Genomic DNA, 72,089 nt, shown 5'->3' with positions numbered 1-72,089 from the left:
GACGGCAAAAAATTCAACCCATCCGAAGAAATTCCCGGAATGGATCGGAAACGCGCTCCGCAGGACAGTATACTCGTTTGGCAGACATCGCATGAAGGCTTCCTCCAACTGCTTGGACATGGTTCAGCAGCAGAGGGAATCGTTGTTGATGAACCGAAACATCCATTAACAAAATTTATGTTCTAGTCCACTTTATGGCCTACATCTTTTCTGCAAAGTGCATACCGGAAATAAATCTCTGCCCTACCTAGTGCAAGCTCACCCTTTCTTCAGTCGCTAGTGTTAGTTGGTTAGAAATGGTAGCCAAATTCAGCTGTACTAAGAGGAAATAAGTTTATTACCAAACAGATCCGCTTGTAAGAAACACAATTATAAGAAACCAGTTTCTATTGGGAATAAACAGTGAACTCAATTACAACGCACTTGACATTTCACTTTAGCTGAAATTTAGTTGAATGTTCAATTCCTATTGATCTATGCAAATTTGTTTTTTTTTTTATTAAAAAACTTTATTTCTTCCTTGAAGCGATACATACTTAATCACCAGACATCCAGAAGATTGTAGTGTGGAGATTTTGTTCGTCATTCTTTATTAATCTATTTAATTACATAAACGTAAATCACAAATAGTGGTCCCATTCACAAAAAAAACACAATGAAATAAGACTTACATGACTCGTACTTTATTTCCATAACATATCCAGATAAGCATCTTACCCTTCAGTCAAAGTCACGTGCGATCGATAATCCAATTCACTTTGATTGCACCTACCTACTACAACAAATGTAAAGCTCAGTCGTTGAGAGGCAATATTTCATGAGTATGTTACCTACTACAATTCACGTTCAATTGGTGGTGGAGGCATTTTCGCTTCCGCCGCTCGGTCATCCATCTGAACGAGGCCATTTGATGATGTGCGGCTGGCCACCCATCAGCCCTCTTGGCTATAGGCAGCTGCTACCCTGGCAGGCAAACAATTAAATACTCACAGCAAGCATTATCCAATCCAGTCGCCGTCGGTTGCTGCCACGTACTTATGCGGTCGTTACGTTATGTCAGTAAACCAGTCCGCATCCACGGGACTACGTCTACTGCACGCGACTAGACGATTAACTGTTGCATGCTCCGTTCCCGGTCAACAAAATAGCATTACGAGACTTTGGAAAATTTGCTTCATCACAGTGGTTCTGAGGGAATCGTGGAAAATGGTATTTGTTTGGAATAAATAACATCAAATTCAAGATAAAACCTAATCAACTGATGTCAATCCGATCACGCAAAACTCTCACCTGATCCGCCCACCATGCACGCTGCCCTCCAGGTCTCGTACCGTCCTGATCACTTGCGAACACAAGTTTTTAGAGTGCAGCAAGGTTCATCCTTGGGCTGCAAAACGGTGAGTCGATAAGGAGAGTGTCCAATATAGCTCTGGTCCTCACAAGTTCCTACCTCATGCTTCCACGGGTCAAACGATGACAAAGACTGCCAGCTAAGAGTTGTGTGCTTAGCTGGTAGTGCAGCCTGGGCACTGTTGTCCTTCTGACTTCAGCTAGATTGAGGAGATACGATTCGAGTGTCTGTTCACCTAGGAGGTGCGGCTCAAACAGCGTCTGTTCTGGCATCCAGCGGCTGAGTAAGAAACGCTGCACCACGCCCAGCTAGATCCAAGGTGGTAGCCCCATCAGCGTGGTCGTCCCAGTGTTGGTTGGGACGTTAAACAGAACTGGCACGATGGCCCTCCGGCGAGACAGGAGTGTTGGCGTAGGCCCAATAAGCCACCCGTAAAAATCCCCATTGTGAATAATATAGGAGAAAACACGATTCGATACAATCTACGATTGGAAACTTGGAACATGGAATTGCAAGTCACTAGGCTTCGCAAGATGTGACAGGATAATCTACGACGAACTACATCTCCGCAACTTCGACATCGTGGCGTTGCAGGAACTTTGTTGGACTGGACAGAAAGTGTGGAAAAGCGGGCATCGAGCGGCTACCTTCTACCACAGCTGTGGCACCACCAATGAACTGGGAACAGGATTTATAGTGTTGGGCAAGATGCGACAACGTGTGATCGGGTGGCAGCCGATCAACGCAAGGATGTGCATGTTGAGAGTTAAGGGCCGTTTCTTCAACTACAGCATCATTAACGTCCACTGCCCACACGAAGGGAGACCCGATGACGAGAAAGAAGCGTTCTACGCGCAGTTAGAGCAAACATACGATGGTTGCTCGCCACGTGACGTGAAAATCGTTGTCGGCGACATGAACGCACAGGTAGGAAGGGAGGAAATATACAGACCGGTAATCGGGCGAAACAGCCTGCACGCCGTATCGAATGATAACGGCCAGCGATGCGTAAACTTTGCAGCCTCCCGTGGTATGGTAGTCCGAAGCACCTTCTTCCCCCGCAAAGATATCCACAAAGCCACCTGGAGATCACCTGACCATCAAACAGAAAACCAAATCGACCACCACGTTCTAATCGACGGTAAATTCTTCTCAGATATAACCAACGTCCGCACATACCGCAGTGCGAATATAGACTCGGATCACTACTTAGTCGCTGTACGCTTGCGCTCAAAACTTTCGACAGTTATCACCACGCGTCGAAGTCGAACGCCGCGGCTCAACATCGAGAAACTTCGTAACGTAGAAGTGGCTCAAGACTACGCGCAGCAGTTAGCAGTGGCCCTACCAACGGAAGAGCAGCTTGGCGCAGCTACACTTGAAGATGGCTGGAGGGACATCCGATCCGCCATAGGTAGTACCTCGGCTACAGCACTAGGCTTCGCGACTCCGAATCACAGAAACGACTGGTACGACGGCGAATGTGAACAGTTGAAAACCGAGAAGAATGCAGCATGGGCGAGAATGCTGCAATACCGTACGAGAGCGAATGAGGCACGTTACAAACAGGCGTGGAACAGGCAGAACTCAGTCTTCCGGATGAAGAAGCGCCAGCAGGAAGAACGAGATCGCGAAGCGATGGAAGAACTGTACCGCGCTAAGGACACACGAAAATTCTACGAGAAGCTGAACCGCTCGCGCAGAGGCTTTGTGCCACAAGCCGACATGTGCCGAGATAATCACGGGAATATTCTCACGAGCGAGCGTGAGGTGGTCGAGAGGTGGCGGCAGCATTACGATGAGCACCTCAATGGCGACGTTGCAAGGTGGCGTGGTAACAGATCTAGGAGTATGTGCACAGGACGAAAGACTTCCGGCCCCTGACCTTCAAGAGATTGAGGAGGAGGTTGGCCGGTTGAAAAACAACAAAGCCGCTGGAGCAGATCAACTACCAAGCGAGCTTCTAAAATACGGTGGAGAAGCACTGGTGAGAGCACTACACTGGATCATTACCAAGATTTGGGAGGAGGAAGTATTACCGGAGGAATGGATAGAAGGTATCGTGTGTCCCATCTACAAAAAGGGCGACAAGTTGGATTGCGGGAACTACCACGCGATCATACTACTGAGCGCTGCCTATAAGATACTCTCTCAAATTTTATGCCGCCGACTATCACCGATTGCAAAAGAGTTCGTGGGGCAATATCAGGCTGGATTTATGGGTGAACGCGCTACAACGGACCAGATGTTCGCCATCCGCCAGGTGTTGCAGAAATGCCGCGAATACAACGTGCCCACACATCACTTGTTCATCGATTTCAAATCGGCGTATGATACAATCGATCGAGAACAGCTATGGCAGATTATGCACGAATACGGATTCCCGGATAAACTGATACGGTTGATCAAGGCGACGACGGATCGAGTGATGTGCGTAGTTCGAGTAGCAGGGACACTCTCGAGTTCCTTCGAATCTCGCAGAGGGTTACGGCAAGGTGATGGTCTTTCGTGCTTGCTGTTCAACATTGCTTTAGAGGGTGTAATAAGAAGAGCGGGGATAAACACGAGTGGGACGATTTTCACGAGGTCCGTTCAGCTGCTTGGTTTCGCCGAAGATATTGATATTACTGCTCGTAAATTTGAGTAGAATAACTAGCCACAGATTGACTCTTTGGCGAGCGTTCGTGTGAGACAGTCGCAACTTTTCGTTCGTCCGGTTTGTCTCCAGATATTCCCAGTTCGGTAGCTAATTTCCAAAGCGCTAGTTTTCCGAGTGATCAAGTGTTTAAGTGGTTATCCCTAGTGGGACGAGTGCGGTTGGCTAGGCCACTATTTTTGCCGCAAAAGTTCAGTTAGTTTGAGAAAATTTCACGTTTTTATTGTATCACGTGGCGGATTGACCGATTATCGAGCACAGCAGTGCAGCACCCCCCGCATACCACGCCGCTCGCGCGGCCGTGATCGGGTTCTTCCAGTGAGTACCCAAGCTCATCGTCGTCGACAGCAGCAGCCCACCGAGAGAAGAGCAGAGAGCGTGACGGGCGCTCAGCAGCAGCTCGCCTCTTCCCAGTGCGGGCGATCCGATCGCTGTCGTCGTCGAGCCGGTGGCTATACAGAGTGCACAAAGATAAGTACATAAAGTTACCCTTCGTTGTTCCCCCTCTCCACTGACTCTTTGATTAGATTTAATTTGGTATATAAGCATTTTTTTCTCACTTTTCCTGTAGCGTTATTTTTGTCCCTTGTTTTTCGATTATTCCTCGTCCCCGTGATAGTGTTAATTTTTGAGTGCCCCGTGGTGGTAGTTAGCTACCACAATGGGCGATGATGAAGATGGCGGGGGTACGTCGTACCGCATTAACGAAGCTACATTATTGGCATCGGATTGCTCGAGCCAACATGGCGATGTAAATGCTAATCCCTTTGTCTCCCTTCACCCTGACGCTTCTGCAATGGACACCAACAGTAAATCTGTTTCGACGTCCCCCCGCCTCAAGGCCTACCCTCCCGACTTTGGCGGGCCATATGTTGTTTTCTTCCGACCCAAAGGCAAACGTTTGAACACCGTTCAGATTAGCAAGGACTTGACAAAGCGGTTTTCTTCTGTTATCGCCATTGACATGGTTGGTACAGGAAAGCTTCGGGTTTCGGTTGGTGACCGAAAGCAGGCTAATGAGATTGTGGCCTATGAGCTCTTCATACTTGAATATTTCGTTTACATTCCAAGCCATCAGGTCGAGATCTCGGGGAAGGTCGCCGAGGGATCTTTGACCTGCGAAACGATCATGCAAGGCTGTGGTCGCTTCAAGAACCCTTCTCTTCCTCCTGTCCAGATACTGGACTGCCGGCAACTGCATTCGGTCTGCCAGGAGGGCGAGAAAAAGGTTTACACACCATCGGATGAGTTTTGTGTGACCTTCTCCGGATCAGCATTACCAGACCTGCTGGTGATTGGCAAACTTCGGCTACCTGTGCGGCTGTATGTACCAAAGGTTATGAACTGCACCAATTGCAAGCAGCTGGGCCACACTGCCCAGTACTGCGGCAACAAACCTCGCTGTGCAACATGCGGGGAAAGACATGTGGACGGTGCGTGTAAAACGCCGCCCAAGTGTGTTTATTGTGGCAGTGACCGTCCACATGATCTCAATGTCTGCCCGAAGTACATACAGCAAAAACAACATCAAAAACGGTCGTTGCAGCAGCGTTCAAGGCGAAGCTACGCCGAGATGCTGAAGAAAGCTGCTCCGGTCGTTGAATCACGCAACATCTACTCGTCTTTGTCTCTCGATGATCAGGGCTCTGACTCTGAGGTTGGAGACGGGGTTCCCTTTGTTTTCAAAGGTGAAACGAGGAAACGGATGAGGCTCCAGCGACCAACCAAAAAACCTCGGAATCTGCCTAGCAGTGACCCCCAACCCACCGTGACAAATTCTAGGAGTGTTAAGAAAGGCACCAAACGTTCACCTCCTGGATTCAAAATCCAAGATGAACGGGACTTTCCTTCGCTCCCAGGAACATCAAAAATCCCAGATGTTCCAATTTTTTCGACTTCTCAGCCAGAGGGACAGCATTCAGAGAACCAGGAACAACCCCTTGGTGCTCCGATGTTTACGCTGTCTGGCATCGTAGACATCATTCTGAACTTCTTCAATGCTCCCGACTCAGTGAAGAACATTATTAAAGGACTTCTTCCTTGTGTGTCCCCTCTTTTGAAGCAGCTGGCTTCTAAAATGCCTCTTCTTGCGACAATCGTATCTTTCGATGGCTAATTTAATTACCGAGGTCGAAGATATGATTTCTGTGCTACACTGGAACTGTCGTAGTATAGTACCGAAATTAGACGTTTTTAAATTTTTACTTAGCAATTTACAATGCGATGTTTTTGCGCTCTCCGAAACATGGCTGACACCTGATGTGACCCTACCTTTTACCGATTTCAATATCATCCGCCTTGATCGATCCGACTCGTATGGAGGGGTGCTTTTAGGGAGCAAAAGCAGCACTCATTTTATAGAGTCGATTTACACCGGATGACAGGCATTGAAGCCGTCGCATGTGCAGTGACTATCCGGGGGAGAAGCCTAAGTTTCGCCTCCATTTATCTTCCACCGAGAACTGCGATATCTCGCAGAGATCTCGCTCACATTTGCTCGGTTATGCCTGAGCCACGGCTGCTGATGGGAGATTTTAACTCCCATGGTACAGGCTGGGGGGAACTGTACGATGATAGCCGTTCATCTTTGATATATAACCTCTGCGACGACTTCAACATGACAATTTTGAACACTGGGGAAGTTACGCGAGTGGCACCTCCAGCTAAAGATGGCAGTCCTAGAGACAGCCGATTAGACCTCTCAATCTGTTCGAGCTCACTATCGCTGGAGTGCACATGGAGGGTTATCCAGGATCCCCATGGTAATGATCATCTGCCGATCGTTGTTTCTATTTCCAATGGCCCACAGCAGCCTCCATCTATTGACATCACCTATGACCTCACGAAACACATTGACTGGGGGAAGTACGCGGAAGCAATCATCGACGGTGTGCAATCTGTAGAAGTCCTTCCACCGCGGGAAGAGTATCAGTTTCTCTCAGAACTGATCATCGGTAGCGCGCTTCAGGCACAACGTCGGCCAGTACCAGGTCCGTCGGTTCGTAGGAAACCCCCCAATCCATGGTGGGACAGTGAGTGTACAGAAATCTATCGCGAGAAATCCGCGGCGTTTAAAGAGTTTCGTAAACGCGGTACGGTCGAAAACTTTGAGCGGTACGCTTCCCTTGAACGCAAGTTTAAGAACTTGATCAAGGCGAAGAAAAGCGGTTATTGGCGTCGCTTCGTCGAGGGCTTGTCGCGCGAGACTTCGATGAAAACTCTTTGGAACGTCGGGAGAAGAATGCGTAACGCGTCGTCGGTTAACGAGGATAGGGAAAGCTCTCCCCGGTGGATTCTCAAGTTCGCAAAAAAAGTTTGTCCAGATTCCGTACCCGTGGAGCGAATAATTCGTAACGTTTCCGAAGATAGGGATGACATGGATAGACCGTTTTCGATGGTGGAATTCTCACTTGCTCTCCTTTCATGTAACAATTCTGCTCCAGGGATGGATCGCATCAAGTTCAACTTGCTTAAAAACCTCCCCGACGTCGCTAAGAGGCGCTTGTTGAACTTGTTCAATCAGTTCCTGGATAACAACATCGTTCCGGATGATTGGAGGCAAGTGAGAGTGATAGCTATTCAAAAACCAGGGAAGCCCGCGTCGGATCATAACTCGTACCGTCCAATCGCGATGTTGTCTTGCCTACGGAAGTTGTTGGAGAAGATGATTCTCTTTCGACTGGACAAATGGGTTGAATCGAATGGCATGTTGTCAGATACACAATTTGGTTTCCGCAGAGGCAAAGGAACGAACGACTGTCTTGCGTTACTTTCTTCAGAAATTCAGCTTGCCTTTGCTCAAAAACAGCAAATGGGCTCAGTGTTTTTGGATATTAAGGGGGCTTTTGATTCAGTTTGTGTCGATGTTCTTTCCGACAAACTCCACGAAAGTGGCCTTTCACCAATTTTAAACAACTTTTTGTATAATTTGCTGTTTGAGAAGCAGATGAGATTTGCTCATGGTGACTTGACAGTTTCACGAATTAGTTAGGGTCTCCCCCAGGGTTCATGTCTAAGCCCCCTTCTTTACAATTTTTATGTCAGAGACATAGATGATTGTCTCATGGAAAATTGCACGTTAAGACAGCTTGCGGATGACTGTGTTGTTTCTGTGACGGGATCAATAGCAGTTGATCTGCAAGGACCATTACAGGATACTTTGGACAATTTGTCCACTTGGGCTCTCAAGCTGGGTATCGAGTTCTCTCCGGAGAAAACTGAGATGGTTGTCTTTTCTAAAAAACACAAACCGGCTAAGTTTCCGCTCGTTCTGATGGGTAAGACAATCACTCATAGCATGTCTTCTCAATATCTTGGTCTCTGGTTCGACTCTAAATGCACCTGGGGGAAGCACATTGTGTATCTGATACAAAAATGCCAAAAGCGAATCAATTTTATGCGAACTATTACCGGAACATGGTGGGGAGCACACCCGGAAGATCTGATCAGGCTGTACCAAACAACCATTCTGTCGGTTTTAGAATACGGTAGCTTCTGTTTTCAATCCGCGGCGAAAACACACTTACTGAAGATTCAACGGGTTCAGTACCGTTGCCTTCGGATCGCGTTAGGTTGCATGAACTCAACTCACACTATGAGCTTAGAGGTACTTGCTGGTGTACAGCCTCTGACAGACCGCTTTGCGGAGTTATCGTTCCGGTTCCTCATCCGATGCGAGGTTGTGAATCCATTGGTCATTGAAAACTTCGAAAAGCTGCTTGCACAGAACCCTCAAACTCGTTTTATGAGTGTGTACTACTGGTACGACGTTGGAGGTAAGCCCATCTCCGGTTAACACCAATCGTGATAACTTCTCAGACTTCGACAGTTCCTCTGTGGATTTTGATCTGTCCATGAAGGATGAGATCACCGGAATACCAGAATCTTTTCGTTCCGTGTGTATTCCACAAATTTTTGCAAGTAAGTTCGGGCATGTTAGCGGGGACAGACAGTTCTTCACAGATGGTTCGAAAACCGATGATTCGACTGGTATCGGTGTCTACAACGAATTTCATAGCGCCACCTTCATGCTTCAAAAGCCATGCTCGGTATACATTGCTGAGCTAGCGGCTATATACTACACCTTAGAGTACATTCGCACTCTCCCACCTGAGCACTACTTCATTTTTACCGACAGTCTAAGTTCTCTGGAGGCTGTTCGGTCAATGAAACTGATGAAGCACTCAGCGTACTTCCTGAATGGAATTCGCCAAGTCTTGAGTGCTTTGTCCAAGCGCTCATACACCATCACCATAGCTTGGGTCCCTTCACATTGCTCAATTCCGGGTAATGAGAAAGCGGACTCTCTGGCTAAGGTGGGCGCTAGCGAAGGCGATATTTACGAGCGTCAAATTGCCTTCGACGAATTTTTTGCATTAGCCCGTCAGGAGACCTTGATCAGCTGGCAACACAAATGGAGAGATGGAGAGATGGGTAGATGGTTGCACTCCATCATTCCGCAGGTATCGAAGAAGCCATGGTTCAAAGGGTTGGATTTAGGCCGCGATTTCATTCGTGTAATGTGTCGGCTGATGTCCAACCACTATTTGCTAAACGCACATACTTTCCGTATTGGGCTCTCGGAAAGCAATCTCTGTGTCTGCGGCGTGGCTTACCAGGATATCGAACATGTCGTGTGGGGATGCGATGAGCATCGTGAAGTCAGATCTGAGCTGTATGAAACTCTCCGGGTCCGAGGAAAACAACAGAAACCCGTTAGAGAAGTGTTGGCAGGCCTTGATTTGGAGTACATGGATCTTATTTACCAGTTTTTGAAACGTGTTGATGTCAGAATTTGATCTCGTACGTTCCTTGTTTTCGTTGCCCGAAATTTGGTTTTGTTGTTCGCTCCCTGTCTTTCGTTGCCCCCCTTTCCGTTTGTCCTCTTCTTGTCGTTGTCTTCCGATAAAGCCCTTTCTGTTTAGTCCCGTTACAGATCAGGACAGTCGGTCCCATCAAGGTTTTTAGTATAAGATAGCAAGTAATTTAGTATAAGTCCCTTAATTCCCTCCTTTCCAACTTTATATATTTGTTATCCCTAACCTCGAAACAGCCGCGAGTACTTCGGCTCCCAAAACTAACCTAGTATTAAGTCAGTATAAATTTAAAAAACAACATCTAAAATCAACATAAAAAAAATGTAAAGATGATTTCGGCTCTGTTATGCCCAAGTGGCGCCCGAGCCTTCCAAATAAACGAATAAGTAAAAAAAAAAAAAAACTAGCCACAGAAGTTCAATGCCGCGACTTTTCGTGTGACTAACATCTAGTTTGCCACGCCCTTACAGCGTCAGCAGCGGTACTAGAAGTGTCAAGTTAATTTTGTTTACCAAAACAAAAGGTACTCTACATGAAGGACACTTAAAAATAGTAAATTATTGCAATTAAAGTTATTCAAATAATTAATTGAGAAAAGTGACTACAGCGCCATTGGAGTTCTAGTGTATTTCTATTTAAATTTGAGACGATGGCGGAAACGTACATCCGACTAAAGAGTGAAGCCAGGCGAATCGGATTAGTCATTAATGTGTCGAAGACAAAGTACATGATGGCAAAGGGCTCCAGGGAGGAATCACCGCGCCCGCCACCCCGAATTCATATCGACGGTGATGAAATCGAGGCGGTTGAAGAATTCGTGTACTTGGGCTCACTGGTGACCGACGACAACGACACCAGCAGAGAAATTCAGAGGCGCATTGTGGCAGGAAATCGTGCCTACTTTGGACTCCGCAGAACTCTACGATCGAATAAAGTTCGCCGTAACACGAAGTTAACCATCTACAAAACGTTGATTAGACTGGTCGTCCTCTATGGGCACGAAACATGGACCCTACGTGCAGAGGACCAACGCGCCCTAGGATTTTTCGAACGGAAGGTGTTGCGTACCATCTACGGCGGAGTGCAGATGGAAGACGGGACTTGGAGAAGGCGAATGAACCATGAGCTACATCAGCTGCTGAGAGAACCAACCATCGTCCATACCGCGAAAATCGGGAGGCTACGGTGGGCGGGTCACGTCATCAGGATGTCGGATAGCAACCCGACTAAAATGGTTCTCGAGAGTCATCCGACCGGTACAAGAAGACGTGGAGCGCAGCGAGCTAGGTGGGTCGACCAAGTGGAGGATGATCTGCGGACCCTACAAAGAGTGCGGAACTGGAGACAAACAGCCATGGACCGAGTGGAATGGAGGCGGCTACTATGTACAGCAGAGGCCACCCCGGCCTTAGCCTAACCGGTAAGGTAAGTAAGGTTCATCCTTCACCACCACACACCGTTCTCCTGCACACCGCCAAAGATATTCGTAAGCACCCGACGCTTGAACACTTCGAGTGTTTGCATGTCCTCCTTGAGCAGTCTGGTAGGCTTCTCAGCTCTGTGCGGTCGATATTTTCGTATGTCGCCTTGATGTCGATAAACAGGTGATGTATTGGGACCTGGTATTCACGGCATTTACCGTCTGGAGGATTTACCGTACGGTCCGTTGTCTACCGGCCGTCGATGAAGCCGGCTTGACAACTTCGCACAAACTGATTTGTTTTAGGTGACAGACGATGGAAGTTGATCTGAGATGGCATTTTGTTGGTATTCAAAATGGAGCATTACAATCGCTGGGAAGTTCTCTAATTCCTAAGGGTTGCTAATCTTACTCCTCCGGTATCTGTTCGGTTTCCCAGATCCTGACTATCAACCGGTGCAGGCAGGCAGCTAACATTTCAGGGCTCGTCTTAAAGAGTTCAGCTGCGATACCATGCAGCTGATTTGTTGATTTTGAATTGGTGAATAGGGAGTAGGAGTTGGATCATTCATTTCCGTCATCTGTTGCACGTTCGTAGACGTTTCCTCCGTTGTCGTGGTCTCCCGTGCCTACGTTCTCCATGCCAATCAGGTGCTCATCGAAGTGCTGCTTCCACCTTTCAATCACCCCACGTCCGTTCGTGAGGCGTTACGCTAAGTACTGAAAGCTAGAATGGTAAGCTGGAAAGTACTTATAGGCTGATGTGCCTGAGGGTTGCGAGCACGTACCGTACCGTGTCACACGATGTGCTCTGCGTCATCACTGCTATGGTCCCTACAGGCATTCTTATCGGAGAGGACATAGAGTGCTTCGAAATGGTACCAGAGGCACACGCATGACTGCCAGGATGGCCTCCATGGTAAAATGGTAGCGCGTGTGGAACAGTTCCACCATAAGAACGTCCATACTCAGAGGAAGGGCGAAAAGAACGGCGGGTGGTGTTCGCCACTGCAAAAGCAATCAAAAAGGCCTGCTTTGAGGGGGGAACCCGTGGGGTGACGCCTACAGGATCGTTATGGCCAAGACGAGTGGTGTGATGGCTCCTACAGAGCAATCTCCAGAGATGTTGAAGGGGATCATCGAGGGGCTTTTTCCGCGTCATGATCCTAGTCCTTGGCCTCCCTTCGTAGGACAGCCGGGGACTGGGGCTGGCGATGAGGAGAGGGTCACCGATGTGGAACTTGCGGGGATAACGTATGTAAGGCCTCAGGTCCGGATGGAGTTCCGAACCTGGCCTTAAAAGTAGCTATTGCAGAGGCTCCCGAGATGATCAGGCCTGCTATGCAAAAATGCCTGGTAGAGGGAGTTTTCCCAGAAGCTTGGAAGAGGCAGAGCCTGGTACTGTTGCCAAAGGCGGGGAAACCACCCGGAGACCCATCGGCATATGTGTGTATGTGTGTATGTACAATCCATCGCCCACTGACCGGCAGTGCTTTTATGGAAGAAAAATATCTGCGTCTATTTTCTGACATTAACTTTTACCCATAGACGCAAACAGTTTTAGTCCTGGAGATGGAAGGCGATAGCTCTACTGCACATCCAACGACCCATTTCAAGTATGCCTGGACTTCCACGTGCATCTTGAGGTCGTTTTCTGATACAGTAAGCCCCGCATTGATGCATCCGGATCAGTGCTGGAAATTTCATTTCGTCATATCTAAATTCAATCACCTACAGCTCATTTTAGAAGCTGAACCTGAGAATATGATATATGAAAAACTTGTGCGGCTAGACCAGTTCTACAAGAAAGTCACGGAAAAACGATATTTTTCGAATATTTAAGGTAAATGTCACGGACTACCTTCGAAATATGCCTAATGATATTCACGGTGAATATCATTTGGCATTTTTCAAAGGTAGTCCGTGACATTTACCTTAAATGTTCGAAAAATAGCGGGTTTTCCGTGACTTTCTTGCAGAACTGGTCTAGCCGCACAAGTTTTTCATATACCATATTCTCAGGTGCAGCTTCTAAAATGAGCTGTGGGTGATTGAATTTAGATATGGCGAAATGAATTTTTCAGCACTGATCCGGATATCAATTGGATATCTGAAATGCATTAACCCTTCCAGAATCAAAAATTTGCATTTTTGTTTCTGGCATGTAGGGTATATGTACCATTCCTTGGCCTAATTTGCAAGCCGCATTGACAATTTTGACCATAACTCATGAATTAATAGCACTAGAAATAATATGTTGACCCTATTACACACTCTAGGTAATGCATGTTTCCCCAATTGGAAGTAAACTAACGTACATATTCAAGAATTTACTTTATTAAGTTGAAAAGATTCGATGCGATGGTATGCAACGTTGGCCTATTGCTTTCCATGCACTAGAACCATTTATTATCTCATTTTTTCAATATTTCTGCTGAAGTATTATCTCTGTTTGTTCACCAATCTTACTTGTACATTACATTTTGGAGCCAAATTTTCAAAAAAAAAACTGTAAATAAATTACTTAAACTTAAGTTCTTTCTTAATTTATTAACGAGAACAACGCAACCCTATTATTGTGTTATGTTTTTACAGTCACCGTACACATTATTATTATTATTGACTTTTTATTATGGGGAATTTCAGCCCGAGGCTGGTTCATCCCCAATCACCGTACACAAAATCTTTCTTCCTGTTCGTTCTTTCTGGTTCATATGCAAGCAATGTTGTTGACGTCACTTTACTGATGGGCCAAGATTTGGGTACATAGTGAAAAAAATGTACTCAATATTCGGCCCACATTCAACTTGTAAAATATTTATTATTCGTTGAAAACAAATATACAAGTTCAAAATAGCGTCTTTACCCGTCGCATCAAATGTTCAGTTATTGAAAAGTCAGTTCGAAATGTTCCAGAATCATGCCATTTATGATCATGTGTATAGACTACCCACTAAGCCGAAGAATCATGGCGTCTACAAAAGCTAAACAAAGTGACATTTTCATTCATTTTTAATGCTCAAAAGTGCTGAAATTGAAACGAAATGTTACAGTTGTTTGCCGCATAGCTTTTCCGATATGCAGTTATGCGTGTTTGTTTGAGTTTTTAATTAACGTTAAGATAGGCCGAACGAGGGGGCTATGCCAACGAAGCATCCCGATACCCTATTTGGTATGATAAATATCCCATGTAGGTATAACATGACGATTTTTAATTGGAATGATCTCACCAAGTTCTTCATAGTCTGCCGAAATATAGTTGTACTCTCGTTCTCATTTCTCCAACAGTGACCCGGAGACCCATCGGCATATAGACCAATATGCTTGATTGACACGGCGGGAAGGTGCTCGAAAAGATCATCCTCAATAGAATCTTGAGGTTCACTGAGGGCGAAATTGGTCTTTCGAGCAACCAGTACGGTTTCCGGAAGGGGAGGTCCACCGTAGACGCTATCTTGTCGGTTACAAAAACCGCCGAGAAAGCACTCGAGCCTTAGGGGAATTCGCTTCTGTGCGGTGGTGACTCTGGATGTAAGGAATGCGTTTAATAGCGCCAGCTGGTCTGCTATTGCCGAAGCGCTCTTGCGTCTGGGGATACCGGATTACCTGTACAAGATTCTCGAAAGGTACTTTCAGAATCGTGTACTAGTTTACGACACGGAGATGGGTCGGAAGTGCTTTCACATAACCTCAGGAGTCCCGCAAGGTTCCATCCTGGGTCCGGTGTTATGGAATGACATGTACGACGAGGTGTTGAGTTTAGAGTACCCAGTGGGAGTGGAGATTGTCGGATTTGCCGACGACATTACGTTCGAAGTCTCGACCCTTACAGCGATTAAGTGGCCGCGGAGAGGAAGTCCCGGTAGCGATGCTGTCGTGGTGTCGGTCTACTGGGTTGGATCCGAGCCGGCGGTTGGAAAGATGTCCCCGGCAAGGGTCGGGGTAGGTGGATACCCTGCTGTCTGCAACCTTCGGGTGCATCTGATAGGGCCTGAAGGGTAGTGATACCCTTCCTCTGCGGGCAGGTCTGATCGGGTTGCACGTAGGAATCAGTTCTTGATGCTTGCAAAACAGTTGGGCCCCGACGTGTTGTTGACCCTGCCCGCCTTCCGAGGACAAAGGGAGTGGTGAGGACCACTCGGGAAATTGGCTATCCCATGCTATCTTGGTGGACTCTCCAAAGCGAGTAATCGATGTTCGTTGTTGCATGCTACGCTATGTAGCCAACCTTAAGGATGCGATGTACACTAGCCCCAAGCAATGCCTTCTTGATGGTTCTGGCGCGATGTAGGGTTTGGTGACCATGGGAATGTGTTTAGTGGGTCGTGGAGAGAGTAGCCCAGGCTTTTGCTTTTGCTGTAGAAGACGGTCTTAACCCCACACTACCCGGACCTTCCTACTTGGGTCTCTGTTAAACAGATCTCCCCCATGGTTTAGAAGAGGAAAAAAGACCTCCTCCTCTCCAAAATGTTGGACGTAATTTATGAACGTTCCTCAATCGTATTGAGCATCAAAGAAATAGCGGGTTTCTAAAACATCCTTGAACCACTATGCATGCAAGGAAATGCAAAGAAATAATTATTTTCGTGTTCAGCCAGCTAAACAATGTTCTGAGGCTATGCTCGCTTAATCGTGTATCCGTTAGTCGCCATTTCTTGCACACAAGTGTTTGAGCCCTAATCCGAATTGCAAAGTCTCAAGTTGAGAGTCGCCACCCGACCCAGGACAGGGTGAGGACAATTTTTCACTTACATCCTTTTTTCCCCGGTGGCCAAATGTCATAAATGTCACGACTGCAACTTTTCGCCACTGATCATTCCTTTTTTCTTTTTTTTTTGCTACTCAAGCGTGCATTTATCCCAACGCAGCCGGAGCCATTGTATGTAGTAGGTTGCCCGGGAGCTAGCTGGCTTCATTTACAAGCTTGATGAGGAAAAAATGGGAAAATTTTATTTTCCGCTCTAGACGATAACAACGGCGACCACTCCTGGGCAGAGCTCCTGAGAACAATGAGCATAATCCAATGAATTGCACTTGTCATAAGTCATGATATTCCGTTCGCAGTGTCCAACAGTGTTCGTCGGTGGTGGAAATGCCGGACAAGAGTCAACGATCAGCACTGAAGGTGGGGCTTAGTACTAGAAGTATTTTTTGTGTGTGAAAAGAGCAACGTTTGATATTCAAATGGTTTATTGCTCTCGGTGTCTTTTCTTTAGCTCTATGACACTGTTTCGGAAAAAAGAATTCTCTCAATTCATATACAAGAGTTTACAGTTGATTTGTCACTCACCTGTGACGCTTTTTCAAGATAGATTTTGACAATTTTTGTAGGGATTTTTTAACTCTACTAGGGTTACTTATTGTACGGAATCCACTCGACATGCCAGTTCTTTATAAATAAATCATGGTTGACCACATCGGCTATACGGGCTCTTCTATATTTTATCTCCAATTAGAATAATAATTCTGGCGTTCGATTTGAATGGGTCGAATCTATGCATAGGAATCATAGCAAACATACGACCTACTCAAATCGAACGATAGAATTATTTTGCATCCCGTATCCTTCATCATTTGGTTAATGAAGGGAAACATTGAGACAAAACGTTCAGCATCTTTCTGTTATCCTGTTGGGAGTATTACCGGCGACATAGTACTTGAATTTGAGTGAATATGAAAAATACGATCAGTTATCAGCGCCAACTATCACTACGAATAAACACGCACAGGGAGCAGAGAGAAACCGAACCGACCGCGACCACTATTCCCCATCGGTCGGTTAGCTGGTAAAGCATACTGACTGGAAAACATTCTTTCTCACTTGCTGCGGTGAGACTGAAGATGCGTAAATGTATATTCAGTGGATTTATGTTTTGCTCAAAACTTGGGAATTCATCTAAAACTTGCTCGAGGTTTTTCTTCAGGTATTCCTCCAGTTATTCCTTCAGAAAATTCAATTCCTGCAGAAATTCCTTAATAGATTGAAGTTCCTCTAGCGATTCATATACAAACTTCATCAAAGACTCCTCTAGTTATCTTTCATCAACTTCTCAAGAGATTCTTACAGGAAGTTCTCCAGAGCTTCCTCCGGGTATTGATCCCGAAATTCCTCTAAAATCTGCGCACTTTAGAATCGGTACACTTTAGTATCGGGTACACTTTCAAACAGCTGCAGATCAAAAACGGTGTCACTTGGAATAAGGTGTTGTTAGAAGCAATTGAAGCTAATCTATTGTAGTTTGTAGGAAAAATATAAAATTTGCTGTTTTTATGGATGTTCATAGCTGCCAAGAATTCGATAAACCCGATTTCGTCATCAAAAGTTCGATAAATATTGAAATTTGTGCATAAAATTGTACTTTTCCAGGAGTAATCACATATTTAGCATGGAAGTTGTATACTTTCAGGCGTTTTCTTGGGATTTATTGAACTTTGAACTTCAATAATTGAAAATTTAGAAAACTTGTAAAAATTTTGCGTGTTTTTTTTTTGCACTCTGGGTGAATTTAGGTGGAAAACATATTTTCAGCACTCACAAAGACATGTCACCCTGAAGCAAAATTTTTGATTTATTATTTCAAATGATCTTCATCTTCTTCTTTATGGCTCGACGTTCTCATTGGAACATGGCCTGCCTCTCTTCAACTTAGTGTTCTTAAAGCACTTCCACAGTTAATTGAAGGGCTTTCTTTGCCTGCCATTGCATGAATTTGTACAACCATTAGATTCTTCTTGCGATGTGCCGATGGGTCAGTTTTTGATCAAATAGGGAAGGATCATTTTTATTACCGCCAGTCGGGGTGACATTGGGCCTGGGGGGTAACTTTGGGCCAAAAATCAAGAAAGATGTTTCGCTCAAAATACTAAAATTTATCAAAGTGATTATCAAAAAGTGGATGGTATACGGTAAATATAACTAGCGTTGACCATCCGATGTAGAAAAAAGTCACATTCAGTCAATTTTCTATTAAGAAAACTTGATGTGAATTTTATGGTTAGGCGTACTGTACAATATCGTTGTTTTGAAATGCCCAGCAGAAAACAGATGAAAACCGAACATGTAATGCATTACTGTTTTCTCGGTGTGTTGGGTAGTTGTTTTGAAAAGTATAATAAGTTTTCTTGGTTTTGTATGCTATTTTGCATGGAAAACTTATTTACTCAAGCTGTAGTACAAATACTTCGTTTTGGGGGTGACTTTGGGCCATATAAAAGCAATGCAATCAGTACGAGAACCTTACAAATGTGAATTAAAACGACTGAGAGTATTCACATTATTTTTTGGTGCATGCTCCGTTGTCCGTTGTCTAATGTTAAGTTCAAAACAGTCTGTACAGCCGAAAGCTGAAGACGTTGTCCGTGTCTTTTTTATAATACGGTGTAAAATTTTGAAAATAAATGTTAGATTCATGCAAAATTAAATTTCACGCATATCAGTTGCTAGGCAGATGATAAAGAAATATTACTTTCGTCTTTTGAGAATGTTAGTTGGATTTATATTTATGGGATAGTGGATATATTGTGTAGGAACGTTGATCGTTTACAATGAATGTGGTAAAAGTGCCACGTTTGTTTGTCTGTGATGTTATTTTGAAGTGACTAGACACTGATAGGTTGTGGGCAAGCAAAGTATCTAAATACCAAGGTAAGAGATTCCCGCTAATATTCACGGATTAGTGAGAAAAGGAAAAAAGCAAAAAATAGTTATGAAGTTTGCGCTGATTTGTATGGGCACATCACTATTTAGCAAACTTTCTTAAGAAACTATGCACTCCCATCTTAGAAGCTATTATTTGATTGCATCTGACTGGATTAAATGTGACCTCCATGCAATAAAACAGAAAATATCGCCATTTGAAAATCGGCAACAATTTTTTTTTAATTGATTCTAAACATGTTTTTTCAGCATTTAGAAACATTCAAACTAACAAAACTTCACAAACTTTGCTGAAATAATGACATTTTAGTGTAAAAACACCAACTTTTCATAACTAACGCAGATGTGTTGGTGAGTCTCATTTTTGACATTTACGGGAAGCTCTTACCTTAGTAAATATTTATATACTTTGGTGGGCAAGTATCTATACCGTGATCGCGCCTAATTCCAATCAGCTCCTAATTCCGTTCACTTGAAACAAAACGACGAGTATTAGCCGAAATTATCGCAAATCTCTTGCAAATTGTTTTTAAAATTTTCAATAATTATGTTCACGCTAGACTATAAACAAAATTTTAATGATTGTTTACGTATTATTGTGAAAATACATTGAATGTTATTTATCATCCAATTGGCAGCCATACTACTTTTTTTCTTTTCGGGACGTGGGGATTGCATCAATTTATATATTAATTGTATTTTCATTGAAATACTAACAAAATCAATCAAACAAGTATCGAAGCAAAACAGTAAAGGTTATATTTTTATGAATTTAACATCAAAAAAATTTTTCGTCGACGACTCATGATGCTGGAAAAGAAAAAAGCACATGACCGGAATTAGGATACTAGAGGTTGTACTTGCTCCTAATTCCAATCAACATATGGATGCGAAGGAATTATGAAAAACCCCTAATTAATCCACCTAGCGGTGATGGCGCCTTTCTCGTGCCTTCGAAACCCCATTTCAATAAAACTCAAACAATTGTTGATGTATTCGCATACAATACAATTCATACAATCAACAGAAATCCATTTCATAATAGGGTAGGTAATCAAAATTTGAACCAAAATGCGGCTTTCCGAAGTAGCGCAAATTTTGAGTGCTATTTTCTCCCACATGGAAATGATTTACTACGGCAAAATCTTATGTACATGAAAACCACGGGTATAAGCTTCCTGTTAAGTGGTAAAAAGTTTGTATTTGCACCTAATTTCATTGATAAAATCGATAATTCGTCAACAATGATTTTAATCTTAATTTGAACCATCGTAATCATAATTTGAACCAATTTTAATCTTAATTTGAACTACTGGCGGCAGCAGCTCGAGCATCTCCCACAACAGCCAATTTCGTGCTGAACAATAGAAAAACACATGGATCAGCTAATTCACATAACTATTTTTCATTAGGCAGTGGAATTTCAACAAAGAATGTTCTTAACTCTTCAGGAACTTGGAAACTAAATTTGGAATTTTTCATCCCCCAAGAGTAAACAAAACAACCACTAGCGCAGTCTGCTGGCCAACACTAGAAGCTCGCCCACGTTTACTAGTTCAAATTTAGATTACAAATGGTTCAACTTAAGATAACATTCTCCAAGTAAGAATTACTTAAATTTGATAATTTTATGACAAATAATGCGAAATATTATTCGGTTGGTCGATTCTACGATAAATAAGCTTTCATTTGATGTGTTCACATATTGCGTGTGATACAATGCATGAGCTGTACAAGTGCACCGAAAATGTGCTTTCTCTGGGGGGAAATGGGTGAAATCACAGTGATTTTTCAATTGCATGTTTTCCATGACAAAAACGCTTTTTTCAATGCTTTTAAAGTCCATGTTATCAGGTTATATTACGGAAAGCTGTTTTACATCTTTTTCGGGACAATATTTGCCTGAAAAGTACGTCGTTTTAATGAATTTCGAAATGGTTCAAATTAAGATTACAATTTGACTAGTTCAAAGTTTGATTTCTTACCCTACCAGAAATCATATCGTTTATCTGGCTTTTAATGTTTGAGCCTTAAGCTCTTAAGAAAAAGACGCTATCTTGAATTTGAAGCCGCCATTTAGGATTTAAGATTGCCATCATGGTTGTTCTGGTCGCCATTTTTGGTGTCCAGGCATCTTCCCTACGAAAAATATACTTCATTAAACAGTCGCCATCTTGAATTTGGAGCCACCATCTTGGATTTTGGACCAACATCTTGGGTATTCTAGTCGCCATTTTTGGAATCCGGACATCATCCCCATACCAAATATACCAATAATGCATTGTTTCAGGCCCTAAAACTCCATTAAACAGCCTCGATCTTGAATTCGGAGCCGCCATCTTAAATTTTAGATCGCCATCTTGTACATTCTGGTCGCCATTTTTTGACTCCGGACATCTCCCCCATACCAAATATACCCATATTGCATGGTTTTAGAGCCTTAAACTTCTTTTAACAGACGCCACCTTGAATTTGAAGCCACACGCAGAAAAATGAGGCTTGTTTAAAACAATAAAATGCATATTTGATTTTTAAACTGAGCATTTATTTATTCCAAAGTTATATTTCTTTGTTCTTACTTGGAGTTTATCGATCAAAACAACCAACTCCCATCATTCGATGCAATGTTAAAAACTTCATTTGATTCTACAAAATGGACCACAAACATGGCCCGGAAGCACTCACACAACTTTAAAGTTCTTACCCCAACATCGCCAAAACGAGGAAAGTGTATCAATTCATCATCTCAACTTCCATGTGCAGTTTTGGCCGTGATGGATAATGCACAGGTACTCAAGACAGCATCCACAAAAAGTTGGTCGGTTTCGCCTTTTTGTCTTTTTTTTAACCGTTCTCCTTTCCATCCACTTGCCGAGTGTCTAAAAATAGATTCCCGAGCTGCCGCAGGAGCTGCCGTCACCAACACAATCACATTCCGGCTTTGTTAGTCACAAAAGTGCAGTCGTTTGAAACAATCTGATATTTTATGCTGAATCTACCAAATCTCTGTTTGTTCTAACAAACTGTCAAAAATTTCGTCAAATGAAAATATTTGTATTATCAAACAATGCAACAGTTCAGTTTAAATTAGAAATCAATTTGTCGTTATAGTAAACTGAAAAATCGGTTGATTTGAACTAGAGTTTAATTGTGTTTACAATTTATTTCTCTGCGTGCACCATCTTGGATTTCAGACCGCCATATTGGATATACTAGTCGCCATTTTAGGAGTCCAGACAACTTCCCCATATGAAATATTCCCATATAGCATGCTTTAAGAGCCTAAATCTATATTAAACAGCCGCCATATTGAATTTTGCTGCCACCTTGAACATTTGGCTGCCGTCTTGAATTTTGGGCCGACATCGTGGAGCTTCTGGTCTTCAGTCGCTCGCCAACCATGCTAAAGATTACAAAAATCGCCGCAGTTTGATGTATCGCATGATGGGGTTAGTTTAGTTTTATATACGGCCAGTTCCACCGGTGCTGGTCCGGATCACTGAAATGGCCATAACTCCGGAATGCCTTGGCCGATCTGGATTATTTTTGATAGCAAACAATTCTGGTTCGATTCAAGCTATAATCCGAAAAATCGACCAATGGGAAGTGCCTTAAAGTGACTGAACTTATTTTGCGCACATACATACATGCACAATCTCAATTTGTTAAACTGAGTTGATTGCGCCTTGACCCTCCGAGCCTCTTTTCGAAAAATCGTTTTTTGGGTAAATATATAGTTTTCTAGTACACTAAGTGCACGAGAAAGGCAAAACACTACTTTCGAGCTTTTTTGCTTTAGTTATCTAACTAAACCGATAGATTCCAAGATCTTTTTTGGTAGCAAATTTAATAATCTTTCAAATGCGATAAGTTTGACCATTTTATAGCCAGTTTGAGACAAGCAAAGTCAAAAACATGTAAAGTTCAATTACTACGTAACGGTTGAGATTTGACCATATGCGTAAAACATTTTTTTCACCGGTCCGAACCTGTTTGCTTGCTAACGTTCATAAGGTTATCAAAAAATCCTAGCTTTGCAGTATCGCATACATAAGTTCAGTTAGGGTTCAGTTCAATTTTATATTTAGTCGCTTTCGAAGGGACACCCGGAACTGGTTACGGCACTACTGGCTGTCCCTAATGTGGTCCTAACCTATTTCTTTGATAACCAGTCATCAGGTTATCAGAAAAGCCGTTATTTGTTGTATCGCATGCATGGGTTTGGTACTTTTTTATATTTGGCCACATCCGTCGGAACCCCCGGAACCGGTTCCGGAACACTACTGGTTCAGATACGGTCTAATATTGTTTTCCTGCTAACCGTTCATCAGGTTATCGAAAATGCCGCTGTTTGATGTGTCGCATGCATGGGTTTGGTTTACTTTTATATTTGACCACTTCCGGCGGGACACTCAGAACCGGTTCCGGAACACTACCGGTTCAGATATGGTCTGAGACTGTATTCATGCTTACCGTTCATCAGATAATCGTAAATGCCGTGGTTTGATGGGTCACATGCATGGGTTTGGTGCATTTTCATGTCTGGTCCCTTCCAGGGGTACCGATCCGGAACACCTAAATGGCCATAACTCCGGAACGGCTGGACCGATCCGTACCATTTTCAATAGGAAACAATGGGACCAGATTCCGCGTCGAATGAGCCGTCGACCGTTAAAATCGGTTTATATTTACTATCTAAAAGTGAGGTGACCTTTTTTTGTACACATACACACACACATACATACACACACACAGACATCATCTCAACTCGTCGAGCTGAGTCGATTGGTATATGAAACTTGCCCCTCCGGGGGCTCTATCAAAATTTCATTTTTGGAGTGAACATATAGCCTTTCTGTACACCTTGGTGTACGAGAAAGGCAAAAATGCAGTACAATCGGAACAACCAACTCCAGCAGCATCAGTCAAAGCACTATGTTGATAGATGACCGGTACATATCATTCATTGCTAACCCCAGCAGCAAGGATAAATTGTTTCAATATTTATTCGCATGTGTTCAAAGATTGATTCGTCATAGATGACGTCATACTCGACATGAACCTATCATTGACCTGTTTTTATTTTGGCCTGCAATCCCAACATAGACGCAACAGTTATGCGATGTTGGCACAATAGTGGTCTAACATTTGGTAAAAATTGACCCGACTTTGACGCGACATTCGATTTTTTTCGGTCTGGCGGAATTTTGCAATATTTTTCGTGTTTCGTGCTCCACTAGTCATTTGAGTGACAATTCATTCAAATAAAAAGGAATTGATTTTCAATTAGTGGGTGCTCTGATTGAAATCATGTAGTGAGAAGCAAAAATGACGGAAAAGATTTTTTGAATGAATGAGATCATTGAAAATTGATAGAACTCTAAGAATCCAGAAAAAAAAACTAAAAAGTGCAACAACATTGAAAAAATCTAATATTATAACTTTAAATTATTATAAAACTAACACATTTTAATGCGGAAATTAATGTATTTTACACAAAATCACTATAACAAACAATAACAATATGATAATTTTGTCCACATAATAATTACTTTGAGTGACCGGAATTAGGAACACAAGTGAACGGAGTTAGGAGCATACTGATTGGAATTACGAACAACAACTTGTTTTAATTGGCGGCCATTTTCAAAATAAGTGGAGTACTTGCAACCTTGATTATATTTTTCTAGCCATGTAGAGACATAATGAAACAGCGTTGCACAATTACAGTCATTAAATGCAGAAGATGTGTTTTTACAGCTGTTAGACTTAGTGCATCGCCTTAAGTGAACGGAATTAGGTACGGTCACGGTATATTTGATAGTTTCGATTTTCAAGCGATATTATCTCACATTGAACTGTTTTGTTTGAATTTTGGTCTTTGGCCCAATGTCACCCCCTAGAAGGGGTGGAATTGGGCCAATTTCATTAAAGCTATATCATTGTCAAAATTAAAGTTAAAGCATTTTCACTTTAAACAATCCTAAACAGTATAAAAATGAACGTGTCTACCGAATACAACATTGATTTAGAGCTAAAATATTGTTGTAGCGACCTACAAAGAGATGTACTATGCAATTTTGGCCCAATGACACCCCCACTGACGGTACTTTTGTACACTAAACGCGCCTTCCCTTCACATTTCCCGGTCTGTTCAAAATTTCTTTTAGATAGTAGTCCAGACACCCTTTAGGGTGGAATTGGATTTGATGTGCAATATGTACTGTCTCTTCGGTAGCGGTTTACGTTGACTTGGATCTTGAATCAGTACCTGGCTCTGATTTCCCTGGATGGATCTCGAGACGACCTTCAGCAAACAGTTACGTAAGAGTCGCTGTGATGTTCAGTAGTTTCAAGTTGTGACAAATGATGATATCATCCTTTTGTTGGGAACACGACATCTGACTCCCCATCTATAGGCGGCATTGTAAGACTTGACAATAGGTTTGCATAATACAGTTCACTGTAAGAGTCCGTGCAATAAACATCGCTAAATCGTACGGTCGTCGTTTCTATATACGCGAATACCGAAAGTACCCCGGATAAATTCCCTGGTTCCGTGTCCTTTTTCATAACGGATTATGCTTTCACAAAGCTTTCCAGAACGAAAGCGATTAACACTTCTAATTCCCTGAAGAAGATGTACCGTGATTTCGGGTGAAATTGATCACTTTTCGCTGTTTTTTGCGTCTTATTTTTGAATGTTTGTCGATATGGTTAAATTCAATGCTTTAAAACAAGAACGATCATGGTTTTCATCAGTCAACGAGGTTGAAACTTTTACAGCAAATCATTTTATTATAATAAATATAATTTTAAAGAAAAAATCAAAAATTTTACTTTAGGGGTGAAATTGATCAGTCAGTGAAATGCCTTTGTAAGTGCTGGAAATTATTTTTCCATCTGAATTAACCACCCTAGAATGCGAAAAGCTATGCAAAACTGTTACAAGTTTACTAAATTTTTAATTATTTAAGATTAAAGTTTAATAAATCGAAAGAAAACGCCTAAAAGTATGCAATTTTCTCATTAATTATGTGTATCAATATTGTACTTCCGGAAAAGTGCAATTTTATGCATAAATTACAATATTTATAGAACTTTTGATGACGAAAACGGGTTTAGCGAATACTTGGCAGCTATGAACATTCATTCGAATATTCATTACATGCGCGATACAACTACGGTAACAAAAGTTTGGAAGTGTCTATGAAGATCGCCCAACACGCAGTTTCGGAAAATATTGAATTTAATAACGAAATATGTTACTAATTGGCTGTAAAATATGTTAACTCATCATTCAATAACCCTTGAGCAAGGTGATGATCATTTTCCACAAATTGTTTTAAGTTTAAAGCGTTATTTTTAACAAATAAAAATGGACCTTTCGTCGATCAATTTCACCCCACTGATCAATTTCACCCGAAATCACGGTAATAAACATCGAAACGTCGGATGAAGGAGAATATCTGATCGTTTGATTGCAATTGCGACTACCAAGCCGAAAATCGTCCCAGGTTTTCATAACGACTCTTATTTTTGTTCCATTCGTTCAAAGCTACGACGAGCCTGTTGGGAATTTATAATGTGTACATTCGAGCAGCCCTCGTAGTCAAGACGACTGCTGTGTCAATAGATACACCCTGAACATGTTTTATGTTGTCGAGCACTGTTATTGTTTTAAATTGTAAAGTGGAAGGTAAATAAAATCATTCGATCGTGATCATCAAAACCATACGCAAGTGTTTTGCTTTACTCCAGTCCGGAAAGCTTCGCTTCTCGTCTCGCTGCTTTGTTGTTCCGCTGTGTAATATCTCCAACAGAGCCTCCTGTATCCGTATTTACGTTTCGGTCCCAAAGTTCGAGTCGATATACTCCCTTTTGCTCTTCGATCAACATCCGTGGACATTGATTGTTGCGAAAGACAGATTTTCAGTTGCTGGTTCATCGTCAAGACCACTCCATCTTTACTATCATGTCATAATGATTCTTCCAAACTAGTCCGGTGTGAAGTGTAGCTCTTTTATCGTCTCTGCTTCCGAAACCGTAAAACTCCATATGAGTCTGGGTCTACGATAAGGATGATGTCTGCTTGGTAGATTCGCATAACTGCCCCAAGTAACACACATGTTATATATAAGTTACGACAGCGCAAGTTTTGGTTGTATAAAAGTTTATTTTACGTTATTTCAACACAATGTTAGAATTACGTTAAATAAACTTCTATACAACCAAAACTTGCGCTGTCGTAACTCTATTATAACATGTGTGTTGCTTGGGGCTGCTATCGCCTCTGGCCCACACCTAGTGCCTTCTTTCAAGATATTCCCCAAGTAGTCCTGGATCATAACATCATGTTCTTCTTTGAGCATCCGATCGAAATCCCAGTATTTCATAGCACATATTTCATGCAGAACTGAATCTGAAATCCTCTATGTTCTGTACGATGTATTCGAAGCATCTATTCCTGAGCTCTTGAACTGCCATACGATGACGTGCTATTCCGATAGTGGATCCTGATTATGCACATTAAGTTAATCAAACGTTTTAGTATGTTTTAGTAAGTATTTTCCTTGCAGCAATCGAACTGTTAGTGCTGGTAAGCCGTTTGAATCGGTGGGTGTTTAAGATATTCACACTTTATGTTTTCATCCAGATACCACTTTCATCACCACTTGATTTTCACCCATTTATTTCCACAACACCATTTGTGCGATTATCTTAATGCTCAATGCGTGTTGATAATTCTGGAGAGGTGTTTTTTTTTTTATTTTAGAGAATATGCGATTCTCAATTGAGCCTTAATGCTAAAACTTAAATATCCGAAGCGATAAACACGCGAGTAATCAGTTAGAATCATTATTAAAAAAATCGTGAAACAAGGAATTTGTGAATGGCTGTATACTGCCGTGTGTAGTATAGTTAAGTTATCCCATGTTAATATGGTTTCCCATAGAACATGGTATATGCTGTACACGGAAGTATGCTTAATTACCACTGAACATATCTGCATAACGTAGATTTTTACCTGCAGTATGATTAATACTATAGTTTGTCTGACGATTAAGGTATGATTATTTATAATCGTAAATCTTCAATTCAATTTTATTCGGGGGGAGGGTTGCCATCCAATAAACCACCCATGATGATGCGACAAATGTCAGAAAGCATAAAAGTCGAACTCGTTCGTAAATGCAGCAATGTTCACAGCCAACGCAATCTCTATCCAGTGGCAGTTGAAATCGTTGAGCCTTATATGATCTTGCAGAGCCATATCTTTCAAACTCCCGCAGGTGCAACCCTCGTCGTCGAAGCTGAGCTAGAGCAGCAGCAGCAGCAGCCGGCGGAAGGAAACCTTGATGATAATAAATAATAGAAGCGTGTAATGAAGATTGGCAGGGAACCAGACAGGAATAACGATTTTTATCTTTCTTTTCCGGAGAATTTTTCCGTTTTTCTTGCTCCAACTCTTTTGATCCGGTGACCTGGATGGTGAAGTTTTTCCCGAGTTGAAAATATGCTTCCTATGAGATGATTCTGGGTGGAGACAAAAAAAGTATTATAAGATGTCTACTGTCAAGAAGTTGTGGCAGACGTTGGGTATTATAAGAGGAATCAATGATGTTTTCGTGATCATTTTAGTAGCTTTTTACGCATTACGAATCTTACCCCTAAAAATCAACCTTCTCAAATGTCTTCCCCTTCTAGGAAAGATAGAAAGTTTCACGCTCCCCAGTTTTATTTATTTGCTGTATCATTCCTTGGGCCTGAATTCCACATCGTTGAGTCTATTCTGGTCCCTTCCTGACGATAACTATTGTAGTTGCCCGGGTGTTGTTCGGGTGTAAAAACTGGAATAAATTCAACCAGTCAGTTGACGTCATTCAGAAGAAAGGACTATCCGTCGGGAAGGATTAAAACTCTGTGGGATGATAACCGGTAACCTTCAACCAAAGAAATATAAAATCAGAGAAACCCACTAAGAAAGCAATGGGGGGAAATATAGGAAAGGCAGTCGGAGGATGAAGTTTGTCGGACAGTCTCTTCTTCTTTTGTGTCCACTACACTACCCAATCGGGACAGGTTGTTTATGGGTCTATGAATGGAAAAAGTGCTGATTAGTGCTGCTCAAAAAGATCGGTTGCACGTTTATCACTATCGCATATTAATCGGAACCCAATCAGATGGGAATGACAAAATTATAGCAGATTGTGTGTCGGTCGATAATGTACAGGGGATAGACAAAATGATCGGGACAGGCAAAACTTTCACTTTTCAAAAAATGTTCAATTAGCTGTAACTTTTCGAAAAGTCCATCAAATATTTTCAAATTTTTACTGTAAGTTCTTCAACTAGTTGTGTATCAGTGGACAAAATTTGGAAAAGATCGGGCAATTCTTCACAAAGTTATAACAATTTTTGAAAAAGATAAAATTATTTGATAGCCAACTTTGAGCTGTTATATCTCCGGATTCAATGAACCGATTGCAATGAAATTTTGACCATTCATGACTTATATAATGAACTCTGAAAAACATTTGACTTAACTTGAAATTTTTAACAAGCGAAAAAGTTATAGGGATTTTATTTTTTTCACGTTTTTCTAGTAAATTGGTCTATTTTTAATATGCAACCCATTACTTTTTCAATTTATTGGCGGCTATGTTGTTACTTTCCTTCAAAACGCATTTATATATAAGTCAATTAGAGGGAAACTAAATGAACTATAATTTGCATCTTGAATTTTGAAACGATCAACTGTTTTGGATAATTTGGTGTTTTATTAGAAAAATAATCTAATCGTTATAATTTTCTTCCGTGTTAAGAATATTAAGTTAAGTCAATGGTTTTTCATAGCTCATTATATAAGTCATAAATGGTCAAAATTTCATTGCATTCGGTTCATTGAATCCGCAGATTTAATAGCTCAAAGTTGGCTATCGGATAATTTTACCTTTTTCAAAAATATTTATAACTTCGTGAAGAATTGTTCGATCTTTTCCAAATTTTGTCCACTGATACACAACTAGTTGAGGAACTTACAGTAAAAATTTGAAAATATTTGATGCACTTTTCGAAAAGTTACAGCTAATTGAACATTTTTTGAAAAGTGAAAGTTTTGCCTGTCCCGATCATTTTGTCTATCCCCTGTAAATTGAAATAACTTTGTAACACAATCTCTATCTAATCATTACAATGAGTTGCGAAATGAAGATCTTTCAAGCAGAAGTTGTAGATTTTACTGTGTCTCCCTGTTGTCAAATTTTCAGAGTCAACTGAAAAAAGTTACCCTTAATCTGGGAGAAAGTTGATCTCCTCTCCTCTACTTTTTTTTCAATAAATAAAATCAGATACAATGCATATGATTACCAACAATTTTAATTCAAAGCTATGTTCAATAAGCGTACTAAGAATGAATTGAAGTATTTTGTGAGTCATCTGATGGAATCTATGACAAAAGGTCGAAAGATATGAGGTCGAAGGACAAAAGGTCGAAGGACAGAAGGTCGAATAGGACAAAAGGTATAATTGACAAAAGACAATTTGATCAGTATTTGATAGAAAAACGACAATTAGCAGCTATTTTCGGGACTATATTCGGAACATTTTCGGGACGAAGAAAAACGTAAAAATGATGGAATTTTTGAGAACGATCCAACTAAAGCAGCTAAAATGGGCATTCACCAAAATCCTGACAGAGCACGAAGAAGAAATATTACGGGCTATTGTGGAGATCGCAGAGCATCAGCCCATGAACGCCGCGCCGGTTTGAACAGTTACGTACGGTTAAGACTCTGGATCACCTTTTGCAACAAATAAAGTAAATACGATTTTATATCAATAATGGAATACATAATAAGATTCTACTTTTTTGTTTTAGGGATTATGGACACAATGTCTCTCGAACGTACCTATACTCAGTGTTGCGAAACTCATGCTCACGAGTAAAAAATACTCACTCACCTTACTCATTTGCGAGTAATGCTCACGCTGTGAGTTACTCGCGTATGAGTATACTCACGCGTGAGTAATAACGTCATACTCTCGCGTGAGTATTACTCACTTGTGAGTAATACTCACGCTAGAGTATGACGTCATTACTCACGCGTGAGTTACTCATTTTACTCACGGTGAGTTTAGTGAGTAAGTTATTTTTGTTGGTTTGAAATGATGTTTTCGTTTGTTCTGTACTGCAATGGTGATTATTTATATACAAGGCACAGTTTTCGAGGAAAGGTAGATCTGCTCGAGAGCTTTGGCACCATAGGCTAAAAACTCTTATTGTTTACCTACGCATGCAAAGTAATATCATCAATTAGGAAATCTCTATATTTCACCACACTTTGTCAATGGTATAACTTTTTTCGTATACGTCGGGTCACTTTACGGTATTCAATAAAGATGTTTGACATATATTTACCTTTCTTCAAATTTAAAATGGTAGGGTCAATTACAGCATCTCCTAGGTCCAAACATATAAAACTTTTCTTTTCTGCATACATTTGATCGTTTTTTTCCATATGGCTAGTTTCTATTACTGTGCAAAAAGATAGGGTATAAAATGGACAAATAGTAGTTTCGCTTCAAAATTACTTGAGTAGGCAAGTAAGGAAAAAAAGTTTTACACTGGTAACGCCTCCCTTGTAAATCTAAAAGAGCTGTAGTTTTTTCTGCGCGGAAAAATAGTCCGTTCCGTAAGGAAAAGTAACGTTTTTCCTCATACTAAACACTTGATCAGTTTGTAATTTAAAATTTACAAAAAATAGTAAATTTACTTGAGTACTCAACTTTCGAACATGAAACTTACACACTAAACGCATCCAGCAAAGCAAAAACCAGCAAAACGAACGGTTGATTTTTAAGCAATTTTTTGCTAGAATCCGGTACAACTTTGTGCCCTATCAGCACAAATTGCTGGATGTTTCATAAAAAAGTGCTTAGACTTGATAGAATTGAAACAAAACTTTATTGGAACTTATGGGTGACAAAAGGAACAAATTGCCAGGGCCCGTAGCGTAGTGGCTACACGTTCACTTCATAAGTGGATGGTCATGGGTTCGATCCCAGCCCGGAACTTGCAATTTTTCGTCAGTTGTATTTCCCTCCGAGAGCAGCTGCCACCTGACCCTCTTCAGAGCATATACTCCAACGGACCCGGACACCCGGATATCGGCTAACGGCAACTCATAATGGACCTCCAATCGGACTGGAAAAGGAACAAGAGCCATACATCAACATCCTCGTGCTCATCATTCTACCATGATAGTGTAGAAAGTGAAAGCAGCGCAACGGAATCCAGTTCGATCTAGTAGAATTATAATAGAATACATTTAGGAGCTGTACAAAGTGTAAGTACAGCTTCCAATTGGAATCGCTCACGCAGTGCCCTGGTGGACAAAAGAGCTGTAAATTAGGTAAAGTGATTGAAGAATAAAAAATAAAGGAACAAATTCTGAAGGAATCCCATGAGCTTTTTCAAGTCTTAGTTTTTTTTTCATATAAAGTTGGACCACCCTAATTATATGAGCCTCGGACCTAAAAAGAAAAAAAACTGCCGAGCAAATTACTACCAGTAACATGGCCAGTAATCACACCCAGGTAACCAATAAGCAGCTAAAATGGCATTAATTCAGCACTATATGCGCCTTTGCAGCAGGTCTGCTGCTATCGAACTGTCAAATCCAAGGTCAAATCGGCTACCAATCGAGCACACCACACGATTCCGTAAAATTACTTTTTCTTAATTGCTATCTCTGCCAACCCCCTGAAGAAAGCGTTAGTTCTTGAAGCCGGCTCGAACGGGCTCGTTAACGAAATTTCAGCCCGCCTTTCAATCTGCTACGTACGGAAGCGAACTTTGTCGTACGAATTATCGTGCATTTGAGAAACGATCGTTTACACATTTGTTCAATGCGTTTAGTGTTCTTTATTAAATTTACAAGACGCACAAGCATGCAAATACATTTCGTCCATTTAAAACAACGCTGAACTCAATTATATGTGAATGTCACGCCTGCACTAACAGAAAAAAGTCACTGTTTTCAGCTTAATGCAACCGCCCATTCAAATCAGCACCACGTCCTGCGCCAAATTTTTGGCTTCACGCCAGTTATATGTGGATGACAGCCATTTCAGGCGATTGATCTCTGTCTACAAGAGGTTTGAGTTCAAACAAAAGCCCTCACGTTGAGCTGTTGGGCTCAAAGGGGACCTCTTCAGGACCGCCCTTAACGGAGCGCTTAGAACTACCAGTAAGATACAATTCACTAGAATAAAAAAAAACAATAGAATTATTGACAAGCAACCTTGTCTACTGATTCAATACATTCGCCCCAATAAAACATATCATTTTAATGTTTGATAGGATTCCAAGCCTTTAGATAAATTTTAGATTACCGTATGAAAATGAGTAAAGCATACTCGTGAGTGAGTATCTGCACGTCAATACTCACGAGTGAGCTAGGGGCGGGACAGCTCCTAATATCGACTCTAATACTGTCTAATAAATATTAGTTTCCTAATCTTCAGAAAAAATCAAAGGGTTTTAGTTCTAGTATGTCATGACTTCCGCGATTGAATACTTCTGTCAATGAAATGGCGGACGCAAACACGGTTTGTATAAACACAGTCTTAATTTTTCCGTTTTAAATTTACAATCCGCTATATTTTTTTAGCATCGGTATGCCAGTTTCTGGCGAGAGATTGAATATGTTGTAGGGGTAGTTCCAAAGCGAGTTCAAAGAATCTTAGAGATTGAAAACTACGCAGCAAGCTCAAGTATTGGCGATATGAAGGAGCAAGACCTGGCTGATATTGAAGCGGATTTTCAACACCTGGCGGACCACTACGCCACGCGGGTTACCGTTGATGATTACAACGAGATTTACGGACCATTCCAAAACAATCCCGAAAGGTTCAAGCTTCTTAGCGGCGAAAAAAAGACCATGATGGCTATTGCGAAAGCGGTTTCGCAACACGGAATTGAAAAATTTCTCGACGGTGTTTTCGAAAAACCAAACGCCAGGCTTAACGAAAGTGTGGATGTGGTAGCCAAAATAAAGGCTTATTATGCAGAAAGGTATGTTGCCGAAACAATCTGTATTTCTTCAATAAAGATTTCGCCCTTTTTTTAGGCAAGCAGATTCTGTAGAATTCAAGCGGTTTTTTGATGGACTATCTAACTTGACCATCCTTGACGTTACGCATGATGGAATTATACTGAACTGCGTATTTTGTTTACCGAACAAACCGCAGAAAGTCCTAAGATCTGGAAGTGGCTGGTTGATCGGTAATTTCGTAAAACACTGTGAAAAATTTCATTATGCACTACCAGAAGCTGGACCAAAACGAAAACGGAAGCGCCGACATGAAGTCAATGCAACTAGCGATGCCAGATACTCCGGAGATAAATCCACTTCTGATCCAGATCTTCCGTTGTTCGATGTCGACGAATTTATCGAAGCAAATGATACAAATGCAAACATGTCCGGTGAGGTTTGAAACTATATGCTGACGAATTAAACTAGTTAATAATGTATACCATGTTTTGTTTGTCTAATAACAGTCAGGACTTTTTACATAAGAATGTGAACCGTGTGAATGAAAACTTAGAAACACGCATCGCCAAACAACTCGTTCATGCTTTGCGTAACGAACGAAATTTTAATGATAGGTAGTAATCGACCATTTACAATGGCACATGTCCCGGAGTGTTGACATATTGAAAAACCTCAGAATAATTCAAGAACAAGATCTTTTATTCACACGGTCACGTAAACCACGTAAATCCACACTGTAATCCTTTTTCAATGAAAAATAAAGTTTTTCTCAATATATTTTTGTAGACAACACCGATTCTGAAACCGAGGATCCAGATGATGCTATTGTGTTGAAAACCTTCATAAATATGCATTCCGCATGGAAAGATAAAAAGTTGCAAGCAAGGCGATATACAAGCTTCGAAAAAGACATTTGCGCATACCAATTTTTAACGGCCGGCAGAGGAAACTATGCCTTTTTAGCTAGCAACAGCAGCACGATATCTATAAAGACAATTCAACGCCACTTGAAACAAAATACCATTCAAATAACCGAGGGAAAAATCGACGCCAAAGGACTGAAGCAATATCTGTTGCGGAATGAATTCCCACTGGCTGTAGTCCTTTGCGAAGATGCAACCAAAATTTCTGCAGCATTGGAATATGATTACATTAGCGATTCTGTTCGGGGTTTGGTGTCTCCATTGGATGAACATGGGCTACCAAACACAGATTTATTTACTGCAACAAGTGCATATAAAATGGCGGAAGATATTGAAAAATATCCTGTCGGTAATCATGCATACGTCCAATTAGCACTACCGCTAGCTAACAATGCATCTCCTTATGTGTTGTTCCACACGTGCTCAGATAACAAATTCGAAGCAAAAGACGTACTAAACCGATGGAAACATACAGAATACTTATTAGAGAGGGAAGGTATAAAAGTCATGGCGCATGCAAGCGATGGCGACCCAAGGCTGTTAAAAGCCATGAAGATTCGGGCAGGATATGGAAGCAGCGATACTCCATCTCGTTGGGGAGATTGGTTCAGGATTCGTGAAAGCCTGACGACACCGATCAACGTACAGGACATGATTCACACTGTTAACAAGTTCCGAAATCGGCTAATCAATTCAGATATGCAATTTGGTATTGTTTTGTTTGTTTATGTTGTACTCAAATTGTAATAACTTTTGTTTTAATTATACAGGCCGTTACACCATCACAAAAACTCATTTAAAACAGCTGGTTCTATACCACTCGAAGGATAAGCATTGCTTAACAATGTCGGACATTGACATTAAAGATAAAATGAAATTCGGGCCGACACTAAGAATGATGAAGAAGCCAACCATTGAGTATTTGAAAGATAATATAGCCGACAGTAACGCAACCGCCCTTTTCCTTGATCTAATGCGTATGATGTATCGGTCGTACGTTGACGAGGATGTCATGCCACTGGAGAGAATCCAAGATTTATGGTATTGTTTGCATCCTGTAAAATTTTATAAGTTTGCTTATTTTTTCATTTCGTTTAAGGACTGCGACCTTCATAGTTCGAGCATGGCGGAATTGGACAAAGAAACGATTTCAAAATATGAAACAATGCATTTCTTCTAACGCATACATGTCGCTTGAGTTGAATGCTCATGCTTTGATTGTTTTCATGGAGTTTTGCCGAAGCAATGGCACTCCAGAACAATTTTTGGTATCCTGTTTGTCTAGCCAGCCGAACGAGAAAATTTTTCGACAGCTAAGATCAATGGCAACAACTAATCAAACCATTGTAAATTTCACCGCTAAAGAGCTGACCAGTAAACTAAAGAGAGTTCAGATGAAAACTGATATTATGTACCGATGTAGCGATCGTGTTAATTTTCCCAGCATAACGCGATATTCAAACAATCGCAAAGTTCAATATTCTCTGCCATCCCCAGATGAAATTATTGATGCAGTGATTAGAGCAAAACACTCCGCCCATGATGCATTGGTTGGAATAGGAATTGAGGAACAAAACATTAACATGGATGACTCAATTGCTCTTATAGCAGATAATCTACCACCGGAATTTGAATTCATTGATATGCAGGATTACGAAGACGATGACCATGACCAGGAAGAGGATAATATATTCGAAAATATTGAAGCTAATCTTAATCCAAGCTTTGAACACGAAGATTCTGAAATTGAAGAGAATATCGACGAAGAATATGGTAACACAATTTGATATAACATTTTTTTCTTAATTTGTAATATGTGTATCACTGTAAATTAGACGCTGAGCTGCAATCGATCGAAGACCACATATCTGAACCTAACGATATCACTGATGAAGAACCTATTTACGAAGCATCGAGATTATTTCCAAATTGCGGAACACATTTAAGCTTGAAAAGTACAACAGCGGGTACCAAGCACACGTTCAGAATATCAACTAGTGCCGGTTTAATACGAAATATCAAAAAAGCTACCTTATTATGGATGTTGGTACCAAGCCGATACAAATTGAGTACCGACAGAATAAGAAGATTTACCCAAAGAGATTTTGAGATTGTTTAAACTACATTTGAAGCCATTGATATTAAATTTAAAATTTTATTATCAGTTTAAATTGTTATATTAAATAAAATACTGTTTGTATGTTCATTGTTTATTTTTTTCTTGAACACTGGGAAATAAAAAAAACATTGAAACCTTGTTAAGACTTCTGACCATGAAGACCATGAAACTTCCAGGAACTCTAAAACTCTTTAAACGCCCTTGAACGGCATATGCTTGGGCATATGCAAATTTCCTGAGACCCCTAGAGGTATCCCTGATTTCCCTCTGAATCCTCTTGAGACCCCTGCAACGTCGCTGAAAATCCCCTAGAACACCCCATGAAACTCGCTAAAATCCCTGAAACGCCTCTAAAGACGTTTCAGAAACCCCCTTCTGAAATTGTTGAATGGTTTAAATTAACCAAAAAAGAATTCCATTTGATTTGCAGGAAATTTAATTTTGGGTATCCATTCGTTTATTCTATTAAAACAGAGCAAGGATGCAAATTGGAATGGTTGAATACGACTCTTCAAACCTTCAAATTGTCAACTCTCATCTAATCTATTTTGTTTACAAGTTAAATATTTTGGCACGGCATACTTGATGGGAAATCTTTTCATTCAGTTTTTTGAAGGTATTAATACCGCCTAATACCGCTAATATTATTAATAAGTATCGGAAGTGACCCGCCCCTAGCGAGTGAGTGTGAGTTGTACAGCGCTTACTCAAATGTGAGTAATACTCACGATGAGTTTAAGGTGTACTGCTCATACTCACTCGTGAATTTGACTAGTTGTGTGAGTACTCGCTCATTTCGCAACACTGCCTATACTATCGGTTGAGACCCCGGAGGGAAGGTACACTCGAAGCAAGAAGCCACATCAACACCGTTCCCGTACGATTGATTGGAGCTACAAATAATCTTCATAAATTTCACGAAGATACTCGCTTTTGCTCCTCAACCATTCAAAATTTGGATGAATTGGCCAGCTTCCTGGGGCCTTCGGACGTTGCCAGATTGAGCCAAGACGATAAGGCTCGCGTGCCCTTGGGAATAACAGCTGCTAAGCACCAAGCTCCAATGCTCATGCATCTTGAGTACCGCGTACGACTACAGGACCAAGACTGGGTGGTGGCTAATAAACATAAGCTTATACCATCCGTAATTGCAGGTATGTGTTTGCTTTTTCGGGTATATTTATTTTTTTACTATTCATATTCTTCTATGTATGATTTTACACCGTATCAGTATTGTAACAACAATTAATTGGATACGCTAGTAGATGTTCAGGCCTATACATGCGGAAGTTCTTGGATGACCTAGAACACGTTCACAGAACTATGTGCCTAGTTCTCTACAGAACCATGCACCATGGACCTATAGGATCATACACTATATCAGTAATGTAGCAATAACCCATTGATTTCGCTTATAGATCTTTAGGCCTTAACTCGCGAAAGTTCTTGGATGCCCTTGAATATCCTTAAAAATAACTTTTCTTCAGAACTATGCTCCATGGACCTGTAGCATGCTACACCGCATCAGTAATGTAACTACAATTTATCGATTACGCTTGTAGATCTTAAGGTCTTTACTCGCGGAAGTTCTTGGATGCCCAAGAAAATAACTTTTCTTCAGTTCTTGGAGGTCCTACAATATATTTGAAAAGTACGTCTCTATAGAAGAATGAAGAAGAAGAATGCTCTAAGGACCTGCACGATATTGCACCCTATCAGTAATGTAACTACAATCCATCGTTTACGCTTGTAGATCTGAAGGCGCTTACTCGCGAAGATTCTTGGATAACCTAAGTTCGTGGATAACCTAGAACATCTTTTAATTTGTTCTGAACAGAACCATACTCCAGGAATCACCATTAGGAAAACCCCCATTTAACCCCTCCTAGCCACCCATGTATTAATCCCCCCCCCCCTCCGCCAAACAGACCCCCCCCTCCCCACACCTCAACACATCCCTTTTCTACAGACCTCTTACATCATCATCCGGCCCCACCTCATACCACTTTTCAACCCCTTTGCAACCCTTTCCCATAAATCCCCTCTCATCCTTTTAGTAAGAGTTCCCTTCTGGACACTTAGCGCAAGAAAGTTGAAAAACCCGTGTTAATTCGCGAATCCGTGTAAAAAAAAACCGTGTAATAAAAGACCTAAGTGTACTTAACATCAAGAGATATGTATGACGTCGAATAAATTCGACTATTGATTGACAAGCCAGGCCTACGAGAATATTCTGAGTGTACAGAAATGATCTATGGAGTGTTGCCGATCTAATGGCCGAGTTGCTCCTAGATAGCTATTTCGGTGATGATGAATGATGATGAGCCTGGGCTAGTTAGTGAAATACCTGTAAGTGAAAAAGAAAATCATGTTAGGTGCTGTTCCTTTTAATTCCACTAAGAATTTGCATCCTTTGACAGTACGTATTTCGACCTCAACTGTAAGGTCGTCTTCAGTGGCTTGTACTTGACTCGAATCGAGTCAAGTACAAGACACTGAAGACGACCTTACAGTTGAGGTACACTCATTGCACAATTATGGGTCACTCAAGGAACAATCGCTTTATAATATGAATCGTTTTTCATACAAAAATAACACTTTCATTTTTATTTTAGATTCTCTTCATTGAAACTCTTTTTTATTTTTTACTAGCTGAATGACCCGGCTTTGCTCGGGTTTATTTATTGTGCATGATTGAAGCAAAAGCGAAGTCCTATTTAACCGAATGGGTGCCGGTTTTCCGCAAGACCATGCTGAAGATGAAGAGATTCCAGGTGACACAAAAGCCATATGAAAAACTGTCAAAAACCTAGAATTTCGAAACATACTAAGTATAGGGTAAGTGTACCAATTATGGCTATAGTACCAATTATTCGCCATAGTTAATTTTCATCCTTTAACGATGTAAATCAACAAGAAAAATTTTGTGAACAACAGATCACGTTTACAAAAAATAGTGGCACTCATTTAAACTCGATATTTTCCTCAAACCATGGTAGAAATAAATCATTTTCTTTAAAATTTCGGCTTCCTTGCCCCTTTTTTCGCCATAGTGTACCAGTTATGGCTAACCCCATAAGGAATGCATGCAAATAGTGCGAAAAGGAACCGAAGTTAAAAAATGTAACCATAACTGGAACAGGGTTCCTATCATTGGCACACGCTGTAATCAATACTAAAAGTAGTTTTGGCTCCGTTTCTATATTTTTCCTGTAAAGTATGGAAACTAAGCTGCCTTTTAGCTTATTGATGACATTCGTTTGTTTTTTCGTTGTTTTTGTATAAACAACTTTCCTTAGGTAGTGCCATAATTGGTACACGCACCCTACTAAACTTTAAATTTACTGATACGATTCTACGGCATAGTGTGCCATTGTGTTGGCCGCACAATATACAAATTTATGGAATGGAAATCAAAGAAGTCATTAAATTAAAAACAGTTAAAAATAACATTAAGCTGAAAAGAGATAGGCTAAGTTCAATACCATAACTTGAATTTTATTTTCGTTTCTGCCAACAGTGCACATTGTATTTATTAGTTTCATAGCTTTCAATATAAATTATGACTGTTCATGTTTTGCTCTGTCAACAAACAGTTCAAAATGAATTAAAGCTAAAGCATGTGTTCTCACCATTTTTTAACGGCACTTTGAGGAAGTGTTATATGTATATAATCTCAGGTTTCATAGAGAAATATAACGAAAATAATACATGGGCGTTTCAGTAAGTTTTCGTTGCGTGCTCTGTGTCCTATCAAATTGCGAAGCCGTGGTTTCAAATCTCAATCAATAGACATATGATTGCGTTACAACGTGTAAACGCTTGCTGTCCGACTCGCTCACGCTCGTCGGACTTAAAAAAGGGATAACACCTATGTTCGCATTCTACCGGGCAAATGCTTGGATATGCTGTTCGCCTAGAAGTGAATCGACGCAAACACGGCGCATCCATACAGTTGCAACGCAAAAAGTTGCCGAAGGCTGTTAATTTTTTTTATGGTAAACGAATGTTTTTCGGTCCGCTATCTTGATTTCCAAAATGGCGTTCGATATCGATTTGTAATTTCTATTCATCAAGCCCGATCGATTGATACACATATTGAAAGGTATCATGGCTTAAACTACCATTCCATGGCCGATATCTTGGATTATGATCCACCATCTGGAATTTATAGTGGGGCATCTTGGAATCCAAAAATGGCATCAAATATCGATTTTTGACTTCTACTCATCAAGCCCGATCGACTGATATCCATATTGCTTGGTATCATGGCACAAACCACCATTACATGCCCGCCGTCTAAAATTATGGTCCACCATCTTGGATTTACAGTCCGGTATCTTGGATTACATATCAATTTTTGACTTCTACTCATCAAGCCCGATCGATAGATACCCATAAGGGATGGTGTCATGCTCAAACCACCATTCCATGGCCGCCATCTTGGATTATGGTCCGCCATCTTGGATTCCAAAATGACGTCGGCTATTGATTTATGACTTCTACTCATCAAGCCCAATAAATAGATACCCATATTGCATGGTATCATAGCCCGAACCACCATAACATGTCCGCCATATTGAATTATGGTCCACTATCTTGGATTTATAGTCCGGAATCTTAGATTAAATATCAATTTTTGTCTTCTACTCATGAAGCCCGATCGGAGGATACGCATATTGCATGGTGTCATAGCTCAAATGACCATTCCATGGCCGCCATCTTGGAATATGGTCCGCCATCTTGGATTATGATCTGCCATCTTGGATTCCAAAATGGCGTCGGATATTGATTTTTGACTTCTACTCATCAAGCCCGATCGATAGATACCCATATTGAATGGAACCATAGCTCAATCTATCATTTCAAGGCTATTGGAATATGGTCTGCCATCTTGAATTATAATCCGCCATCTTGGATTCCAACATGGTGCTGGATATTGATTTTTGACTTATGCTCATCAAACCCGATCGATAGATACCCATATTGCATGGTGTCATAGCTCAAACCACCATTCCATGGCCGCCATCTTGGAATATGGTCCGCCATCTTGGATTGTGGTCCGCCATCTTGGATTCCAAAATGGCGTCGGATATTGATTTTTGACTTCTACTCATCAAGCTCGATCAATAGATACCCATATTGCATGCTATCATAGCCCAAACCACCATTCCATGGCCGCCATCTTGGAATATGGTCCGATATCTTGGATTGTGGTCCGCCATCTTTGATTCCGAAATGGCGTCGGATATTGATTTTTGACTTCTACTCATCAAGCCCGATCGATGGACACCCATATTGCATGGTGTCATAGCTCAATCTACCATTCCATGGCCGCCATCTTGGATTATGGTCCGCCATTTTGGATTCCAAAATGGCGTCGGATATTGATTTTTGACTTCTACTCATCAAGCCCGATCGATAGATACCCATATTGCATGCTATCATAGCTCAATCTACCATTCCATGGCCGCCATCTTAGATTATGGTCCGCCATCTTTGATTCCGAAATAACGTCGGATATTGATTTTTGACTTCTACTCATCAAGCCCGATCGATGGATACCCATATTACATGGTATCATAGCTCAACCTACCATGTTATGGCTGTCATTTTGGATTGCGGTCGCCATCTTGGATTCTAAAATGGCGTCGGATATTGATTTTTGACTTCTACTCATCAAGCCCGATCGATAGATACCCATATTGCATGGTATCATAGCTTAATCTACCATTCAATGTTTGCCATTTTGGATTTTGAACCGCCATCTTGGATTATGGTCCACCATCTCTGATTCCAAAATGGCGTCGGATATTGATTTTTGGCTTCTACTCATCAAGCCCGATCGATAGATACTCATATTGCATGGTGTCATAGCTCAAACCACCATTCCATGGCCGCCATTTTGGAATATGGTCCGCCATCTTGGATTATGGTCTGCCATCTTGGATTCCAAAATGGCGTCGGGTATTGATTTTTACTTCTATTCATCAAGCCCGATCGATAAAAACACATACTGCATGGTGTCATGACTCAAACCACCATTCCATTGCCGCCATCTTGGAATATGGTCCGCCATCTTGGATCCCAATATGGCGTCGGATATTGATTTTTGACTTCTACTCATCAAGCCCGACCGGTAGATACTCATTTTGCATGGTATCATAACTCAATCTATCATTCCATGACTCTTGGAATATGGTCCGCCATCATGGATTATAATCCGCCATCTTGGATTCCAATATGGCGCTGGATATTGATTTTTGACTTCTACTCATCAAGCCCGATCGATTGACACCCATATTGCATAAAGTCATAGCTCAAACCACCATTCCATAGCCGCCATCTTGGAATATAGTCCGCCATCTTGGATTGTGGTCCGCCATCTTAGATTACAAAATGACGTCGAATATTGATTTTTGACTTCTACTCATCAAGCCCGATCAATAGATACGCATATTGCATGGTGTCATAGCTCAAACCACTATTCCATGGCCGCCATCTTTGATTATTGTCCGCCTTCTTGGATTTCAAAATGGCGTCAAGTATCTATTTTTGACTTCTACTCATCAAGCCCGATCGATAGATACCCATATTGCATGATATCATAGCTCTAACCACCATTCCATGGCCGCCATATTGGACTTATAGTCCGCCATATTGGATTCCAAAATGGCGTCAAACATCTATTTTTGACTTCTACTCGTCAAGCCCGATTGATAGATACCCATATTGCATGGTACCATAGCTCAAACCACCATTCCATGGCCGCCATCTTGAATTATGTTCCGCCATCTTGGATTTCAAAATGGCGTCGGATATTGATTTTTGACTTCTACTCAATAAGCCCAATCGATAGATACCTATATTGCATGGTATCATAGCTCAAACCACCATTCCATGGCCGCCATCTTGGATTATGGTCCGCCATCTTGGATTCCAAAATGGCATAGTGTATCTATTTTTGACTTCTACTCATCAAGCCCGATCGATAGATACCCATATTGCATGGTATCATAGCTCAAACCACCATTCCATGGCCGCCATCTTGGAGTATGGTCCGCCATATTGGATTTATAGTCCGCCATATTGGATTTCAAAATGGCGTCGGATATTGATTTTTGACTTCTACTCATCAAGCCCGATCGATAGATACCCATATTGCATGGTATCATAGCTCAAACCACCATTCCATGGCCACCATCTTGGATTATGGTACGCCATATTGGATTTATAGTCCGCCATATTGGATTCCAAAATGGATTCCAAAATTTTTGATTTCTACTCATGAAGCCCGATCGATAGATACCCATATTGCATGATATCATAGCTCAAACCACCATTCCATGGCCGCCATCTTGGATCATAGTCCGCCATTTTGGATTTCAAAATGGCGTCGGATTTCGATTTTTGACTTCTACTCAATAAGCCCGATCGATAGATACCTATATTGCATGGGATCATAGCTCAAACCACCATTCCATGGCCGCCATCTTGGATTATGATCCGCCATATTGGATTTATAGTCCGCCATATTGGATTCCAAAATGGCATCATATATCTATTTTTGACTTCTACTCATCAAGCCCGATCGATAGATACTCATACTGCATGGTATCATAGCTCAAACCACCATTTCATGGCCGCCATCTTGGAGTATGGTCCGCCATATTGGATTTATAGTCCGCCATATTGGATTTCAAAATGGCGTCGGATATTGATTTTTGACTTCTACTTATCAAGCCCGATCGATAGATACCCATATGGCATGGGATCATAGCTCAAACCACCATTCCATGGCCGCCATCTTGTATTATGGTCCGCCATCTTGGATTCCAAAATGGCGTCAAATACTATTTTTGACTTCTATTCGTCAAGCTCGATTGATAGATACCCATATTACATGGTATCATAGCTCAAACCACCATTCCATGGCCGCCATCTTGGATTATTGTCCGCCATCTTGGATTAAGGGCCGCCATCTTGGATTCCAAAATGGCGTCGGATATAAATTTTTGACTTCTACTCATCAAGCCCGGTCGATAGATACCAATATTGCATGGTATTCGTAAACGAATTACCGTTAAATAGCATGCCTTCTGACGTTTTGGCCGCCATCTTGAAACCCAAGCCGCCATCTTGAATTCCAAAACCCTTATAACCACCTCCTTAATTTAACAAATGTGTATACCAAATTTGGTTGAAAATGGTTGAGGCATTCCGGAGTTATGCTGGAACATACATACATACATACAAACAAATAAACATACGAACATACAAACATACAAACATACAAACATACAAACTTACATTGACTTTTATATATATAGATAGATTGCTTGTAAAATTCAATTTAGGCGGTGAAAATTACTAAAATGTTGGTGAATAATGAAACCACAATAATGGGTCAAAATTGGCTGTGTAACAATAGTTATGGGTCAATTTGTTGCCTATTACACAAGTTAACAGCAACTCGGTAAGCTGATGCTCATTTTTGGTGTAGAATCATATCCTTCGAAAACGCGAAGGAAAAAAATTACAGTAGAGCTGATTTTTTTTCGTCTTTCCATACAAGGTTGATGATTTGAAATTGATTTTTGTTCTATTTTTAAGCAAAGTCGCTCACTTCAAACATCCCATTCTCCATAATCAATGTTCCGATTGAGCTGATTTTTTTTTACTGTAACTCACCTACATATGGTATGTCAAATAAACGGCGAGAAAAAGATTTTAAATTGTTTTATGCTAACTGATAAAAATACATTTCTTCATATTTTTTTTGGAAATTTTGCTAAAATTAAAGGAGATCGTCCCTAAAACTCGCCAATATCTTGAATTTCATCTATCTGACGCGGAACCTGCATTCAGATGTTCGAATGGTATTATATTCAGCTCTAAATTTATGGAAAAAGATTTGAAATTGGTTGAACAAAACGCAAGATATTTGAGTTCTAGTTAATTCCATATTTAAAAAAAAATGTAAAACTCGATATGGAGCTAAAACTTGAAAACTGTTCTACTTAAAAATGTTTGAAGGTCGGTTTCAAAATCAGCGCTAAATTGGGCTTCAAAAACTTTGGTCGTTGACAGAAGTTCACGACTTTCGTTTTATTTTGTAAACTAGTATTATAGGTCACTCAAGAGGAATCGGCTCAACAATAATGTTATGTCGATTTTTCCAATGAATGATCACTTATTCTCGATAGATCAACTATAGTAGAATCTAAAACTGGTCTCAAACGTCTTGACGAAGCGTGTTATCTCGATTTGAAATCAATTTTTCAAAATTGGGACAAAATCTCCAACACAACCACCAATAAACGCCTAAAAGTTTGCAATGCCCATTGCCCACGCAGAACTCTCTATATTATGCTGCACAAAAAGTGACCCATAATTGTGTGATTTTCGGTGTTCCTTGGCACAATAATGAGTACCGTAAAACGGGGTATCAGTGATCAGCGGGGTAACATTGATCGGCTTGGCCGACCTCATGAAATGTTCAAACAAGCATTTTACATTGAATCAGTTTCTGCTATCAAATGATATATCGTAATCAGCTATTATTCAGCTATCGAATGACATGTAATGCATGGTAATTGAATTTCATAAACATTGAAATAAATCGATTTTTCCATAAGTGTGTTTCGTAACGCATTGAGATACATTGTCAAAAAATCATGCATGGCATGAATACTAGATACAATATGAGGTTCGAAATCACTATCTTACTTCAATATGATATCCTAGAGTTGGATTTAACCACCGAAACTTTTATGAGAATACAATTTTTCAATAAAATATACGATTTATTAAAAGTAGGCTATCAATTCAATCAAATTACTTAAGCCATTACCTTCCTTTAGGCATTATTCGCGGTTTGGAGGATTTTAATCCTAAAATAACTCAAAAAGTGCATAACTTGTAAGAATTTGGACAACATATTCGAAATCAGCTACCCCGAATTTAGTAAGTAAGGGTATTTCCAACACAAACGAACATTAATCACTGACATGATCAATGTTACCCCAAATCAACAAAATCAAAAATTAGATTAAAAAACCTATTTAAACATATTTTAAATTTTACAATACTTTTTCGAGTAGCTTAATACATACTCAGAGGGCCAGTACTTGTTTTAAAAATATATAACATGTAATGCTTGCTTTAACAAGAGAATTATTCAAGAAAGATCGAAGATTATGATCAATGTTACCCCGGATTACGGTATCATAAATTTGGGTCTGCTATGGGTCCATTCTTATACAACGTAACGCCAATGATGGGGGGGGGGGGGGGTTGGTACAACGCTGTGTTACGCTTGACACAAAATTTCAAAATTTCTCAAAATAGTTACGCGGGGGAGGGATAGCGGATAGGGTCTAAGTTTTGCCAAATTTTGCGTTACGTAATATTTGAACGAGCCTTTTATGGTAAAAAATCGAATGGGTGTTAGGGCACAGCAAAAAAAAGTATTTGGTAAAGAAAACATTCAGTAATATTTACAGCAGAACTATTATATCTTTCATTTCTTTTTCTTCTCGTCATAACATTTCTACTGGAACAGAGTCTTCTCCTAGCTTATAGCAATTGTGGTCTGCAGAAGACAGTTGTCACTGGTTAGCGCAGTTTAAATTATAACATCTAACTTTAGCTGTCAACAAATGAAAATGAATAAACATCTGGATGACAATTATAGACACTCATACTGCCCGAATTGGCTACGTATCCGCTGCGTTACCAGCTTAATTTTCAGAGCCTGATCTCCAAATAATCAATGGAGAAATCTTTGAATAAATATTTGGGGGTATTTCTGGAGAAATTACCCGAGGAATTACGGAACGCAATCCTCAATACATTCCCGAAGGAATCCCGTAGGTAATTTCTGCAAAAAAAAACCTCTACAGGAGCATCGCTTAAGTCTGATCCTTCTAGAAGAAATCTTTACTGCAATCTTCGTAGAAATCCCTAGAAGCATTCCCTGAACATTTTCCGAACAATCAATGATAGAATCCCAATTAAATTCTTTGAAGAAATCGCCTTGAGAAACCCATGGAGGATTCCTCCAGGAATTCCTGCGGGGATTTCTCAACAAATTTCTTTGGGGACGCCTCTTATAATTCCTTCGAGGATTGTTAATGGAATACCGTCGGAAATATATCGAGGATTTTCTCCTGGGAATCCTTCAGGAATTCCTGCGGGAAATCCTCCAGGAATTCCTTCGGGGATTGTTCCAGTAATTCCTTCGGGGAGTTTTCCAGGTAAGAAATTTTACCAGAAATTCATTCGAACATTTTTTTAGGAATCCTTTCTGTGATTCCTCCCGGAAGGGGATTTCTCCTGGAATTTTTTTGAGGGGTATCTATAGAAATTCCTTCGGGAATTTCTCCAGAAACCTCTTGCGGGATGTTTTCAGGAATTCCTTTTAGGATTTCTCCAGAAATCGCTTCTGGGATTTCTCCAGAAATACCAACCGGGGTTTCACCAGCAATTTCTTCCGGAATTTCTCAATCTTTTACTGTATGATTCCAGGAATTCCTTCCGGGATTTCTCCAAGGATTTCTTCTGGAGTATCTCCAAGAACTCCTTCCGGGATTCTCTGGAAATCTCTTCCGGGTTTCTCCAGGAATTCCTTCCGAAATTTTTCCAGAAATTGCTTCTGGAGTTTTTAAAGAAATTTATTTCTGGATTTCTTTAGGTACTCCTTGCGGGATTTCTTCAGAAATTTCTTCCGGGATGTCTCAAGGATTTCCATCGGAGATCCTCTCAGGACATCAGGAGTCTTTAATAACTTGTGGAATTCCCCCTGTGATTCCTCCAAGAAGTCTCTCCGGGATCTCTCTCTCTTCTTGGCGTAACGTCCTCATTGGGACAAAGCCTGCTTCTCAGCTTAGTGTTCTATGAGCACTTCCACAGTTATTAACTGAGAGCTTCCTCTGCCAATGACCATTTTGCATGCGTATATCGTGTGGCAGGCACGAAGATACTCTATGCCAAAGGAAGTCAAGGAAATTTACTTTACGAAAAGATCCTGGACCGACCGGGAATCGAACCCGTCACCCTCAGCATGGTCATGCTGAATACCCGTGCGTTTACCGCCTCGGCTATATGAGGTCTCTCCGGGATATCTCCAGGAATTCCCTCAGGGATTTCTTCAGAAATTCCCTCCGAGATTCCTCCTAAAATTCCCTTCAAAATTTCTCCAGGAATACCTTTCGGAGAAATTCCTGGAGGATTTTTTAAAGGAATCCCAGGAAGAATTTTGCAAAGACCTTGGAATCCCAGGATGACATACTGGAGAAATCCCACGCGGAAATTATGGAGGAATATCAGGCAGAAGTCTTGGTAGAATTCAGGTCATGATTAAGGATTGTGGGGGCCTGGGGCCAGAGCGTATGTGGAGGCCCCTTGGAGGTACTACCGCGATGGGCAAAAAAAATCTGTTTTCGAACAGCACTTGCAGCAATATGAAAATATGCAACATAAAAAATATATTCAAAATAAAGTAAACGTGTAGCAAGTAAAATGATTTTTGTGGGTGCCATAAAATGTGGAAGCGTGGGGCCCAGCCTCCTCGGCATCTCCCTTAGATCCGGCCCTGGTGGAATCCCTGGAGGAATCCTAGAAGGACATCCTGGAGCAATCCAAAAAGAAACTTCCAGAGGAATTCCCTCTCCTTCGGAATCCCGGGAGGATTTCCTGGAGGAATCCCAGGAGAAGTTTCTTGAGAAATCCAGGAAGGGGTGGAAGCCGAAGAGGAGCCCCAGAGAAATTTCTGGAAGTGTTTTTGGAAGATTTACTGGATTCCCTGGATGAATTTCTGGAGGAAACTCTGGAGTCATTCCTGTCGGAATATCTGGATGAATTTTTTAACGATTCTCTGGAGGAATTCCTGGATGATTTCCTGGAGAAATCTCTGTAGGAATTTCTGGAAGAATCCCTGGTGAAATTTCTGGACGAATTTCTGTAAATCCCGGAAGGGAACACTGAAGGAATCCCAAGAGAAATACCAGGAGAAATTCCTGAGGATTTTTTTGTGGAAATTATATTCCGTAAAGGAATTTATTTCCCTAGAGGGATTCCTGGAGAAATCCCTATAGGAATTCCTGGAAAAATCCCTGGAAGAATTCCTGAAGAAATCTCTGGAGGAATTCCTGGAGGAATCTCTGGAGGAATTTATGGAGGAATCTCTGGAGGAATTCCTGGAGGAATCTCTGGAGGAATTCCTGGAGGAATCTCTGGAGGATTTCGTGGAGGAATCTCTGAAGGAATTCCTGGAGGATTCTCTGGAGGAATTTCTGGAGGAATCTCTGGAGGAATTTCTGGAGGAATCTCTGGAGGAATTCCTGGAGGAATCTCTGGAGGAATTCCTGGAGGAATCTCTGGAGGAATTCCTGGAGGAATCTCTGGAGGAATTCCTGGAGGAATCCCTGGAGGAACCCCTGGAGGAACCCCTGGAGGAATCCCTGGAGGAACCCCTGGAGGAATCCCTGGAGGAACCCCTGGAGGAATCCCTGGAGGAATCCCTGAAGGAATCCCTGGAGGGATCCCTGAAGGTATCCCTGGAGGAATTCCTGGAGGGATCGCTGGAGGAATTCCTGGAGGAATCGTTAGAGGAATTCTTGGAGGAATTCCCAGAGGAATTCCTAGAGGAATTCCTGGAGGAATCACTGGAGGAATTCCTGGAGGAATCGCTGGAGGAATTCCTGGAGGAACCGCTGGAGGAATTCCTGGAGGAATCCCTGAAAGCATCCCTGGAGGAATCCCTGGAGGAATCCCTGGAGGAATTCCTGGAGGAATCCCTAGAGGAATACTTGGATGAATTCCTGGAAGAATTCCTGGAGCAATTCTTGAAGGAATCCCTGGAGGAATCGCTGGAGGAATCACTGGAGGAATTCCTGGAGGAATCAATGGAGGAATTCCTTGAGGAATCCCTGAAGGAATTATTGGAGGAATCCCTGGAGAAATCCCTGAGGAATCCCTGAGGAATCCCTAGAAATATTCCTGGAGGAATCGCTGGAGGAATTCCTGGAGAAATCCCTGGACGTATCCCTGAAGGAATTCCGGGAGGAATCCCTGGACGTATCCCTGGAAGAATTCCGGGGGAATCCCTGATAGAATCCCTAGGGAATTCTTGGAGAAATCCCTGGAGGAAGCCCTGAAGGAATTTCTGGAGGAATCTCTATCGGAATTCCAGGAGGAATTTCTGGAGGAATTGCTGGAGGAATTCCTGTAGCAATCCCTTGAGGAGTTCCTGGAGGCATCACTTGGGAAATTCCTGGTGGAATCGCTGAAGAATTCCCGGAGGATTCCCTGGAGGAATTCCAGGATGAATCCCTGGAGGATTCCCGAGAGGAATTCCAAGCTATTTCTGGAGGAATCCCTGGAGGAATCCCTGGAGGAATCCCTGGAGAAATTTATGAAGATTTTCCTGGAGCAATTCCTGGAGAAAATCCAGGAGGAATCTCTGAAGGAACCTCCGGAAGTATTCCTGGAGGAATTCTAACATGAACTCTCTTAGGTATTCGTGGAGAAATCGAATTTCAAGAGGAATTCCCTTCGGAATTCCCTTTGGAATTTTTTGAGGAATCTCCGAAAAAAAATCCTGGAGGATAGTCTAGAGGAACCCACGGAGAAATTCCTAGAGGAATCCCAGAACGAATTCCTGAGAAAATTGCAAGAGGAAATCCTAGAATCCTGAATCGTCTCGTATGTGCGCTTGCTTGTTAAGTCTTCCGTCTGTAATCGCGTATCTTCAATCGCATAATATCGTAAGTTAAAAACTCGAAATACAGCAAATAACTGTAAAAACTTCAAATTAACTGTGGAACAAATCGACGTTGAAAGAGTTCAAAGGATTCTTTGCGCCTACGGTTGTTATTTCAAGAAATAATATTTCGTCTTTCCATAATGGATTGTGTCTGCGAGAAGTGCTCCCTTGCCATCGACGTTCGTGCAGAACTTTTCACAGTGTGTGAAGGAAGATGTGCAAAATCGTTTCACGCAGAATGTGTTGGTTTAACCGAATCAGACGTGTGTGCACTGTCATGCAATATTATTTGGATGTGCAACCCATGCATGAAGGAATATTGCCAAAAGCGAGGAAAAAGTTTTGTCAATACCGCAACCAACACCAATGCAGCAGCCGATGAGCCAAAATCCATGACAGATGAAATTAACGAGCTGAAAACCACCGTTGCAAACATTGCATGCACGCTTTCAAAACTCGTTGAAAAGCCTGAATTTACTGCTACGTATCGTTGTTCAACACCTATATCACCACTCAAGCTCTTCGATGGGACTAATGGAACACACTGCAGCAGCACAACGCAAAACGAGAGTTTCGAAGTATCCACTGATTCTCCGGATAGCGATGTATTCTCGTTATATTTGACCAATATAGACAAATGCGCTACAATAAACGACATCGGCTTGATGGTATCTCGACAGCTCGGTGTGCCTTTATCGAAATGTTTGGACGTTGTGAGCCTCATGCCCAAATGGAAGAATGTCAGTACGATCGACTACGCCTCATTTAAGGTTGTGTTGGAACGAAGCCTGAAACCAATTGCGATGACTGCATCTACCTGGCCAAAGGGAGTGAAGTTTAGGGAGTTCATAAGCCGACGGAATACTTGGAGCCCTATGGAGCAAATCATTCATGTGAATTAATGCTTACTTTTTCGTGTGATTGATCTTTTTTTCTTGTTCATTGTATAACTGTTTTTTTTTGTATGTGCGATTGAAATCAATTTTGTAAGAAAGCTGTGATGGTTTAAGTAGTATACAGTGTTGCTTATAGATATTGTTTTTTGTGGTAGATCAAGTTATTGTTATGTCTATTTTAATATTAAGTTTACAGTCTGTGTGGCATATAGCCAAAGACGGTGGAAATAAATAAATAAATTAGAGGAATACTAGAGATTTCTTAAGCGGATTTCTAATAGACTTTTGGATTTCTTGTAGGGAAGCCCTGAAGGATTTTTTAGAAATATCGCGGAAGAATCTCTCAGAAGTAATCCCTGATGAAACTTCTACAGTAATCCAGGAAGGAATTTCTGGAGGATCACAGAAAAAGGAACTCCTGGATGAACCAAAGCAGGAACTCGTGCGAGAATATTAGAAGGAATCCCTTTAAAAAAAATCTTTAGGAACCCCATAAGAAAATCTTGGAGAAATCTGAAAAATCCCACAAGTCTCTCTTGGAAGAATCTGAGAAGGAATTCTTGGAGGCACATAGGAGGAATTCATGCTGAAAATCCTACAGGATTCCCGGAATGAACTGGTAGAGAAGTACGAGAAAAAAAAATGGAATGAATCCCTGAAGGAACTCCTGGAGAAGAGAAGAGAAAATCCGGAACGAACTTCTAGAGGAGCTGTAAAAAGAGCTCTTGGAACTCAACTTTGAATAACTCTTGAAGGAATTACTATAGAAATCCCAGAATAAAATCTTGGAAAAATCACAAATTGAAATACTGGTTTTGGAATCCCAGAAGAAAAAATATGAAAACGAAATCTCAGAAAGAACTTTCAGACGAATTCCAGAATTCCGAACAGCTTGTGGAGAAACCCCAGAAAAAAAATCTGGTAGTATCCCAGAAAGTATCCCAGGAGGAATCATAGAAAAAAATGTCAAGAATTTCCTGCAGGAACTTTTGGAGGTTTGCCAGAAAGAGCTCCTGGAGGTATTCCCGTAGTAACCACAAATCAACACTACTTCATTTTGAAAATAGTTGCTCCCCACTTATTTTGTATGATTTGCAACACATTCCGGCATCTAATCCAGTGGTCCAGTCCGGCAACAGCTGACCGCAGAGTTCCTGGGATGGTTCCATAGAGATGTTAGCATTAGAATCCGGCCTCAATTCCGGCAGGAACTTTATCTAAATTCACACAATATTTATACACCAGCCCCAGCAGCCGCTCTATGTTGTTTACATCTCGCACCTCGCACAGAACCCGAACAGCGCGAGAAACGTCACTTTTCCTTGCGGAATAATTGGTCAGGCTATTTTTTCCCAAAAGTAAAATTGACATCTGGCTTGATCGACACAATCATCACCATCCTTGATCATCAAGTTCGTCGATTTTTCCATTTCAGCTGAGTACCGCTCAAGAAATTTTTATTTCTTGACCGTTTGGCATCGTACACAAATTACGTATAGCGTAGGGGGAGGGGAGGAGTCTAGCTTAGCGTTACGAGCCATACAAAATATTTTTGGTTTTCATACAAAAAGCGTTACAAGGGGGAGGGGGGGGGCTAGTCTGAAATCGCTGATTTTAGCGTTACGTAATTTGTGTACCATGCCTTTCTTGGCCTATCTTTTTCCACAGTACTTACCAGGTGAGTACCACCCCTTACATGGTATTAGTTAAAATAATTCAACTTATGAGTAAAATGCAAAAAAGTACGTTTTCCCATACTAATTTCCATACAAATTTCAATCGCAATGCGGAATACGGAACGCAACCAATCGCTCCCAAATTTTTGCACAGTTGTTTTGGGCGCTAATATAGATTGAGAAAGATTTGTTCCGGGTTGATACGATCAAATTTAAAGTTTCTCCATACAACGTTGACCCACTCTTATATACAACCTCTAGAAGCAACAGTTGTCGGACTAACATTCCTTTTCTTCCCCGGTTGACCGTAGGGACGTGGCCGGCAACGTTATTGAGCCAATAAAAATTGAGCTCTCGGAACGTGTACACTGTACATTGATGATGCTGTGCTAATCCCATGCCCCATCTGTTGGTTCACTGTACAATTCCGCTAGCGCGTACGCGGTCACCAATGCTCATGCTCATGGTCATGCTCATTTTACGAAAGTGACCCCAAACTTTTGGCTGATACATCATATTGAGAAGTGACCCCAAACTGTTAGTCGATGACATCAACTGACAACTGACAATTTACTCAATAACTTTTTTCCTAGATATTTCAGCTAAGTTCGTCAAAAATTAATTGAAGGAAAGCTAATAGAAAAAAGGTTATATTAGCGCTTTCATCATCAAATTCAGTCGACCCAATTTCCAGTGACACTGCCGTAAGTTTATATTCATGTTTTAGTTAACTTTTCAACTTTGGGTATAGCTTACATACAAATATTTTTGTTAAAGTTTCACATAAATCATGTTCAAAGTTACTTTGATTTATTATCTTTTGAATGAGACCTAGGGTTTTGAAATCTGACGCAAATATGGGCCTAAAAAATGACATGTTTTTGAGGGGGTAACCCCAAACTTTTGATCAGAAGTGTATATACCTAGTTTTATCATAAATTGGGCATGGGCACCAAGCGTTCACCAGAAAGCTTTTGTTCTTGTGGCCGAAACGCCAATCAACTTCCCTTGAAAAGATCTCAAGAACATTCAAATATTATTAAACTCTTGTACAACTTTAAAAAAAAAATATTACTACAGCAGTCAACCCCACCGAGTAGGTATTTATAATGCACATGAAACCATTGCATACCGCTGCATACTTATGCAAGAAAATTGCCCGGCTTACAAATTCCGGTGGTAATAAACTCCAAGTCAAACTAACAGATTTTGTTACTTTTGATCTTCGAAATGTTGCTTAAAACGCAAAAGTAGCTTCGGTCTGTAACCGCACTCAGTAGACAGAGCGAAGCTTAACGACTTCACCGCGAATAGTAAAAGCAGGCATAAATATTTAAAATTTTAAAAGCACTCCACCGCAGACACTACAGCCAGCGAGGAGCGCGAGCGCGCCAATGCAATGCTTCGAAGTGGCTGCCACGACCACACCGCCGCCGCTGCCACCACGGCTTCATGGGGAAATGAGGAAAATTATCTAGCAGGAATTTAGCGAGGCGAAATCAAAAGGCAAAATTAAATCGTTACCACCTACCTTCGTTCGCCGCCGCCGCGCCGTCTTTTGCTCCGTCCTAGAGGTTGTCGCAGTCGCGGCGCTGCTGTACCCATACCGAAGAAGAGACCTTCCACCACTTGGTTCTGGGAGTACAAAATGTGAACTATTTTCCGGGCCAAGTGAGCAAAGTGTTTGAGCTGGGAAATTTTCCAAAGAGGTTTTGCGGTGATGGATGTTTAACCGATTTTTGCCAATTTCGTTCACGCTCCGGTGGGTCTGATTTTGCTGGAGTTTCATGAGTTCTTCAGGGGGGAAATTGTACATATCAAGATTAATACCTTGGCTTAGACTACAACAATGCGTAGCGGTGTTGGGTTTCGTCCAAGGATATTTACGAGCTGAACAAATGGAACAATATTTCTATAAAGGTTCAATTTGAATTGGAAAAGTGACTTAGCCTATATTAGCAAGCAACATCCTCATAAGATATGCAATCAAAACTAATAAAGGTCTCATTTCGGGTTCTCTAATCTTCCTCCTTGGAATGAATTTGTGCAAAAAAAAAATGCAAATAATTGCTCTCAGCTCAACACACGATAGCATCAATGCCTCCTCACCTGATTGTGCTAGATAGACGACACCGTCTCAGAATCTGCGACAGGTAAACAATTTTGAAAAGTTCTCATTTTTGTGGGCAATTTTCTTCTGAAGCCCTTCTGCACTGGGAGCTCCTTTGAGGATCAGCATCATCACCGACGTCGTCATCGTCGTCGTTTCTCGGTCTCGGGTCTTCCGTTGCTGCTGTGAGCCGAGAAGAAAAGACGGGAAAACCTCGTTGACAGCTTATTATCGCCGGCGTTATCTCATCCTCATCAACAGTTTACACAGTTGGAACTTTTGGAAGGAAGAAACGTTGTGAAGGCCGGGGCTGTGGTGCGCCGAAGGGTTTGGTTGGGAAAAATGAAAACAACATGAGCGAAAAATTGCACACAGGATATGATGAAAAACAAAACAAAAAGAAGACTTAACCCTTTCAACACGATGATGAAGGGGCAGAGAAAAAGTTTGCTTTTTGGCTATCATCTTGGGCCTGTGACAAAAATCGCTCACTTTTGCTAGTCATTGCAAAGAACCGGGATAGGGTGACTGATGTTGTTTATGTTCATACATTTTCCATATTGAGCTTGATTGGCCGCACGTTGTTGCTACTCTTCGAATGAGTGTAATCAGTTTCGTACCTTTTAATTCCGCCCTATTTTGCTTATCCTTTGACAGATACGCGTATTTCGACTACCACTTGTAATCTTCCTCAGTGTCAGTTATCCACTGGATCGGTCAAAGGATAAGCAACATATGGCGGAAATAAAAGGTACAAAACTGATTAGACTCATTCGAATCATCTGCAATTTTTAATCAATTATTGCGAATATCGAAACACAATTTTATGGTATCATCTTCGTAGTTGCCAGCAGTTTCTGTCAAAAAATTAGGTTTCTAGAGCAATTAGTTATTTTTGCAGAAATCATCGAAAAAAACTTGAAAATGAGGCCTTTTTAAATGCCACTTGATACTTTTAGTGGGTTGATACTTTTTAGAATCTCAAACTCATATTGATCATATAATATAGTAGTAAGCACTATTAACCTTGACTAGAACTTCATTAGCATGCTTTGTTGGCAATGCTTAAAAAAGTCGGATCCCTTGACTTATTCTCACCCCCTCGGAGGGGTAAGAATGGGTCAATTTTCATACACCAGTAGTTTTTTGTTTTGTTTTTATTAATGTGTATTTTAACTAAAAGCTAATTCTACACTTAATGACTAGTAGTTTTAAGGAAAATTGACGAACTCCAAATATATATTCATTATTTGTGCATGCATTACCAAAGTTCACATCCCAATGATCAAAGGACTTTTCCATGCAAAGAGGCAAAAGTTATTGAACAATGACTGTGGAAGTATGCATTTTTAATCTATTCTCACCTCCAACGACGGTAAGTGCTTCAGTATCGCCGGATCAGCCACACACAAGGGACCAATGAGAACTGCATGGGACTAACAATCATCTTCAGCGTGTGAGTGTTGATGATCTCCTATGTTTAGTCGATAACGATGCCAGCCTCATCAGTTTGCAGATCTATGGGAAAATTGAAAGAAGTGATGTAATCTCCTGCCATCATCCGCTACGACGCGTACTAGGGAGTCTTCTCCGCAGCCAATTGTCTGGAGGGTCGAATTCGATCGCAGGACACCGGTATAACCTATATAGCCGACTTCCAAACCCTGAGACAACCTTTTGGTTGATGCTGACTTTAGCCACTCCTCGAGTCGACGTCCTGTCTCCTCTGTAGTTCTGAGACGATGTGGGCGATAGGCAATAAAACTGCGTTCCAGCCATAAATATCTCTGTCTATACGTCGTTTGGAAAACATTGCTCGGAGTCGTGTCCCCACCACATATGGCAAGCATGTGAACCATGGAGGAATTTTGGAAAGAATGCCAGGATCAATTGCTGGAGGAATTCCTGGAGAAGATGAATCCATGGAGTAGGGGTAGGCGGGGCATTATGGACACCCGGGGCAGAATGGACACCCTCAATATTTTGAAATATGCGAACTTTTTTGAACTTTTAATGAATGGAGAATATAGTCCATTTGTCTAAAACGTAGTTTCAGGAAAGAAACATTCGAAATTAAAATTATACTTGATTTTACACGAAAAAGTTGCGTGCTCCGTTTTTTGTGCATGGAAATTATAATTTTCACACCATCTAAAATAAGATTTAGTGATTAATTTATTGCAGGTCGATTAAAACCTGATATTTCTAGAACACATTCAAGTAGTTTTGCTGTATTTACATGCTTAACATGTTTAAATTTTCTTCTATATTATATCAAAAATCAAGTTTGGAAATATCTTCTGCTGCCGGGGCAAAATGGACACTCACTTTTTTGAAAGAAGCGGCAAGGGAAAAATATAACCTAAATCACAAACCAACCAAATTCTTCGATTTCAGTACATTTTCGGTTGAATGTTCACTATAGTAGACATATGGTGAAACAAATTGGTCAAAAAACGACAGCAGTGGAAAATAGTTGTTCTAGGCACAGCTAGTGTACATGCCGACAAAAACGAAGCTTTATCCAAAACAGCCTGAATTTAAATTAACTGAACAAAAATGAACTACTTCGGCTTATTATTCATCCATAATAGTTGTTTTGTAATGAAATGACTTTATAATTGTAAATAATGTACGAAATTCGTAAAAGTCTCATGATGTCCATATTGCCCCATGGGGGTGTCCATTCTGCCCCTTATGCTTGAAGACGGTCATGAAAAACTAACATTTTTCATAACATTTTTTGAAGTGGATAAATCATTTTTCTTCGTGAGCATTCTTATGCAATAGATGATAAATAGACTTTGAAAGGATACATGTATCAAAAAAACTAAACTTTTTTGACTTCTTGCCAGGTAAAGTTGGCAAAAACCTTAGGGTGTCCATATTGCCCCGCCTACCTCTAATTTCTGAAGAAATCCGTGGTAGAATTTTAACAGGAATTCCTGCAGAAATTCCCGAGTTCTTGGAGAAATCTCTGGAAGAATTTCTTAATAAATCCCTGGATGTTCATTTGCAGTAATCCCTATATAAATTATGGGAGAAACCCCTTGTAATATCTGAAGAAATCTCTGGAGGATTTTCTGGAAGAATTTTTGAAAAAGTTCCTGGAGGAATGTCTGGAGGAATGCCTGGATGGATCCCTGGAGAAATATCTGGAGATATTTCTAGACGAATCCCTGGATTCCTGGATGAATTGCTGGAAAAATCCCTAGAAGAATTTTGGGAGGAATTTCTGGGAAAAAAATCTAAAGAAATCCCTTGGGGAATTCCTGAAGGAATACCATCAGGAATTTCTGTATGAATACTCACAGGAATGCCAGGAAAAAATCCTGCAGAAATTCTTGGAGGAGTCCCTTGAGGATTCTCTGCAAGAAGTGTTTGAGGAATCACTGGAAGAATTCTTGATTGTGGAGGAATTCCTGAAGGAATACCTGGAGGAATTCTGAGAGGAATGCCTGAAAAATGTTTTGGAAAATTCCTAGAGGAATCCCTAGATTCTAGGAGAATTCCTGGATAAATTCCTAGAGGAATTCCTGGCGGAATCCTAGGAGGAATCCCTTGAGGATTTCTTGGATGAATCTCTGGAGAAATTTCAAATGAAATCCGTTGTAGAAATCTAAGAAGAATCTTTGGATAAAATCTTGGAGGAAATTTGGGAGAGTTCTTAGAGAAAGCCCTGGATGTATTCCTGTAGAAATCCCTAAAAGAACTCCTTAAAAATTAGGAATTGGCACGTAACGTAAACCATCAACGTAGGTAAACATTACATGATTGAATAGCAGATTTGACACAATTTCCATCATGTGAGTTGCACAAAATGTCAACAAACCATCAAACATCTTGTCGTTTCGGTTCAAGTGATTGCTTGCTCGACTTTATTTGTGATAGAAGACGTAAATTTATGTGAAACGAGCCGCTCCTTTTATGTGCATCCAAGTGTACTTAAATTTACATAAATTTTTCTAAGAGTGTGGGAGAAATCCCTGGAGAAATATCTGAAGAAATCCATGGAGGAACTTTTGCGAAAATTCCTGAATAAATGCCAGGAGGAATTGAATTATTTCCTGGACGAACTTCTAACGCGACCCCAGGAGAATTTTCTGGAAAAAATCCTGGATCCTAGAGGAATTGGGAACATTGGGAATTCCTAGAGAAATTTCTGGATAAATCCCTGGAGAAATTTTTGGAAGAATTTGTGATCATGAGCATGAATTAGTGAAAAAATCCCTAGAGACATTTTGGGAGGAATGCGTGGAGGAATCACTTGCGAAATTCCTGGAGAAATGTTTGGAAGAATTCCCACAGGAATACCTAGAAGAACTGTCTGAGAGAATTCCTGGAAGAATGCCGGGAGGAGTTTCTAGAGTAATGCCGGGAGGGATTCCTGCAGAAATGCCTGGGGTAATTTCTGAAAGAATCCCTAGAAGATTTATTGGAGAAATTTCTGGAAAAAAAAAATCTCGAGACATTCCTTGAGTAATTGCTGGAAGAATTCCAGAATAAATTATTGTAGGTGTTTGTGCAACGCTTAAATATGTGCAATAACCCTACCTTCATTATACCTCATACCAAACACGGCTGAACAATACACAGTTTCTACTCTGCTTCCGCCAGGGTAGGACGGCCAAAAAATCACTCGTTTTATTCTTTTCAATTTACAATCACACCACGTAGGCAATAGTACCCTGGCCGAAGTGCCAACATAAATTGGTGCCGTGACCAATAAAGTGATACCTCGGGCAACAGTTGCCAGCGCTATCAGTTTAGTTCCATGCGCCGTTCTCAAGTCAAGCGACGATAGCGGAGAAGCTGTCCCAATGACGCTGTCAACTATACGAACAATACTTTCGACTCCCAGCTACGGCGGTGTGGCCCATTCCAGGTAGCCATCTGGCAGAGCATGTACACTCCCGTTCAAAAGTTTGGGGTCACCCCCTCAAAAACATGTCATTTTTTTAGGCCCATATCTCCGCCAATTTGCGTCCGATTTCAAAACCCTAGGTTTCATTCAAAAGATAATAAGTCAAAGAAACTTTGAACATGATTTAAAAGAAACTGTTTCAAAAAATTTTGTATGTAAACTTAACCCAAAGTTGCCAAATTTTCTAAAAAATGAATATAAACTTACGACAGTGTCGCTGGATGTTGGGTCGACCAAATTCAAAAGGTGATTTCTAAAAATCTCTTTGAAATTGATTTTAGGTGCCAAAATAAAGTTCTAAAAATCTGAAAAAAATCATAGTGACTCAGAAAATGTGCTCTTTCGTATAAAATCAAAAAATCGATACATTTTTCGAAATTTAAAAACCTAATTGTTTTTAAAGATTCGCTCGACAATCGTACGTTTACTCGTGAATCATGCCACTCATTGACCAAACCCGGTTGCACACAGGATTGGTGTGGAACGGTGTTGCAGAATCAAGGGAAGTGGCGGTGATCATGTGGGCCATCGAACAGATGGGCTGCTCAGGCGCAGCAACGGCCCGCATGATCACCTACACGTGCGTCGGCTCAGGCCTGCGCCAAGCTGGGGTCCTGATACAGAAATCCATGCCTTTGCCACCGCGGCAATAGATGTCATGTGGGGCAGGATCTCCTTCGTCATCTGGTCAACTATCGACAGTAGTAAATATGTGTTGCTAAGCTTTCTCTGTCGAGGTGCCTGTGAAGCTGAGGAGGGCTCTACTTATGATAATTTCGTGTCTGCTCGCTCCGGCGATCGAATGCTGTCAGCCAAGGCTAAGATGATGATGGGGGCAACTCGAGCCTTTAGCAAAGTCATGACCCGCCAACTCCTGGATCCTGCGGCCATTTCGCGGAATTGGTATAATATGGTGTTGATGAACACACCTGAAGGAGATATCATGGCGGTAGATCGAGCCAATGCCCCACGGCAGACTCCGTGGTGACCCCAGTTGCGGGACCGAGCGGTGAGTCAGGATCTGCCCAAAGCTCTGCTCGCCCCACTAGAGCTGCAAAAACCAGTCGGCCAAGCGAGGTAGGCCCCGGGGGCAAGCAGGCAAAACCAGTGAAGAGAATTGTCAGACAAAAGAGGCACAAAACAAGCAACAAAGAAGGCGCAGCGATTACTCTTTATCCCAACCGGTAACAGACAATGACATGATCTCGATTTTTTTTGTTGCAGACAAAACGGATGCTGATTTTGTTGCGTACTTTTCAACTCGTGAATAATGAATAATTACCAACCTAAAATCGAAACTTTTTGATGACACATCTTCAGCAGCGTTGCAGTGTTTACCGACTCGAAGTAACCGCTCGAAAATCACAATGCAAGGCCTCAAAATCGCTAAACTCGTGCTGCATGATCTTTATCCTATTCTGTTCAAGTTGGGACAAATCTATGTCGCATTCGGTAGAATGTCGCAACAAATTCAGGTTGCGACATTGTCGTTATTGTTGCGCGATGGTTGAATTTTGATTCACTGGGCAAAACGCTGAGAGGTCGTATGACGTCGATTGCCTCACCAAGACGCAGCTCGAGTATAAGTTCGGTCTCATCCGAGTATTGAATTACTTGTTATCCATTATTATTAGGTAACTGAAATTTTCTGATGTCAATTTCTTGATTTTGCTGTGGCTGACCAAGCCATGTGGGAAATTACACTAATGAAATTGATTTGACACCCATGTGCACAACAGAACATGTGCTCGATGAACAAATTGAGATTTGAATTATGAAAAGAAATCCACGTACTCCGGTGGGACTCGAACTCACGACTCTCAATTCGCTAGACGGGCGCTTCTATTCCTTCAAGCTACGGAGTCACTCGACTATCTCCACTCGACGGATATAGTCGAGTTACTCCGTAGCTTGAAGGAATAGAAGCGCCCGCCCGTCTAGCGAATTGGGAGTCGTGAGTTCGAGTCTCACCGGAGTACGTGGATTTATTTTCATAATTCAAATCTCAATTTGATGACGTCGACAGCAGAGGAGCGAGATCAAACAATAGGAGTTCCCAGGGTAATTCGTGGAGGAATTCTTGGAGAAGTTCCTGAGAAGTCCCTGCAGAGTTCCAAGATAAATCCCTGGAGAAATTCCTTGAGGAATCTCTGGGAGAATTCCTAGGGAAATCCCTGGATGTACTCCTGCAGAAAAAGAGGAATTCTGAGAGGAATCCCTGGAAAGAATCTGAAGAAATTCCTGCAGGAATTCCTGAAAAAAAAATCCTGACGAATACCTGAAGAACTGCCTAGAGAAATTCCTGGCGGAATGTCCGGAAGATTGCCTGAAGGTATTCCTAGTGAATTTTCTGGATTCCTAGAGGTATCACTGGAAGTATTCCTGGATAAATTTCTACCCTAGAGACTACTAGCCTAGAGCTACTACTACTACCACGTTCATCATTTAACCAGAAAAATTTATTTGAACTATTTTATTGCAGGATATTTTTCCATTGTTCTCATTTTGTATTCTTCCGCCATTGATGCTGAAAATAGGTGGCTTAAGCCTCAATGCTTTGCAACCTTTGCGCTGCTAATATGGTCACCCTGCAATACCTTTCGTCGTTCATAGAACCGTGTTCACTTTTGATCAGTATAATAACTAAAGTGAACCAACCATTGGCCTAGCCAAAGGGCTATGACACAAGCATCCATCGGCTGCGCTGTCAGGATATTCGCCACACAATCTTCAACAGCTACCCTCCTGACTCTGACTCGAGAAACTTGCAGGAGCGCACATGATGAAAGGAAGCGAAAAATAGCTTACAATGAGATGCAAGCTGGTGATAAATAATAATCTGCACTTTGAAAATCAAGATTAAGTTTTGCCAACGTTCTTTCCACGGGCAAGAAACTGAAGCTGAAGATATTTTCCCATTCCCAACCTCACTACTGGCGTTAGCCGTCGTCAGTTGTCAGTACTGATAATGGCAGCAGGTACGGAGTGGGTAGCAGGTGATACACACCAAAATTGTGCACGAACAAGCGTGCCAAAAAGTTTTCCTACGGTGATGCTATCTCTGGATACTACAAATGGAATTGATCACACAACAATGTCTTGACGTTGAGCTGGCAGTTTGGTGGATATTTCCTGATGAAAAGTGTGTTTCTTCTGCATTGAGTGCAAAACGGAATTCCTGACTTATTATTAATCAAAATTGACTCATTTTGTAATACATATTTTAAAAATTGTTTTCATTGAAACGCACATAATAGGGTATTGTACCATTTGGGCAGGTGTTCCTCTGTTGGACACTTGCTGCTATAGCTAAGTCAATTTTATACCTAATAACTTAATTTTTGGCACACAGTGAGATACATACAGTATCTAACCCTGTACAAAAATTGGAATCCATTGGTTTAAAATTGATTTCCTTATAGCGGCATGTACTCAAAATAGGTATGTACACCTACCCAAATGGTACAATGGTATTGAAAAGATAGAACAAATGTATCGGCCGCGATGGCGAAACCGTTACCCGTTACATGGTCTTATTGAATACTTATGCATTTGACACATTCTACCGTGACGTTACAACGTTTTGACATCTTTTCTGTCAGATCACAGAGAAACAGACGTCAAACTCTACTCGCTTCCCATCGATTACCGTTTCAACGGTTGATTCAAATATTCGGTAGTTGGTCAATTGACCAGTCGCGGCGCTGGCATCGTTTTTGCTCCTGTTTAACGTTTGCTCACTACCACCATCTAGTAGTAGCTTGTCAAAACACGGCATGATTAGCAGTGGGCGATTACGATTTCGTGACGGTGATTTTTGATATAATTTGTTCTAAGTGTTACGTCTGTTTCTCTGTGATCAAATTTTCAACTATAACTCGTAAATTCGACCGTAAACCGCCAAATATTTTTGCATATTCGGATTCCTTGTAAAGTTTCCAATTAGTTTAATCTGCTAAATAAGGACTGTTCATTAAAGAAAGTGGACATCTGTTTACCAATAGTTCAGAGTTAAAACTAAACAAAAAAATGTGAATTTTTGCTCAGTGTGTAAAAATATTGTCCACTTCGGCAATGCATTCAAAGAAAACGGAAAAAGTAAGAAATTTCGAGCGATACGTCGTATTAGCTTTGCGACTAGCAAATTAATTCTGCACAAATGGTGTTCCAAAAAGTTGTCGTTTCGAGAATTGACTTACTAATACACTTCCGCGACCGCAATTTTTTAACGTTAAGCAGGGGACAGATGTGCCGGATGATGTAGAGGACATCAGAGCTGAAAAATTTGGGAAGTTTTTTTTGGTGTGGCAAGCCGATTGTTCATATGGCTTAAAAAGTTCTTCGTATTTTACAACAGGAACAATCAACAGTGAAAATAACAGAAAGGAATGCATCAAAAAACGACTTCTACCCATCTACCGAAAACATACGGATCCTCTTTTTGCGGCTCTGGCATCCGCTTATTACGCTTATTCTACACTAGAGATGCTCAAGATGGAAAAAGTCGATTTTGTCGAAAAATGGCAAAATCCACAAAACTTCTCTGAACAGCGTCATGTGTAAAGATACCGGACAATAATTAAGTGGCATCTCAAGAAAGATGGAAGAGAAGCAAGCTCTGTTGATTGCTTCAAAAAAATTTAGTCTGCGGCACAACGAAAAGTTACGGAGAAAGTTGTGCAGAATCTTATGAGAGGTATCAAGAGGGAAGTCCGAGCGAAGTAAATGTTCAAACTCACGTGAATTCGGCCACATGTATGTTGGTTGTCATTTATTAAAAACTAGCTGTCCCCGGCAAACTTTGTCTTGCCTACTGCGTTTTTCGACGTTTCAAGTCCCTACCCAAGCGCCCAAGTCCCCGTTCAAAATGTACGAAACCCCGATTTTCAAAAACTTTTAATTTTCCAATGTTTTTGGCCTCATAAACCTTCCTTGGGTGAAAACTAACAGAACAAAACTTAGACGACCCAAATCTGACCAGCCGTTCGCAAGTTATGCGCGGTCCCACGTATGCCACTGCATTTTTATATATATAGATAAACTTATCAATTTGTTCGAAAATACATATTTTCTATTGAAAAACAGGTGTCCACTTTCTTTAATGAACAGTCCTTAGTTAGTTTTCATTGGAAAAGTATGTTAAAAATGGGAATGAGTAGCGTGACGTTACAGCGTCGAATTTACGAATGGAAAATCTGACAGAAAAGACGTCAAAACTTTGTAACGTTTGACGTTTATATATACACTCCCGTTCAAAAGTTTGGGGTCACCCCCTCAAAAACATGCCATTTTTTTAGGCCCATATCTCCGCCAATTTGCGTCCGATTTCAAAACCCTAGGTTTCATTCAAAAGATAATAAGTCAAAGAAACTTTGAACATGATTTAAAAGAAACTTTTTCAAAAAGTTTTGTATGTAAACTTAATCCAAAGTTGCTAAATTTTCTAAAAAATGAATATAAACTTACGGCAGTGTCGCTGGAAGTTGGGTCGACCAAATTTTAAGATGAGAGCGGTAATATGACCCATTTTCTATTAGCTTTCAACTGCTTTTTACAGAACTTAGCTAAAAAATCTAGAAAAAAAGTTATTAAGTAAATTAATCCTTGATGTCATCGACCAAAAGTTTGGGGTCACCCCTCAATATGATGTATCGGCCAAAAGTTTGGGGTCACTTTCGTAAAACATGGAAAAGTGATTTAGTGATATCTTCGTCATCTATAGTTCAATTTTAATTTTTTTTGGCTCATTTCAAAGATAATTAACTAAATTTACGTTTGATGTCTTCAACTTAACGTATTTAACGATTTTTGTATATAAAAATGTTATGTAAAGTTAGCACATTTTACCACGCTTCAAAAAATGAGGCAACTTTACGTTAAGTTTTAGTATGTAAATTTCAACAATTATGCGTGGTTCAATGTCTATGCAGTAAGTATCATTCATCTTGTTTCAAATAAGCCAAGAAGAATTAAAATTAAATGAAAGATGACAAAGATATCAACAATTCACTTTTCCATGTTTTACGATAGTGACCCCAAACTTTTGGCCGATACAGCATTTTGAGGGGTGACCCCAAACTTTTGGTCGATGACATCAAGGATTAATTTACTTAATAACTTTTTTTCTAGATTTTTTAGCTAAGTTCTGTAAAAAGCAGTTGAAAGCTAATAGAAAATGGGTCATATTACCGCTCTCATCTTAAAATTTGGTCGACCCAACTCCCAGCGACACTGCCGTAAGTTTATGTTCATTTTTTAGAAAATTTGGCAACTTTGATTTAAGTTTACATACAATTTTTTTTGAAAAAGTTTCTTTTAAATCATGTTCAAAGTTTCTTTGACTTATTATCTTTTGAATGAAACCTAGGGTTTTGAAATCGGAAGCAAATTGGCGGAGATATGGGCCTAAAAAAATGACATATTTTTGAGGGGGTGACCCCAAACTTTTGAACGGGAGTGTACATATGTCATCACGGACGATGAGATCGCCTAGGTACTTTATGATGAGAATCTCAATATCTCCCAAACCTAGTATTTCAACAACAAGTGGAGACGTGGAAAACTGAGAAGAGATGTGCTGGTATAATTTCAGTCAAGTTGCACTTACTACGTCTGATAGCTATCTCATTATGAGCGAGGATTGGCGTCGTGGAAATCATTTCCGCTGCTACGCGACAAAACGCATTCGATTAGGAAACATACTGCTTGAGATAATACGCCAAAAAGGCAAGAAGCTCTATCCTCAAATAAGACAAACCATTGCAAATTCTGTCGACAAATGCAATACATATTTTGCATCAGATGTTGATGGTTTGACTGATTTGGGAAAAACTGTAGAACATCCTAGTTGTCTTACGCATTATCAAACTCGTTTACCACTTACACAAGATAAACAGATTTATTTGCCGCAGCGTTATTGGCATCTTACCCCCAATTCCCCAAACTACGTCACGACCCAGCACGCACCCATTTTGTGGATGCCCAAGCGAAACGTGTCCGAGTGTGCTGTTAATTAAATTATGAAATTAATTGATTGCACTCCAGTTGATTAGAATAATTTATAATTCCATTTTCCGTCCATTGACGGGCGGATTTTCGCTCGAGTTATCATGAATAGCTTCGGTGAATGAGTGGGTTGAGCGCTGCCTGCCGCAGCTGTAGTTGGAAGTATTGGGACTTTGGAGTGAGTTTAGGGGGAGGGGGGCATGGAGGTTGAGTATATTTACAACTTTGTGACTGAAATGGATAACTTGGGTTAATAGGTAGCAAAATAGAAGTTCAATAAGAGCAGATCATCTTAAAAGAGACAAAATGCAATTCAAGACATAAATGAGGGAATTAGAAGCAAAGTGGTGTTAAAAACAAAGAGGCAAAGTGTTTCAACATTTTTACATCCCATACCAAATGTATGAGGATTCAAAACCAATCCAATTTTTACCGATCTCTTGTAATTATCCTAATTAACGAAAAACTTAAAAAAAAAGTTCTGGAAGTCTAAGGAATTGTTTGGTAGGTATGCTTAACTTGAATTCGACAAAATGATCACTTACACCCTTTTGCATCTGGGCCCCTCAATTTACTTCGATAAAGCTGTTTCTACGGAGGGCAGCGTGCAAGGTGAGAGGAACAGGTGCAGAACGATCTTGCAAGTGTAGGACGCGGTCAAGGATGGAGGACTGCAGCCACGAGCTGCGTGTTGTGGCAAAGAATTGATTTAGTTTTATTATGAATTTGATGTAATGCTAAATAAATGAATTAATGAATAGATTCTATTCCAAAGTGTAGGAGTGCACTTGGCAAGATTTCACGCACGGTGCACCGTGGTGCACGACCTGAAAGCACCTGCGCTACAATAATTTTGGATCGTAGAGTTGCAATTGAAACAGTACACACACTAAACGCAACTTATTCCTTCCATTAACTACACTAATCCCAAGTAACCACGAAGCCGTATATAAGTGCATCAATTTTGCCATATATTCATATTTAAAATTGTGTATATAATGCTGCATTACTTTATACACCTCATTGAAGCAATATTAAAGTCAAAAAGGGCCCCACTAAAATTAGATTAGTGCCACATATTGCAGCACGTTGACAGCCATTGCTAAAGTGACATAAATGCATGTGCTGTACATTTGCATTTGCACATGCTTAATACGTGCAACATGAAAAACCAAAACAAAAATCTATTTTTAGCACCGTTTCGTTATCGACGGTACTAATGCCCCCCACATGAATGTTTTAACCATCATTTTTTTGTTGCCGGGTCGGGAGTCGAACCAGAAGTGTTGAAGACCACTAGATGAGTTCCATACGTGCTGGCGCCTTGGACTGTTTCTGCTGCAGTGATAACAACAGATATTTCGTTAACTAAAAGGAAACTGTTCTTCTGTCTCAATCATTGCTGTAGAGGGCAAAACGTCATATGTAATAGAATCCCTGTAATTACATTCTGATAAATCACTGAAAAATACATAATGCATTTTAGAATATATTTATTCAATATAAGAAAATTAAAACACCTCTCGCACACAACTTATATGCTAATTGGGGTTTCCAGCATTATTTGCATGCGATAGCAGGTAACAGAAAAGAGAAAAGTCATCTCTAAAAAGGTTTTGCTGAAGAAAGGCGTGGATCGGTGGTTCAAACCGCTTCAAACGGAGATTAAGTTGATCGGGAGCCGAACCAGAAATGTTGAAAACCGCTAGAGTTGACCGTAAAGTTGTTCACTCTTTTTGATTTCATTTTTACCATTAGAGTCAAGCTTTTATAATTGTATTGTTAGAGCAACCTTTGCTAGTTTGTACATTGCATTTATTCAGTTTTTACAGTGTTGAATTATTGAATTATCGTATATCACCTTTTAATGCACCCTAATGTAAAGAAAAAATGTAATGCATCAATACATTGATAATGTCAATCTAAAGGATTATTGCATGAGAAGTGTGGAATTACTGCATTTTGCATTGCAAAGGTTGATATTTAGTCTAATTCGTGCAATGATATAATGCTTGTGGTTACTTGGGATAGCATATGCAGCATGTGTACAACTTTCAGGAATCTCATTGTTTTAATTTATCCAACAAAAGGTGACGTTCCAGCGAAACGACTCCCGGGCGGTTGCGGCGGTGAGCATTGCTTAGGTACTTGCTGATAGTGCAGGATACTTTATATCCCATTCATGAAACTACCATCCACCACCGGATACACACAGAGGTAAACCTGAAGCAAAGCGTACTAACAACAGCACCGCCGGTTCGCCGGAATGCAGTAAATATTCTCGTACATCAAAGGCCCTGCAGCGTGATACAAACAATTGAAGGCAGATACTGAAACATACACCTGCCGAGGCGCTTGAATGGAGTGCGGCTCAACTCAATGCGACCGGTTTGCCTGGGTGTTTGTGTGTGTTTTCTGGTATTATCTCTGGCGGGACAATGTACGAGTTGCACCTTACCACGAGAGTTGACCATGATAATGGCCCATTTTACCGTGCATCTATAGTGCCTGTTTCGACTTTAAATATGACCTGGTTATTTATCATTTGGAGCTTATGAGATTCGGCTACCAGGTTGCAAACAGGCATTCTCTCTATGAGGCTGGCAGCTGCGATGGCACCATGCTTCATTTGGTGCGGTACAATATTGGAAGCAATTCCTGAGCGATGATGATCTTCATTATCGAGCGATGTTGGAGTAAACAGATACCAGAAGGCCACTTATTCACAGGGAATGGTTTGTCGACAAGGTTTGTAAAAGTGACAGTGGTTTTCAAAGAGACATACACGGGGTGAGCATTCTGTCCCTAACGTTTAAGTTATGGCAAGTTTCTAGGAATATTTCACAGTTTTCAAGAGCATCGACCTGTTTCAATCCATCCAAGATTACAAACTAGCTAGACATCTTCGAACCAAAAACTTGATCCCGATCCATCTAACGTTGCGCGTATCAGCCTTATTAGTTTCCCCGGGAAACCATGCTCTGACAATATTTGCTGAAGCTAGTTCATTCAGTGCACATGAACTCATACGCTGCTTTAAAATCGAAGAACAGATCATAAGTCTGCAGTTGAAAGTTCGACCGGGATGTCGTCCTTCCCAGCAGCCTTGCTGTGTTCTAAACAACTCGTCCAGTGTTGGTATGTAGATCCACTACTTAATCGCCATCAACCATATTATTCTTCCTGCATAGTCTGGGAGATTCATACGCCATTGGTGAAATAAGAACTCTTTAGGATATTTAGAATCGTTTTGAAGCGCTCTTTTGCAAACAACAGAAAAACCTTCTGTATATTCTGGCAAGTTCTCTCCACATAGAGTATGGACCACGTTTTCGCATTCCTTCCGCCAAACAATATCTGAAAAAAAAAACATTATTCTGGGTTCGAACATTTGTAAACCTCATCTGAGCAGGGTTTTTTTTTGCCGTGTAGCTGCCGGCTTAGAATAGCACTACGGACCACCTGTTCCGGGGGTAAAAGTCCACCAAACAGGTAACCCCAATCCAAGGAGCCAGGCGACCCGTGCTGAGGAACGAATGGTTGAGGGAGTTTAAAAGATGCTCGATCTTTAACGGAGCCGTGGGTAGATCGCCTTTTTGGGTTGCGTTGCGGTGATAGATCTACCAAACGCAAATCTAGTGTCGTCCTATTTTTCAATTTTGGAATATGTGTTCTGAATTCAAGGATTTATAATATTTAGTCCTTACTAT

General features: G+C 40.9%; 2 protein-coding genes across 2 annotated transcripts; both read left to right on the top strand.

Annotated features, from left to right (window-relative positions):
• The first annotated feature begins 33,363 nt into the window (after positions 1-33,363).
• Positions 33,364-34,459, top strand: LOC134286782 (uncharacterized). The gene is made up of 2 exons (XM_062848454.1): positions 33,364-33,979; positions 34,035-34,459. Exons 1-2 carry the CDS (start codon positions 33,690-33,692, stop codon positions 34,399-34,401), a joined length of 657 nt encoding a protein of 218 aa, XP_062704438.1. The 5' UTR covers positions 33,364-33,689; the 3' UTR covers positions 34,402-34,459.
• Positions 34,460-34,610: 151 nt separating this feature from the next.
• On the top strand, positions 34,611-37,581 carry LOC134286781 (uncharacterized). Its single transcript, XM_062848453.1, has 4 exons — positions 34,611-35,591; positions 35,653-35,923; positions 35,982-36,655; positions 36,718-37,581. Exons 1-4 carry the CDS (start codon positions 34,808-34,810, stop codon positions 36,999-37,001), a joined length of 2,013 nt encoding a protein of 670 aa, XP_062704437.1. The 5' UTR covers positions 34,611-34,807; the 3' UTR covers positions 37,002-37,581.
• Positions 37,582-72,089: the final 34,508 nt, after the last annotated feature.

This window comes from Aedes albopictus, chromosome 2, assembly GCF_035046485.1.
Source record: "Aedes albopictus strain Foshan chromosome 2, AalbF5, whole genome shotgun sequence".
Taxonomy (NCBI): Eukaryota; Metazoa; Arthropoda; class Insecta; order Diptera; family Culicidae; genus Aedes; species Aedes albopictus.
This window is presented reverse-complemented; position numbering and strand designations above follow the sequence as displayed.

Bases quoted from the DNA above. Each gene is read 5' to 3' on its own strand.
- LOC134286782 (XM_062848454.1), top strand. From the start codon at position 33,690: ATGAAGGAGCAAGACCTGGCTGATATTGAAGCGGATTTTCAACACCTG. The intron at 33,980-34,034 runs GTATGTTGCCGA...CCCTTTTTTTAG, and splicing joins AAGGCTTATTATGCAGAAAG to GCAAGCAGATTCTGTAGAAT.
- LOC134286781 (XM_062848453.1), top strand. From the start codon at position 34,808: ATGCATTCCGCATGGAAAGATAAAAAGTTGCAAGCAAGGCGATATACA. The intron at 35,924-35,981 runs GTATTGTTTGCA...ATTTCGTTTAAG, and splicing joins GAGAGAATCCAAGATTTATG to GACTGCGACCTTCATAGTTC. The intron at 36,656-36,717 runs GTAACACAATTT...ACTGTAAATTAG, and splicing joins GAATATCGACGAAGAATATG to ACGCTGAGCTGCAATCGATC.